We start from the raw sequence: 61,693 nt of genomic DNA on the forward strand, positions 1-61,693 counted from the left end.
TTCAGACGTCCGGACTCCAAGTGCCAGTTTCTTCCCAGGGTTCAGTCACTGTGTTGATCCTCCGTAGGGGCCTGCCACATGCTGCTCTGGCAAGACATCCCACCGGGGCAATTGCCTACCTGGGAGCGCCCTTTGGATCCGTGTTGCTCAGGCTGCTCTGAGTCTCCCACAGGGATGCTCCACAGGGTTGGGCTAAGTCGCCTAAGGGGCTGCCTCGACTGTCCGCCAATCACCTCGCTTCCCAGTCAGGGAAGCAAGAAATGAAGTAGGACGAGCCGCAGACAAGTCTCTTCAGACACTGGGTTAAAGAACGAAGGAGGTTTACTTGGCTGGGAGTGTCAGCAGACTTGCGTCTCAAAAACCAAGCTCCCTGAGTGAGCAATTCTTGTCCCATTTAATGGCTTATAACTCTAAGGGGGTCTGCGTGAGAGGGTTGTGATTGATTGAGCAAGCTGTGGGTACGTGACTGAGGGCTGCACGCACCAGTAATTAGAACAGAACAGAACAGGACAGGGATTTTCACAATGCTTTTCCATGCAATGTCTGGAATCTATAGATAACACAAGCAGTTAGGTCGGGGTTGATTTTTAACTACCAGGCCCAGGGCATGCGTCGGGCTATCTGCCTGTGGATTTCATTTCTGCCTTTTAGTTTTTACTTCTTCTTTCTTTGGAGGCAGAAACTGGGCATAAGACAAAATGAGGGATGGTCTCCTCCCTTAGACAAACAAGAATAACCCAAACTCATGCAGTGGTGCATGCCTGTAGTCACAGTTACTTGGGAGGCTGAGGCAGGAGGACTGTTTGAGCCCAGGAACTCGAGGCTGCAGTGAGCTATGATTTTGCCACTGCATTCCCACCTGGGTGACAGAACGAGATCCCATCTCAGAAAGAGAGAGAGAGACAGACAGACAGAGAGGTACTGGCATAAATATAAATGTATAGGTCAATGGAATAGAATTAAGACTCCAAAAAATAAACCCATGCGTCTATGGTCAATTGATTTTTGACAAGAATGCCAAGACCATTCAATGAGGAAAAAATAGTCTCTTCAAAATATGATGTTGAAACAACTGAATAATCACATGCAAAAGAATGAATTTGGCTCTTTACCTTACACTGTATACAAAAATTAACTCCAAATGGATCAAAGACCTAGTGTAAGGGCTAAAACCATAAAATCCTTAGAAGAAAACATAGAGGTACATTTTCATAACTTTGGATTTGGCAATGGTTTCTTAGACATAACACAAAAAAACACAGGCAATAAAAGAAAAATAAATAAATTGGACGTCATCAAAATTTTAAATTGTTATACTCCAAAAGACACTATTAAGAAACTAAAAAGACAACCCATAAAATGGGAGGAAATATTTGCAATTTGTATATCTGATAAGTTACTAGTATCCGGAATACATAAAGAATTTCTACAACTCAACAACAAAAAACAAACAACTCAATTTTATTTTATGTATTATTTATTTATTTATTTTATATATTTTTTTGAGACAGAGTTTCACTCTTGTTGCCCAGGCTGGGAGTGGCAATGGGAGCGATCTCAGCCTTCCACTGCATCCTCTGCCTCCCAGGTTCAAGCAATTCACCTGCCTCAGCCTCCAAAGAGTAGCTGGGATTACAGGTGTACACCACCATGCCCAGCTAATTTTTGTATTTTTTAGTAGAGATGGGATTTCATCATGTTGGCCATGCTGGTCTCAAACTCCTGACCTCAGGTGATCCACCACCCTCAGCATCCCAAAGTGCTGGGATTATAGGCGTGAGCCACCATGCCCCGGTTTTCAATTTTTAAATGGGCAAAGGACTTGAATAGACATTTCTCCCAAGAAGATATACAAATGTACAATTAGTGCATGAAAAGATGCTCTACATCATTAGCCATTAAAATGCAAGCCAAAACCACAATGAGATACACTTCACACTCACTAGAATGGTTGTAATCAAAAAGGGAAAATAACAATTGTTAGCGAGGATGTGGAAAAATTGAAACCCTTATACATTGCTGAGAGGAATGTCAAAGATGCAACCGTTTTAGAAAAACAGTTTGGCATTTTCTCAAATAAACATGGAATTACCATATAACCCGGCAAATCCACTGCTGGGTATATATATCCAAAATACAAAATTTGTACATGAGTGTTCACAGCAGCACTATTCACAATAGCCATAAGGTGGAAACAACCCAAATGTACATCCATTGATGAAAGGATAAACAAAATGTGGAGTATATATACAACGGAATACTATTTAGCCACAAAAAGAAATGAAATTTTGATGTATGCTACAACATGGATGAACCTTGAAGGCATGATGCTTAGTAAAATAATCCAGACATAAAAGAACAAATATTGTGTGATACCACTTATATGAGGTATCTAGAAGAGAAAAATTCACAAGACAGAAACTAGATTAGAAATTACTGGGGCTAAGGGGAGACAAGATAGAGAGTTACTGCTTGATGTTTATAGAGCTTTTGTTTAAAATAATGAAAAAGTTTTTGGAAATAGATAGTGGTGATGATTGCAAAACATTGTGAATGTAATTAATGCCATGGAACTATACATTTCAAAATGGTTACAATGGCTAACATTATATTGATTTTACTATAGTTTTAAAAAATTAATAATTTAATATATCAAAACCCATTGAATTGTACACTTTAAATGGATGAATTGTCTGTGTAAATGGGTGAACTATATCTCAATAAGGCCATTTTTTTTAAAAAGGAATGACATATTGATGAATTTACTACAACATGGATGAACCTTGAAAACATTACGCTAAGTGAAATAAGCAAATCACAAAAGAGCACATATTATATGATTTCATTTATATGAAATATCCAGAATAGGTAAATCTATAGAGACAGAACATATATTAATGGTTTCCTGGGGCTGGGAAGAATTGGGGAGGGGGTAAGGAAAGTCACTGCTAACAGGTGATAAAAAATATTCTAAAAGTGATTTTGGCAATAGTTGCACAATTCTGTGAATATGCCAAAAACCATGTAAGTGTACACTTTAAATGAATGAATTGTATGATATGTGAATTATTATTTCACTAAAGCGGTTTTGTTTTGTTTTGTTTTCAGATGGAGTCACGCTCTGTCGCCTAGGCTGGAGTGCAGTAGCACGGTGTCGGCTCACTGTAAGCTCCGCCTCCACTATGCACTACTAAAGTCCTGCACCACTAAAATCCTCCTCTTAGATGATAAAAACAATCTGTGATTATCTTTGCACTTGTACTTTTGCTGCAAATGGACAAGGTGCCCCCAAGGTCTGCCAATCCCTGAGGGGCCCAGCCCAGCAGAGGAAAATGGGTCTGTCTCAAGCACATACATACATATTTACCTCCCCTCTTCCCACCTCCCAAGCTTCCAGTTGTCTTAATTGGCCTCCAAAAGAGAAACATTTCATTGAAGGGCCCTAATTAATCCCTAGGAATCTGGGTCCCCACATTCTTCTCTCACCCCACCCCAACTCCCCAGTTATTTGTTCCAGACAAAAAAAAAAAACTTTGTAGACTCCCCAAGGAAAGAGAAGCCTTAGGAAAGGGCCACATGTATGGTCTGTGCTGGGTGTTGTAATGAGGCCCCAGGAGGCCCTTCCTCACCAGGGGCCCAGCACTTGAAAGTGAATGCTGAGTGCCCTTCCCTCACACCTGCAGGAGAGTTCCAGCAGCATGCCCACAGCCACCTTTACCCCACATTACAGGCATTTCTGCTCTCACCTAGCTCCTCACAGGCATCTCTGTTCATACAGCTCTGTATGTCCTGCAGTTCTGGAGGCATGGTCTGGGTCACTGCCATGACAGAGTGTCCCTGCTGGAGATGGTTCTGCCCTCACAAGGGCCACCTCACCTACCCTGCTCATCTTTCAAGGCCCAGGGCAACCACTCCTCTTTGAAGTCTCAGCCAAGTGCCAGACAAGCTGCCTCACCCTCCCTGGGTGCATCCATGGTTTGTGGCTCATGGCAGAGTTCTTAGCACTGCAGGCTCTGGAGCAGAACTGGCAGTGTATGTATTACACTCCCTGGCCAGATCGCAGATCCATAAGCATGGGGAAGCCAGATCTGAGGCAGAGGCTTCAATGTCAGTTCTGCTGTAGTGCTGTCTTTACTCCAAAGTGGAATGTTCTGTGGTGTGCTCATAGCTGTTATTTTAAAATGGGGTCTGTACTCAAATAAAATTGTGAACCAAGACATGAAAGTTTCCTTACTACTTGTTAATATACATTGTGAATCTCTAAGAAGGTGACGGTTCTTATGTAACAGTTCCTAGACTTTTTTTGACTATAGGATCTTTTTTATTCCTGAGCATCTTACAGGATCAGCATTCTATGGAATCATTCTGGGAAACTCTGACCTAGATTACAACTCATATGTAGCCAGACCAATTGGGGGGAAATTTAGAGCTTCGCCTCATACCGTACACCAGAACAAACCCAAAATGAGTTAAATAATTAAATGTAAAAATGAAACTATGAAAGCTAAATGAGGAAAAAAATGAAAGGAAAATGTAAGCAGGGCCTTTGGATTCCCAAGCCTGGCACTGAGCCTTGCCACTGTGCTCGATAATTATTCATGGAATAAACACAGGGTTTATGATGTCACTGATGGACATGCTATGTAGGTAACATTCATTTTGCTATTTTTTTTTTTCTGAGATGGAGTTTCACTCTTGTTGCCCAGGCTGGAGTACAATGGCATGATCTCGGCTCACTGCAAGCTCCGCCTCCTGGGTTTAAGTGATTCTCTTGCCTCAGCCTCCCAAGTAACTGGGATTATAGGCATGTGCCACCACACCCAGCTAATTTTTTTGTGTGTTTTTAGTAAAGACAGGGTTTCTCCGTGTTGGTCAGGCTGGTCTCGAACTCCTGACCTCAGGTGATCTGCCCGCCTTGGCCTCCCAAAGTGCTGGGATTACAGGTGTGAGCCACCGCACCTGGCCAATTTTGCTTTTTAAATAGGCTGCTTTAGCTTAGATGAACAAGTTTCCATTTTGGCCAAATTCCTCCTATGAAATTGCATCTAAGAAACTAATAACCTCGTACTTGGAAAAGCTCCCTAATGGTGCGACTTAATGTGGCCATCAATTGTGCCTGCTCTTTACTACAGAGGCATGAAATAGCCTTTCATTCAAAGCAGTGATTTCAGACCTGAGTCCATGGTTCTGATGGTTGGCTGGGAGGTGGAGAGGGACCAACTCACACAGGCCCTTCCCCAGGCAGAAGCCAGGCTTTCTGACCAAGAAATCATCCTCTTAAAAGGTCCTGTGGGCCTGGGCCTCAGAAACAACCCATGAGGTCACATGTATCCTAAGCTCCTAACTGGCCACCCTCACCTGTGGGTACCCAGGAGCCTGCATACCTCACGTCCTGTATCTGCAGTTGGCCACGAATTCCTGCCAATTCTACCTCCACAACATCCTTGCTTTCCTCTCTACCTACATCACTGCAATGACTTAGCCTCATCTACTCCCTGCCTAAGGGTCTCTATCTCCCATCTCCTGGCCTGTGAGGTATGAGAGGTCAAAGACCAAGTGTCCCTGATACCCAGCAGAGGAGCTCATGTTTCTGAATGGGTGGGTGGCTGAACCTGGCAGGAGCAAGTCCTCATCAGAGACGGAAATCAGGTTGGGAACTTCAGCAAAGGCAAGCCCAAGAGAAGGAAGGAAGTTGAGCCTCTTCCTAGTGAACTGGTGCCTATACAATGCCATGAAGCTGTCAATGGCTAACACTTACAACTCTAATACTGATCTCATCAGGATGGAGACTCCCCAGCCCCAAGCCTGCATGAGCAATAACTTTCTGGGAAGAAATGCCAGCCAGTTATATATATCACCTTCTCCATGGGCAGAGGCCAGCAACCAGATGTACTACTAGGATGAAGGAGAGTCAATCTCTCTCTCTGGGCCCACAGAAGCCGAGATCAGCACTGGTTATTTTCTGAGTCCTTGGCACATGGAAGCCTGGCAAAAGGGAAGGCTTTGGTGAGATATGGATAGATGTGGGTAGGTAGGTGGGTAGATGGGAAGGTGGATGGGTGATGAATAGGTAAAGAGGTGAATGGGGTGGCCTCAAGGTTGGGCCCAGAGCACTTCCCTATAGGAAAGCCTGCTTTCTAGCACTCTCCTAGCCACCACCCTAATCCCTCAGGTCAAACGTAGGCCATACCTTAACTCCTCTTCTCTCATCCCATCTGCTATTCACCTTGGGCTGGACTCAACTGTCAGGAGATCTCTCAAGTCCATCCTCCTGACCTCTTCCCATATTGAACCTCATTATCCTTCTCTGGCATCATGGCCCCAGCATCCTTCCTGACAACCTGTCTTCTGTGGCGCCCTCCAACCTACCTTCCTTTTTACATGCCAGAGATCTTCCTAGAACACATGTGACCGTGACATTCTGTACTTGAAAACCTTCATTGCATCCTCATTTCTTGCCAGACAAAGTCTGGGCTCCTTGGTCTGGCATTCAAGGCCCTGTCTCTCCTGGCTTCAAACTACTTATCTGCAGGTGTTTACATGGCCCAAGCCACCATTATCCTATACCACAGCCAAAGAGAGGATTTATGCAAATCCCCTCATGGCAGATGGATAGTAAAAAAGCCTACTTTTCCTGGTGAATGAATTAGAAATGGTGTCCATTGAGGGCAGAGGCAGTCCGCAGACAGACAGACACACACACACACACACATGCACACAGAGAGGGCTTCCTGGGTGGGCAAGGGCTAAATGGTGGCCTTTGTGCACAACTGTTGCTGCCTCCCAGATGAAGCATGCACTATCCTGTAGGGAGGGACAAAGAAGCCTTCCCTTGCCTGTGGCCCTCTCCCTGGACTCTGAGCTCCTGCAGGGAAGGCTTCTACTCATCTATCACAAGCCCTTCTCAGCACTTACTCCTCTCTGTCTCTTTGCAAGTCCCCCATGCCCCACACTCCATGTCATAGAGTGGGAACATAGTATGCTGGGAGGGCTCCCAGCTAAGACCTGGGGCCTTGGTTTCTGGTCTCAGGCCCAGCCCTAAGATGCTGGGGAAACTAGGCAAATCCTACCCCTACCCTGGGCCTCAGTCTTCCCTTCTGCAATCTCTGAGGATTGGATTCAGTGGACTAAAAGCTCTGATAAGGGACCCTGTGCCCTGGGAAGGGGCCAGAAACCACAACATCTGATAATTGATTAGGCCTGGAGAAATGCCATCCTGGAGGTGGGCCGTCTCTCTCTCATTTTCTGCATCACCTGATGCTGGGCCCAGAAGCACACCCTGCAGATAACCCTAGCCTCTCCTGAGAAGTCTCTTTTGCCTGGGCCAAATGTCTCCCAAAGAGTGGTGCTGTTCTAGGAGAAAGTGAGTCCCTGTCACTGGCGTGCCCGAAACATACTAGATAGGTACTTGGCAGGATGCTGTAGAGGTCCTCACAGCTCTGACTGTAAATGCTCACAAATGCTTGCCCTGGCTACCTTGATTCCCCACTTTCCCCATCCCACCTCAGGAAGGCTGGACATGTGGCCAGGAGGTAAAGTACAGAGATGTGGAAGCCCTAATGGGACAGAACCAGCAGGGGGCGAGGTGAGAATGGGAATGAGACCGGCAGAAACCTCTTTCCCTGCCCTGAGTCTCCTGCTGAGTATCTCACCTCCACCACTGAAGGGAGGGCTGATGGCCCCTTCTGTCCCAGCACATGGAGTGTTCTCTCTATGGCTACCCTACTCCAGCCCTGTGTCCCCCACCCCATGGAGCAGGCACAAGGCAGAGCTCCAGCCCTGCTGTACACTGACTTGCTGTGTGACCACTGCTCCTCCCTGGGCCTCAGTTTCTCCATCTATACAATGTGGGGTTTTAGGAGGTCAAGGTCACCTCTGGGGCCCCTTTGGCTCAGACATTCTCCGGTTGTCAGCAGCAGGAGGGAGAACAGGCAGCAGTCACACCTGATGCTCTGGGGACTCCATGGAGCAGGACCCCTATGGGGCGTGGAACTCCAGAAGCTTCTGGAAAGGCAGAACAGGAGTTTAGGCACAACACTGACCCCACCTACTGCTGTGTTCAGGGCCACAGGGCCTCCTCCTGGTCAGCTTGGGGAGGCCTCATCCTGGAGTCTGAGCTGGAGAGAGGGTGGTAAAGAGGCCAGCCTGAATGGTACAGATAGTTGGGGCACAGGAGGAGTGGGAGAAGAGACAAGATAGGGCCAGATCATGCAGGACCTTCCATGTGACACTCAGGAGCTTGGCTGAGAGCTGTGTGGGGAGCACAGGAAGGACTTGATGCAGGCGAGGGGCATGGTCAGGCACATGCTTTCTGAGTCACTCTGACTGGAGTATGGAGGGGGTGGATGGAGGCTGGGAGGCCAGAGGCTAGTGCACTGGTCAGGAAGAGAGAAAGGAGTACTGAGGTGAGACAGTGGTCATAATTAGAATGGAATGGGGGTGAGGGAGGAATGGATTTAGGGAATACTTAAAGGGAGAGAGGATAGAACTTGGCAGTTGACTTGCTCTGGGCTTGGGGACCCTAATTACTTCATAGATCACCTATGTAAATTTTACAGATGGGGAAACTGGGACCTGGAGATGATCAAGAACTTGCCAAAGATCACAGAGCTAGACAGTGGTGAGACTGGTCCAGAACCCAGGCTTCCTGGCTGCCAGCCCTAGACACTTTCCCATAATGACGCAAGTACTAGAGGTAGGACTATGCAGGTTTCCCAACCTTGAATGCCAAGTCTGGGAATTTGGAACATTTCTGTGAGCAATTAGGAGTCATTGCAAGTTCTTAATATTTGGCAGCATTTCTTGTTTGTCTTCCCCCAACCAGAAGGTTTCCAGTTGCTAAAATGCACAAACTGGCTGCTCCTAGGCCAACCCAACCCCTTCAGTCTTTATGGAGAAGAGGGAGGCATCCTTTCCTCTTTACAAAGAGAAAGCACAAAGCCCTTAGAGGTAAAGAAACTCACCTAAAGCCACACAGCAAGTTAGCAGCCCAGATTTTCCCAACTCCCAGAATAGTTTTCCTAAACCCTGGTAATGAAATCAAGAAGGCTAAAATTACTGGCCTAGAGAGGGGAGGGTCTGGTTCAAGGTAATCACAAGCGGGTAGCAGAGCAGGACCTAGAACCCGAGTCAGACCCCGGGGGCCAGTGCAATAGCCAGCTAGCTGTCCCCACTCCCCACCATTGCCCTTCTTCTGTGGCTGCAGTCCTGTGAGAAAGTCTGTATCCTGGTTCTGCCTCCACAGTCATTGTGCTCTCATCTGTCTTGTCAGGGGCCAATGCTGGGACATCTCCAGGCTGCCTTCAATTATGAGCCAATAAATATGAGATGCGCTGTGCAATGAGCGGCTGCTTGGGCCGCCAGCTCCACCTCCACCCCCGCCAGCTTCTGTACCAGGCAAGATTGGATTTTGTGTCATTCATTTTTTATCTCTAGTCCCTGTCGGATGGGGAGATACATGACGTGGGCAGTGGATAATTTTATCCTTCCCCCGTGTAGCAGATGCAGCACTGAGGTGGAGCGTAGGATGTCCTCAGGTTGCCTGCTGCCCTCACATGAGGAGGTCCCCCACCCCCAACCCACTCCTATTCTCCACTGGGGCAAAATGGCATGTGTAGAGGAGAATCCTAGGCAGGAAGATGAGAGACCTGGGTTCAAGCCTCAACCCTGTTGCTGACCCCTTTTGTAACCTTGAGCAAGTGTCTGAAAATATTTGATGAGGCCTTCTTTATATCAAGCCCTGTGCAGGAGGGCAGGGGGCTGCAAAGAAGAATCAAACCCAATCCCTGACCTCAAGGAGCTAGCAGTTGACTCAAACAGACATCCCAAGGAGGGGTGGCATTCATTGGCACTGGGTGTGACGAATGAGGATTTGCCAGGTAGGATGTGAGGGAGGGGAGGGAGAGAATCCATTCGGGCTTAGGCAGAGGGAACTCCTTGAATAAAGCATGGCAGAAGGGAGTGAGTGACCAATGTGTGCTCAGAGACCTGCACGTATGGCTGGGGCATAGGGTAGATGGAATGGGGGGAGAAAACCATTTTAAGAAGGTGAGTGTCATGATCAGATTTGACACTTTAGAAAAATTTTTTCTAAATTCACTTTAGAAAAATTTTTCTGACTACTATGTGCAAAGCAGATTTGGCAGTTAACAGAGAGTGAAGACAGAGAGCCCAGTGAGGAAGCTGATGTGATGGTTCAGGAGAGGGAAGACCATATCTTAGGCAAAGCAATAACAGTGGAGCCAGAAATCATCATCATCATCATTATAATGAATACTATCATTAAGTGTTGCTAGGGACAGGCAGTCTTAAGTATGCACATCATTGTTTCTAATTCTCACAATAACTCTTCAAAGTAGATTATTATTCCCATTTTGTAGATAAGGAAATTAAGACTTGAATGTATTAAGAGAGTTGCCCTTAATATACAGTCACACAGCCGATAAGTGATAGAGGCAGGATTTCAACCCAGGTCTGTCTAACCCTGAAGCCTATTCCTGTCCAACCCAGGTCTTTCTACTGTGTTCTACTTCCTAGAAAGGAAGGTACAGTTTCTAGAGAGCCTAAAGGGGCATAGACTCTACCATGGTTTGGATATTTGTCCTCTCCAAAACTTATGTTGAAATTTGATCCCCAGTGTTGAAGGCAGAGCCTAATCGGGGGCATTTGGGTCATGGGGGTGGACACCTCATGAATAGATGAATGCCCTCCCTTAGGGGTGAGTTCTCAGTCTATTGGTTCTCATGAGAGCTGGTTGTTAAGAAGAGCTTGGCACCTCCCCCCTCCCTCTTGAGAGCTTCCCCTCTCTCCATATGATCTCTATACACACCAACTCCCCTTCACCTTCACCCATGCATGTAAACAGCCTGAGGCCCTCACCAGATGCAGAAGATGAATGCTGAGCTTTCCAGCCATCCAGAATTGGGAACCAAATAAACCTTTTTTCTTTATAAATTATCCAGCCTTATATGTTCCTTTATAGCAACACAAAATGGACAAAGGCAGACTCCATCTGATTTTTGTGAATCTTTGGAAATGGAAAGCAAAAGACAGAGAGTGTTTAAAAATGATGTGCAAGCTTCTGGGCAGGAAGATTGAGTGGACAGAGAGAGAGAGAGAGCACAAAAGGAGGAGCAGGCTTGGGAGAAACAGGTGAGTTTGGTTTTGGCCAGTTGAACAGGAGGGCAATTGAATATTTGGGTGTGGAGCCAGGACCTGTCTGGAAATAGAGATTTGGAAATTGCTGACAAATTAGTACTCACAGTGTGTGAGTGGTTTAGGTCATTAAAGGGAGTGTGTATGGTGAATGGAAGATAAAGGGTGGGATCTTGAAGAATTCCAGACCTTAGAGGATGAGCTTAAGAGGGCAGATGAGAAAGTAGAGTGGCGCAATATGAAATTGCTTCAGGAAGGTCAAGAAGTAAATGGTCCCTGATGCTGCCCAGCAGTCAGTAAGGTGAAAGCTAAAAACTTGACCTGGGTTTAGAGACCAGCAAGCAACAGTGGGGCAGAAGAGCTCCGTGCAGCAGTTATTGGAAACCTTGGCAAGGTAGTCTTCATGGACACAGTGTTAACAAACAGTTGGAGGGACCTACACATACTCTACTTGTGGCCCTGAATTATCTCTGGGCTCTGGGCATGGGGAGAGTTTTGACCAGCGTTACTGGGACACTAGCAACTCCTATCCAACCTCTCCCAGAAATCCTTAGCCAAGTGAGGGAAGTACCAGTATTAGGAAGGGAAACAGGAGAGATGGGGGTATGACAACTGAGAAACCACCAAGAAGGTAAAAAAGAGACTTATTTTAATACTGTTTACAAATAATTTTAGTTACCAATAAAGAACTCACAGTCCACCGTGGCCAAAATGTTAAATGGGTGAAGAAGAATAAAAACTGTGTGGACGAAGCAAAACAGAACAGTGCAGGTATTGGTCTGTTGCCTTTAAGGACACTTTAGCTGTTGTCTTTATACTTGAATGATACCTTGGCATAACATTAGAGGGCATTTGAGCAGAAAAGCAAAACTCCAGCTGCATAGAGAAGGCTCAACTGAGGTGTCATCACCAATTGAGTTATACCAAAGTATTCAGTATTTATCTTTGCTCGTCTTTCAATCTTGATAAAAAATTTGTTTCAGAACTACTAGAGCTGTGACATGTCTTACAATTTACAAAGCTGATTTCAAATTTGATTGACAGTATTTTTAGGCTATTGAAGGGAGTATTTTTTTCCTTCGGAAATGTGGCGGCACAATCTTCCTAAGCTTAGGGCAGTTTAGGCAGAGGGGGCGGGGGAGTGGAGGCTGGTGTGAAGAGGGGTAAGAATAGCTAGCAAGTAGAGAAACTCAAGAAATTGAGCTATAACAGAGAGGAAGGAAAGAGTAGTGACTGCAGAGTAACATGGGTTTGAGGACACTTTTGAGATGGGAAAGTTGTAAACACATTGAATGCTAAGGAGCCAGGGGAGAGAGGAAGCTTAAAGAGGTGAGGGAGGGATTGATGGAAGCAGTTCCTAGAGGAAGTAGGCAGAAAATGGGCTCCCAGACCTTGAACTGGAGTGAGGCTTTGAATCCTGGCTCCACCAGGACCATGTGACTTTGGTCCTTCCTTAAGCTAAGGCAGAGATTTGCAAAACAGGGATCCTGATAGTGTCTATCCTATAGAGTTGTTATAAAGATTGAATGAGTTGATACAGATAAAGTGCTCAGAACAGTACCCAGCACATGTTAAGTTCTTAACAAAAATTATCTGTTAGTAGTAATAAAAATCAGCTGTTAGCTAATTCATTTTGTAAAGCCAGAAAGAAAGGAGAAAATATTGGTGTGGGCTGTGGAAACTCCATTTGGAAGGGAGAAATGATGATAGAGTTCACACCAACAGCTTTGCTCTTTGCACCATGCTCAATCTCAGTTTTCTCATCTGGAAAAACTCCATCTCAAGGGAAGATTGCAAAGAGTTCTTAACATAAATGAGTAAAGTACTGAGCATGGGGACAGGTACTTAGAGGTGCTCAGTGAATGATAGCTACTTATAAAGCTCTCTTACTCCCTTCCCAGTGACACAGAACTTGGCAGGGAGTCTGCTGATGGAGAGAGCAGAGCTGAGGTTGGGAGATTTAAGTGCAAAGTTTTTTGAAGAGCAGGGTGCTGTAGAGGATTGGGGCAGGAGGATCACCCTTCCCCAAGTCCAGGCTGGCCAGGGAAGGAAGAGAGGCCAAGAAAATCTGCAGGAATAAGAGGGATCCAAGGCTGGAGGCCTCTGCAAAGGTGAGGGAAAGGGGAGGGGCCGGGAGAAGGGTCTATGGTGGGAGAGGAAGATTTCTGAGTTTCATTCAATCAAAGTTTTCTGAGTGCTATAGTATGCCAGGCACTGTTGTAGCACTTTATATACATGAGGTAATCCAACTTCAACCCCTCCCTGCTGCCCATCCAGGGCCTGTCACTCCCACAAATCTATGAGGGCCTTGCAGACCATAAACCAGTCTACAAATCTCTGGCAAGGTTGGGCAGGAAGAATCAGAGGGCCAATCAGACTCCCTCTATCATGCATATGAATTGAGCAGGATGGGGAGAAACTGCTAGTTTCTACAAAGGAGCCCAGAGGAACAAACTGTGGAGTTGAATTGTAGCCATGAGCAGTCACATGTAAGAAAAAGTTGTGCTAGAACACAGATTTTGAGGAAGCAGAAGCTGTGACACAGACAGGTGAGAAGGAAAGAATATACCTATGAGTAGTGGAAGGTGAGCAGATAGCAACAGAGACCCATTGACAAAGAAATGGAGGAGAAGCTAGCCCCCAAGTGACCTGTGTTCCTTCCAATGTGCAGGTTCCAGTTCCAGTCCCCAAAGTTGGCTTCTTCCCCAGCCCACTTGGTTGGGCTCAAGTGGTTTGCCGTTCTTTGCAATGGAATAAATCCAAATAAAGCCTATTCCCATTTTGCAGATGAGAAAACTAAGGCTGAGAGGGAAAATGACTTCTTCTTGGGATCCACCCCTGCCCCCCATCTCCCAGTCCCTTTTAGGTTCCTACTTTGGAGACTTGACATTCACGCAAGAAGTCCCCACAGTGGCTAAGGATCAGGTTTTAGGGCTTGATGAGAAAGCAGGGAAGGGATTCACAGGACCCAGGCAGGAAGGACGAGGGCCAGACCTGAGCAGAGGGGGCAAGAATGAAAGTTGTCTCTGAGTGGGTCCTAGATCTAAATAGGACCCAATAATCTCCTTGGAGCCTCATGACTTCCTAGTAAAGTCAATGCCATCATCTCCATTGTATAGCTGGGAAAACTGAGGTTTGAAGAGGCTAAGTCACCTTCCTAGGGTCACATAGCCAGTAAGAGACAAAGCTGAGGCTTCCCCTCGGGTCTCAGACTCCAAGTGCAGGCCCTTCCTGCTGCTGTGCAGGCCCTTCCTGCTGCTGTAGCTGCCCATCTTTTCTGGATAATCAGCTTCACTCAGAGAAGAGCTCTCAGCCTGCCTTGCTGTAGAATGGCTGTGGCCTTGGCCCAGTCCAGTTGCCTCCCTCCCTGGATCTTAGCTGAGTGGGGAGGGGGTCCACTAGATGTCTGAGGTCTGCCTGCCTGCTCTTCTAGTGGGTTCCAGTCTCTCCACAGCTGGGCACCATCCAGGCTACTCCCCATCCTACCTCCTTTATCTAATAATTAATCTCCAGCCAACAGTCCCAGCTGCAGTGCTTTCATCATCCAATTACCAGAGTTGCTGGCACAATAAATCTTGGTCACACAAATGCAGGCAAATCTGCAGCTATTTACATGGCCATTACAGTGCATAGGACATTGGGACTTAGGTCATTTGCCTTTCTGACATGGAATCCTGCCCCCACCTCCTATCTTCCCCATCTTCTTTCATTTTTCAGTGGCAGCTGCCTCCCTCCCCCATCATCTCCCAAGCACCTGCTCCTCCATTCCCCTCTTGGGCTGTAGGCCAAAGATCAGAAGACTGTGTGACCTTGGCCAAGTCAATTCTCTGAACTTCAATTTCTTCACCTATAAGACGGAAAGAGCATGATTGACCTTATAGGGTTTTGTGAACACTAAATAACCCAAGTGCAGTATACATCTCACTGGCGGCAGGTACGGCCTACTTCAGTGGTCTTTGCTATTTTTTTTAATAGCTATGTATATAATTTAATGTATATTAGGAAAGATATATCAAACCAATGATTTCATGAATATTATTCCTTAGGAGACCATGAATTAGGTATTTTCATAAAATATGCTAAAGAAAATTATTAAGAATCCATGGATTTAGCAAAAATCATGGAGGAGGCATATGAATGAGAGAAACTTGAGAAACGTTAACATAATGGCTGTGTGCTGCTTGCCTTCATCAATATTTGCTCTGTTCTCCACCTTCCCTCAGTTTCCGCAGAGAGGTATGTGGCACCCTACAGAAGGAGGGGACTCATTCTGTTCTGAGAGGCTAACTTGCTCTAGTACATGGCCCTTCATTCATGTGAGAACCACCTCCCTCCCCCTGGGGCCTGTCCCATGCAGGCCCTGTGCTGGGTGCTGGGAACACACAGCTCAAACGGCAGTTCAGGGAACTCCCAGGAACTCTCCACTGAATCTGGAAAGGGAGCTGTCATTACCTTTACTTGACAGGATGTAGAGCAGGACTTTCCTTGAGTTCTGGATTTGTGGAATTGCAGTGAAGGCCCAAAGCTGAGGACAAGAGGCTCTAAGACCACACTCTGTAAAGAGAGACATGAAGGAGCATACACGTGCACACACACACAAAGAGAGGACATAAGAGGGAAGAGGGGAGAAGTCGGGGTGGCCTTGTGAACAGTGTGGTGTTTGTGCTGAGAGTCACTGCCATGATGGGGAATGGAGAGTGTGCCCAAGCCCTGCACAGAAGCTGGGCGTGCCTGCCAGAAAGGGAGCCTCACCTGGCATCTGGGCAGAAAGCTTGCTGCACCGAGAACTCACAGGCCCACCCTGGGGCTGCCACTGAGCAGCACAGAGGTAAAGGACTATCCAGTGGCAGGAAACCTGCTGAGAGGGTCTGGTCCGTCCAGCAGAGCCTTAAGGGAACATGGTGAGTTCTGCAGGAAGAATGCACAGGACTCTCTCCCAGTGTTTCCTGGCTGTAGGCAGGCATGGAAGATGACAGGAGTTTCCATGGCTCCATGCAAAGAAGCACACAGATAAAAATAGGGGAAGGATCCACAGGGCTGTTCAGATGGCCTCAGACCAGGTAAGCCTGACCCCACCTAAACAAGAGGCTGAACCCTGGGCCTCTGATGGAGTCCAAGGAAAACTCAGCTGCCCATCTCTGAGTGGGGCTTGGCAACAGCAGGCACAGAGGAGAAACTGAACATTGTGCCAGGAAAATCATGCCCACCAACTCCCAGCTAACAACAGGTCGGCAGAGTCCATCAGCCTTGGAACCAGAAGCAGATCCCATGCTCACATGCACATGCACAGACACATAGAACTTCCTCATCTGTAAAGCCACCATCCCTCTCGGGCATCAATTTCCCCCTGGGGCAGTTTTGAAAATCCAGGCAGAGACTGCTGTTCTGCCACCAACCACAGGCATTACTGCTTAAAATTCCAGGGTGCCTGTGGCCTGCAGGAAGTTGGGGGAGATTGCCACCTGGTGGTCAATTTTGGCAATGCCATGGAGCTTGTAGCAGAGCCTGGGACTAGGAGTCCTCAGGCTCGCCTGGCCTGACTATCTGTACGACCTTGAGCAAGTCACTTCCACTCTTGGAGACTGTTTTCTCAACTAAAATGGGGAATAATGATGCCAGCCTTGCAGAACCATAGTGAAGATTAAACCCACTGCACTACTGTGCCTGTCTTGAGCAGGGCTTCCCTCAGTAAAGGTTTGATTCACCTGGGTCTTGTTCCCACAGGATATGAGCAAGGGTCAGCTCCAGGAGACAGAGGGGGAGGTGAGCCACGCTCATGGAGATCCCCACCTCCCCAGGTTTCTTTCACTGCCCGCCACCCAGGACCGTCTTTCTGTGTGTATGGAACTGTTCTTAACCTAAACCTGGACAGCTCTTTGGATTCCAGAAGTTCAGAACTGTGAAATGCTGATTCTAGAGTCTGGATCAGGAGAGCTCATTCCAGGCCTAGTTCTTTCATCAACTTGCTGTATAGCTTTAGTCAAGTCACCTGGTTAATATCTAAGCTTTTGTTTCCTCTTTGTACAAAGCAGATAATGATTCCTGCCCTGCCTTTCGGCTCTGCATTGTGCTATAACTCACTTCGTTACCCTCAACTCTTGAAGGAAAGTCTGTTACATGCACATGCTTGCGCCTGGTGCTTTGGGGAATGAGGCAGCAAGGGCAGCATCAGAGTCTGGAGCAAAACAACTCAGTCACAGTCACAAGAATGCAATAGCAGCAGGAATTAAGAGTGAGAGGTGATCAGAATATAAGCTCCCAGGAATTCTCAGGATCTCGGGAAAGACTCTACGCTTTGCACAGAATATAGGATGATGACTTGCAAAATCTTTTTTTTTTTTTCTTGAAACAGAGTCTCACCGTGTCACCCAGGCTGGAGTGCAGTGGCGAGATCTCAGTTCACTGCAACCTCCGCCCTCCGAGTTCAAGCAATTCTCCTGCCTCAGCCTCCCAAGTAGCTGGGATTACAGGTACCCACCACCATGCCTGGCTAATTTTTTGTATTTTTAGTAGAGAGGGGGTTTCACCATCTTAGCCAGACTGGTCTTTAACTCCCGACCTCGTGATCCACCCGCCTCAGCCTCCCAAAGTGCTGGGATTACAGGCGTGAGCCACTGCACCCGGATAGTGACTTGCAACATCTTAAGAAACTGAGGGAAAGTGTGATCCCAGAAGGGTGGAGGAGCAGACAATCTGAGGACTTCCATGTTACCCAGATCTCTGACTCACTGGAGGGACTGTTCTGGGACTTGTGGGACTGTTCGCTGGGAGCCTCACTCCCACATGGGAAGGACTGACTACAGTATTATTATCCATACCTATCCACCTGAAGTTGTTCCTGAGCCTTGGACAGAGCTGTGCAGGGCCCATGGTCTCCTCTGACTACTCCTTACAGATACCTCAGATTTTAGACTTTTGTCTTGCTAGCCCCAGGCAGTCTTACAGATAACATGTCCTAATTTCTGAAAACAAATTCAGACCTAATCTCGTTTGGTAAAAGAGACCAAAATGATGAGTTCTCAACTCTGTACTCAGTTCAGGTGACCCTCTCAGGCTTGGGGACAAAGCTACTTGCCACTCGCCACTTACCCACAGCTGCCCACCCTATCATTTTCACTTATATACACACTCATTCAACAAACTCTGTGAGGCCTATACTCTGTGCCAGGCCCTAGGCTGGGCACTGGGAACATAGAAAGGATCAGATGTGGTCCGTGTCCTTGAGGAGCTCACAGTCTAGAAAAGGAGCCATATATAGCAACAGAACATTCCACACAGAATGGGCAGTGCAACGTTAGAGGGGCACAGTGGAAGGCCAGAAGTGGGGCCTACCTGATCTGTGGTCAGGGCAGGCTCCCCAGGGAATGGCATATTTAAGCTAGATCCTGAGAGGAAAAGGAGGAATTCTATCAAAGAAGGAGAAAGAGCATTTCAGACAAAGCAAGGTGTACACAGAGGCATAAATACTGTGACCTGTTTAGGAACATTGGGCTGTGTATGGAGGACTGTTGTGGAAGATGAGGTAGAGAGATCAGGCCCTGAACACCAAGATAAAGGCTTCATCCTCCTGGTGAAGGAGCCATTACGTGGGAGAATGGATTGGAGGGTGGCAGGGAGCTGAAGGAGCAGTGAGGAGGACCTGCTTGAGCAGTCTTGACCAGATGTGGCAGGCCCATAGCCTTCACCGCCTCCAGTCCCCCTAAGTGGGTCACTGTGGTTCCCTCAGACACAGGAGAGACCCCTTATGGCCCCAGTCCCACTGACAGACTCTGCCTCCCGGGCCCACTGGCCCTTCCCAGACATGAGAGTGGTGTATTAGTCTGTTTTCATGCTACTGATGAAGACATACCCGAGATTGGGCAATTTACAAAAGAAAGGGGTTTAATCGACTTACAGTACCACATGGCTGGGGAAGCCTCACAATAATGGTGGAAGGCAAGGAGGAGCAAGTCACATCTTACATGTATAGCAGCAAGCAAAGAGAGGGCTTGTGAATGGGAACTCTGCCTTATAAAGCCATCAGACCTCATGAGACTTATTCACTATCACGAGAACAGCATGGGAAAGACCTGCCCCTGTGATTCAATTACTGCCCACTGGGTCCCTCCCACAATATGTAGGGATTTAAGATGAGATTTGGGTGGGGGCACAGCCAAATCATATCATTCTGCTCCTGGCCCCTCCCAAACCTCAGGTCCTCATGTTTCAAAACCAATCATACCTTCCCAACAGTCCCCCAAAGTCTTAACTCATTCCAGCATTAACTCAAAAGTCCACAATCCAAAGTCTCATTCGAGACAAGGCGAGTCCTTTCCACCTATGAGCCTGTAGAATCAAAAGCAGGTTAGTTAATTCCTAGATACAGTGGGAGTACAGCCATTCCAAATGGGAGAAACTGGCCAAAACAAAGGGGTTACAGGGCCCATGCAAGTCCGAAATCCAGCAGGGAAGTCAAATCTTAATGCTCCAAAATAATCTCCTTTGACTCCCTGTCTCACATCCAGGTCATGCTGATGCAAGAGGTGGGTTCCCATGTTCTTGGGCAGTTCTGCCCCTGTGGCTTTACAGGGTACAGCCTCCCTCCTGGCTGCTTTCACAAGCTGACATTGCGTGTCTGCAGCTTTTCCAGATGTACGGTGCAAGCTGTCAGTGGATTTACAATTCTGGGGTCTGGAGGACAGTGGCCCTCTTCTCATGGCTCCACTAGGCAGTGCCCCAGTAGGGATTATGTGTGGGGGCTCCAACCCCACATTTCCCTTCTGCACTGCCCTAGCAGAGGTTCTCCATGAGAGCCCTGCCCTTGCAGCAAACTTCTGCCTGGACATCCAGGTGTTTTCATACATCCTCTGAAATCTGGGCAGAGATTCCCAAATCCTACTTCCTGACTTCTGTGCACTGGCAGGCTCAACACCATGTGGGACAGGAACCATCACATACGCATTGTGCACACATTATGGGCTAATATGATTACTGTAGGAAAAAATAATAATGAGGGCAGCTCCCATGTTTTGAACACTGTGGAAACTGCCAAGGCTTGATGTTTGCACTCTCCAAAGCCATGGCCTGAGCTCTACATTGGCCCCTTTCAGCCACAGCTGGAGCAGCTGGGACGCAGGACACCAAGTCCCTAGGCTGCACACAGCACGGGGACCCTGGGCCCAGCCCATGAAACCATTTTTCCCTTTAGGCCTCCAGGCCGTGATGGGAGGGGCTGCCATGCAAACCTCTGACAGGCTCGGAGACATTTTCCCCATTGTCTTGGGGATCAACATCCGGCTCCTCTTTACTTATGCAAATTTCTAGAGCCAGCTTGAATTTCCCTCAGAAAATGGAATTTTCTTTTTTATCGAATTGTCAGGCTGCAAATTTTCTGAACTTTTATGCTCCACTTCCCTTATACAATTGAATGCCTTTAACAGCACCCAAGTCACCTCTTGAATGCTTCACTGCTTAGAAATTTCTTCTGCCAGATACCTTAAATCATCTCTCTCAAGTTCAAAGTTCTGCAAATCTCTAGGGCAGGGGCAAAATAACAAGAGTCACCTTTGCTCTAGTTACCAACAAGTTCCTCATTTCCATCTGAGACCACCTCGGCCTGGGTTTCATTGTCCATATAATTATCAGCATTTTTGTCAAAGCCATTCAACAAGTCTCTAGGGAGTTTCAAACTTTTCCACATTTTTCTCTCTTCTTCTGAGCCCTCCAAACTGTTCCAACCTCTGCCTGTTACCAAGTTCCAAAGTAGTTTCTGCATTTTTGGGTATCTTTCCAGCAATGCCTCACTGTACTGGTACCAATTTACTGTATTAGTCAGGGTTCTCTAGAGGGACAGAACTAATAGAATAGACATACAAAGGGGAGTTTATTAAGTCACATGATCACAAGATCCATAGTAGGCCATCTGTAAGTTGGGGAGCAAGGAAAGCCAGTCTGAGTCCCAAAACTGAAGAACTTGGAGTCTGATGTTTGAGGGCAGGAAGCATTCAGCAAGGGAGAAAGATGTAGGCTGGAAGGCTAGGCCAGTCTAGTCTTTTCCCATTTTTCTGCCTGCTTTATAGTCTAGCTACACTGGCAGCTGATTTGATGGTGCCCACCCAGATTAAGGGTGGGTCTGCCTGTCCCAGCCCACTGACTCAAATGTTAATCTCCTTTGGCAACACCCTCACAGACACACCCAGGATCAATACTTTGCATCTTTCCATCCAATCAAGTTGAGTCAGTTTTAACCATCACAAGTGGGAAGAAGGCAGGGAGGGGAAAAAGCTCACTTTATCTCCATCTCAAGCCCATTACACAAATGCGTTCTAGATCCTCTCAATAAGCTAAGAGGTGAGAGTTGTTGTGCCCACTTTACGGAAGAAGAAAAGTATTAGTGAATTGCCCAAGGTCTCACTCAGCTAGTTAAAAAAGGCAGTGGGTGGGTGGGGAGAGAAAGGAAGGAGGGAGGGAAGGGAGGGCTTTAAAAAAGTGCTAAAACTTGAGTTAGAATGAAGACTTGTCACTTCTGCTCAAAGCTCCTCTTCACTGCAAGCATAACCTTAATTTTTCTCTCTTCTCTAAGAGAGAAATGACATTCTCCTAAATGTCATTTAAGTGCTTTCCTCCCTACCTCCCAGTCTTGTCACAGAAAATAGATTTTACTAATTCCTATCCCAAGATCAGAGGCCCCACTATCCAGTACAGAGGTCTTTTTCAAGAGTGGTCTAGAGTGCTCTAGGCAGAGCAGGCACATCCTAGAGGCATCCCCACATAGCCCTGAGAGAGGAGATCTCAGCCTGGCTCACAGGCCCAGGTCAACCTCTTTCAGATAGTACAAGGAGAGTCAGCCTTTGGTCCCAGTATCCCCAAAGAAGCCAGGCAAGGACTCCTCAGCTCAGCATCCTCAGGCAGCCATGATTAGCCCTACCTCAGACACCCCAAACCAGGATTTCCCAAGGTCTACCCAGTGCTAATTAGAAAAGGTGCCCCTTCTGACAGTTGCAGCCTTATAATTGCAAGGGCTAGGAGCTCAACTCTTGGCTGGATTTCAGGCCTCATTTGCCTCTTGGTCAGATACTTCTGTATGGGGCACCAACAGTAGCAGCCCTGCCCAAACACATCCACCTATCTGAGCCCCTGAATCTGGAACCAATCTGTCCCTAGCTGGTGAGATCAGCCTCAGCACCTTAGCAAGTATAAGTGTGCCTGTAGCCCCATCAAGTTCAGGAAGTCTGACAAGGATCTGCCCCAACTCTGGGCCTAGTACAAGACCTATGCCCTCTCATTTGGAATGCCTGAAGCACTGGGATACTCACTGGCCTTGGAAGCAGACATGAAGCCTACCCTCCCAAGAGCTGTAAGGACATTGTAGCTTTCCTCCAAGTGAGCATCTTCATATGAGGGGTGGAGATTCTTGATTCTGGCCTCAAGATTTATCTTTCCTGTTAGGTCTTCCCTCACTGATTTCTACTGCCACCACCATGCTGGCCTTTGGGAGCCTCACTCTCCACTTTCAGGGCTCTAGGTCGGATGTGTTCACCCAACTATTCCTTACAGCCATTGACACAGCAGATGCCAGGCTAGAGTGTTCAGACCAGGCTTTAGAAAAGGTTTCTGAGCAGCAACAAAGAACATACTATGAACCTGGATAATTGGACTGGCAAAGTAGATCTTTCTCAGCTCCAGTCTGGGATTCTCTCAATGGCACCTTCCTGAATACATGGCTCACTTTAACTCGGCCTGCTAGGGATCATCCTTAGGGTCACTTCAATGCCATAAAGTCTCAAATGAAAGGAGTGTGTCAAGAAAGGCAAGAGTGTCCTATCCTGCCCAGGACCTACATTTGAGTTTCCAATTTTAAAAGATCTCTGCTTCTCCAAGTGATTAAAAATAGAATGGCCATTAATTCTTTCAACAAATACTTAAGTCCCACTATGCTATGGGATGGAATAATATGGTAAACAAACAAACTTGGCACCCCCCCCAAAACTCGTACCTGCCCATAGGACTTGGTGTTAACCCAAAATGCATGGCCTATAAGCATAATTCAACTTCAAAACAGAAACCTGAGCTTCCGAACCAGGCACATAGAGTAGCAGGAAAGGCACTGCAGCTTCTTAAAAATTTTCCAATGCCTTGACCCCAAAGAAACCTGAATCTGGGGTCGTTTAGGGGAGGGAGCTAAGGAGAGAGGTATCAAGAAACACAGGAGGACCTCTGTCTTTGGCCACAGTGTGGCCACCAAAGGTAGAACATGAGAGTCCAGATCAGACAAAGGGTCAGGTTATTGTCTGGATGATGGGTACAATGAAGCCCCACACTTTTCACCCTTGAATCTCATATTTGACCCATAAACTCATGGAGTTCAGCAATCTCTAGCTTGGCAACTGTCCAGACATAGCTTATGCTCTGAGGTCTGACCCTTGTTCTCCCCTTTGCAAGGATAAAAAGCCCCTTCCACACAGCTGAGTCCTTGGCAGCGCAAGTAACTCGAGGTCTGTTTGTCCACAGCCTATCCAGTCCTCGGGTGAGCCCAGAGTCTTACAAACATGCTGTATGGGTGGTGAAGCATCTTGTGCCCACTTGTCCAGATCTGTGCTCATGCTATGTTACCTTTATTGGAAAGAGTATCAGTAGGAATTCCAGGTAATTACTATGTCATAAGAAAGCTAAATTTCTGACCAGGAAGGATACAGCTGACTAACAGACTAGAGACACAAGTTGGACAGCTGTTTGGGAAGTGAAGCTTGATTCCATAGGAACAATAGTAGTGACAGTCTGTATTCCTCCTACCTCATGAGGCTGGCAAGAGTGTGAGTAGGAGGCAGGTAAGTCAATAGATGAAGAAGAAACTACCATAACATAATCCTACTCCAAGAGTGGTCTGTGCACCCGCAGCATCGGCATTATTTGGGAACTTGTTACAAATGCAAATGTTCAGGTCCCATCCCAGATTTACTGAATTAAATTCTTGTGGAGGGGGAGGCTTGAGGGGCAGTGAGGCCAGGAAACTTTTTTTTTTAAACTTCTACAGGTGATTCATATGCACCCATAAATTTGAAGGTATTGCTAACACGTCTTAGTTCAGGCTACTATAACAAAAACACATTATACTAGGCAATTTTTAAACAGACACTTATTGCTCAGAGTTCTGGAGGCTGAAAAGTATAAGATTAAGCTACCAGCAGATTTGGTGTCCGGTGATGGCTTGCTTTCGGCCTCACAGATGGCACCTTGTTGCTGCATCCTCACATGACTGAAGGGCAAAGGGGCTAGCAAGCCCCCTTGGGTCTTTTATAAGGTCACCAATCCCATTGATGAGGACTCTGCCCTTGTGGCCTCATCACCTCCCAAAGACCCCATCTCTTAAGACCATCATCTTGGGTATTAGGTTTCAACATATGAATTTGCGGAGGACACATATATCCAGACCATCACATACACATTGTGCACACATTATGGGCTAGTATGATTACTATAAGAAAAAATAATAATCAGGGCAGTTCCCATGTTTTGAACACCTTATATGTGCCAAAGGTTTAAACTTTTATCTAAAAAAGTTTTATCTATCTCCAAGTTGTGACTCAGAGATAAAAGGTATTTTTATTATTCTTTTTTTCTTTTTTTGAGGCAGGGTCTCACTCTGTTGCCCAGGCTGGAATGTAATGGCGCAATCACGGCTCACAGCAGCCTCAACCTCCTGGGCTCAGGTGGTCCTCCCACCTCGACCTCTCGAGTAGCTGGGACTACAAGTGTGTGCCCCTACACCTGGCTAAATTTTGTATTTTTTTTGGTTGAGACAGGGTTTCACCATGTTGCCCAGGCTGGTCTTGAACTCCTCACCTACCTTAGCCTCCCAAAGTGCTGGGATTACAGGCGTGAGCCACCATGCTCAGCCTATTTTAGCTTTTACAGATGAAAAACCTATAAAGATATTTTCCCAAGTGACTCAACCTTTCCAAGGCTGAGTTTCCTGATTTGCAGGCTGGGGACAATGTTTTGCTTCTTCGGCTGTTGTGAGGATTAGGGACGACGTGTGAAGGACCATCCATATTGCAATGGTGGGCTGAGACCTAGCCACTGGGTACAGCTTCAGAGACTGCCCCATAGTGGGGAAAGGCAGAGACAGGGTTACTGGCTGTAGTCCCAAACAGAATCTATCTCCAACTTGTGACTCAGAGATCTGCCTCATGTCACTTGGCACTAAGTCAGCTTCATCTGCTATCAAGTTCTGTTTACCCCTTAAAATAATCCAGGTTCTCGTTTCTGATTCTATTCCTAGTTGGTGACAACAGAAACTATGTTTAGGATGACTCTGAGTCTTGGAAGCCATCTGATCTGAAGCTTGGGGGCACTGGAAAATAATCTCCAGCTAGGTCTGGGCTTCCCAGGAGAGAAACGAATGCATTTCTCTTGGATAAAATGGAAGGGGAAAACCTTTGGTTTGAGAGGCGACTCTAGTGCACGCTAAGACACATTATTACAGTTGCCTCATCAGCTGTCTCTTACCAGCTGCTGAATGTCCACCATGTTCCAAGGACTTAACAGGCACTATCTCTGCCTCATATCAACTTGCAAGGTAAGCATTGCCCCTCAGTTCTGCCTCTTCTTTGCTGTATGACAAAAACAGAGGTTTTTGTCACACTTACTGGTTGTGTGACATTGGAACATATTGTGTAACCTTGCTGAATCTCAGCTTTTCTAGCTCTAAACAGGCTTGTTGAATTAAGTGAGAGAATGTATAACCCAAAGTACATAGTAGGCAGTTTACAAATGTTATTCCCCTTGAACTCTTCTTCCTATACTGTAATATGCCTGGCCTTGTGGTAGGCACAGAGGACAGAGACCACTTAGACCAAGTCCCTTCCCAACTACTTGGGGCTGAGATTTCCCTCTTCCATACCCAGGCTGGGTTGTTCCTCATAGCAGGGGAGCAAAAAGTCTGGGGCACAGTCAGAAGGTTGGTGAAAATCATCAGGCCTTCAGTTGCTAAGGATGGACTGAGGCAAGGCATGATGGCCATCCACCTTGGAGTGCCCTCCTCAGTGAGCCCTGCCTTCCTCCCCTCTTTCTGCATCACTCTCATTTTTAGCATCCAACTGTCAAACCTTGCCAGTGCTGAAGGATAATGGAGATCAAAGGGAGGATGGCAATTTATCTTCTTCCTATTGACACAACACTTCACTGTTTGCTAAACTCTTCTGAGGATTCACTAGCTCATCAGATCTACAGCACTCTCTGGTGAAGGGGCTGGGCAAGGGTTGTGCTCATGATAGAGCCGAATCAACTGGTTCCCAGGAGGGCCAGTGACTTGCACAAAGTCATCCATCAGGTTACTGACAAGCTCTAGGACAAGGACCTTGAACTCCTGGCCCCTCCTAGTCCAGTTCTCTGTTCTAGCCCAATGTCTCTCCTGGTAGTGTACTGGTAGGTAATACTGTTCATTAAACTTTAGTATTTAATTTCTTGGACAATCTTCATGTGACATCACCAACAGGTTAACAAAGCCTTTAAAGCTCATAGTGATTGGAACCTGCAAACACACCACTAGAACTTAGCGAAGTTGATCAACCTGTGATTGTGTTGCCTACCACTTAAGATGTGTATGCTGCCTGTTGCATGGCTCTTGCTTCAATTCCAAGAGCAAACTTTCACTTTGGGAGGTACTGTGTCAGTTGCTATCACAATGTTCATTGGTACTTTTGATCAACTTTATACCCTCGTTCCAGAGCTTAAAGAATTCACTACTCCAGACAGATCAATCATGGGAAAAGAGGGTCAAAATGCTCCATGGTTCATGGCTGACTGGAACAAAATGAGCAACTTCAACACAAGTGCAAAGTCGCTAAAGCTGTCTTCTGATGTATTACATTGTGTGCAAGCTGAGTGGCAATCCAAAGCAACAAATCACCAAAAGGTTTAATGCTCTACTATCTGCTGTCAGGTCTGGAGGTGTCTCTGTCAGTTGATCTAGATCCTGTGCTTGACTTTAAAGAGGCTGCATCATGGTAAGCATGCAAAGGCCTTGACATCAAAATCACATACTTTTGTTTTAAACTTGATGCTGACCCAAGCCTAAGGATGACCCCGTGTGCCTTTATAAGCCAATTTAAACTCATTGCCACATTTTCTGAAATGACACCATATGTGATAATGCATAGGTTCACTGAGGAAGGTTTCAACCATGCAGCTTTGTTGCCTGGAGTAGGTCATGACATCATGAGGTTCCTGAGGGTTGGAAGACGCCTGATTGAGGAACATGGTGAGGAACGATTTCCTTTCCTCAAAGTATTTAGGCTACAAGGATGTGAGGAATTATCACCCGCTAAGTCCCCAAACCTCTGCATGGCTGTAAATGCATGCAGATGGAAACTGGACACGTCATCCAGGGACTATCAATCAACCAAGGAATCTTTGTCAACACTGCCAGATCATGATATTGATAAAGCAGTCTCAAAGCCACCCCTCAAAAAAGGCACTTATAAGCAAAGAGGATGAAGATGGATTACAAACTACATACAATGTAACCAGAGAGGAGATCAAGGTAGCTTTAACACCCAAGCCAGGCAATGAGCAAGTGGGGATTCTATCAAGGCTTCTTGAGGCGACATAGGCAAGAGAGTGCATGCAAACTAAGGAAAAAAAAAAAAAAGTTAACTCCTCATGGCTTACATTTCAGTTCCAGGTAGTGACTAACAGGTTTAGGTACCAATTAATCAAGTTTTCTGAGGATGGGTACTTAAATTCTTTCGCTTGAAAACTATATATGTATGTATAATTCAAGCTAGCTTAAGAAATAAACGCTGGTAGGTCACTGGTTCCCACAACAGTGAAGGACCCTACTGGCTATCATCAGGACTCTTGCCGCCTCTCAACCCATATCAGTTTCTGCCTGGCTCCTTTCTTTTAGTTTTCTACTGACACAGGCATTCTCCACCAGCCAAAGATGTTTTTCTGTGATTCAGCTTTCCAAAAGTGCTGGGATTGCAGGTATGAACCACCATGCCCAGCCTGAAAGCTTTCCAATAGTGAAATTAAGAGAGCAGACTGACCTACTAACAGAGCTTAAGGAGTTATGCTGAAACATTTCGCCAAATTCAGTAGTGCCTTAAACATCTCAATGGAACAAAGTCAAGTAAAAATTAGCAGTTAAGTTAAAGCTATCATTCCACTTGATTTGGCTAGTAATAAATATTTGTGGCCCCTTCAGCTACAAGTTGGGAACAATCTCAAGGTGTTTTGAAAAAAGGTTAAGATACGCAGTGGCAAGCACCAGTATTGGTGTCAGTGGTGACTCTGTACTTCTGGCTCCTCCTCTTAAAAGCTAGTGTATGATATTGTGCTCCGTAACCAGGCATTGTAATCCCTGCTCTGCTTCCCTTAATAGGTAATTATGTTCAAATAACAATGTGTAAAAGTGCAAAGGATTATCATTAGTAAAGTTTCTGAGAGTAAAAGTTCTTATGAGAAACCAAGAAATTGCCTCAAACTAGATATTAGTATAATAATCATCTTACAGTTTAAGAAAAAAGAAACAATAGTCACCAGAATTAAGTTCTTTATTCCTCTTTGTTGTTTCAAAGAATGATGGTAGTTTTTATAGTACAGAGTATTTCTGGCGCTCAGTATCACAAAGCCAAGACATAGAACACATCGAGCCTCAGCAACTCCTTAGAAGCCTGGAAAAGTTGTAACTATAGAAAATTCAACTGGGGACAAAGGGAAAATACCAGTGAAATAAGAACCCCAAATCAAGGCTTGGCTTGATTAGGCTGCCCACTCTTCTCGAATAGGCCATAAATTTTCCCCACTGCACCTTTTGGGCTGTGATCCTTGGGAAAGGCAGGGACAACCAAGCTTAAGACAGAGAAAGGCCCATCCCAGGAAGTGTATAACTGACCTGGAAGCAGGCCAGAACAGAGAATATACATTGAGGGTGAGTGTTCAGCAGGTTTTGAATGCTACACAATCTACAAAGGGATGCAACATCCTTCTCCCTACAGCGGAAGTCCCCCGGCCTTCTCAATTAGCTCCAGAGGCCAAGGATCGTTGACTCATTCATTCAGTGTATCTTTACTGCCGGCTACTCTGTTTCAGGCCCTATGCTGGGTGCTGAGGACAAAGAGAGGAATCAGACATAGTCCTTACCTTCAGGGAATTCAGAATACGATAGAAAAAAAGCTTATACTTTTAGATAAGCCACTGTGATTCAAGGTAAAAAGGACACAGTGAGGAGTCAGTCAAGGAGTTCACAGCCTAGCAGAGGCCTAGAGGGCACAACATAGACAATAATACATGGCAGCCTACGGTAAGGACCAAAGGGAGGCCCAGACTGTGAATTCTGGCACCGCAGAGACGGATGCGTGGCCTACTGAAGAGGTGGATTATGGCCTACTCAAGAAGAGTGAGAAGCCTAATCTGGTGAAAGTGAGATATCAATTTCTACTGCCCTGGGGAGGAGGCTGTGCAGCCTCAGGTTGACCTTTGTGGGTCCTTTGGGCTACCAAACAGGCAGGGTGAAAAACCTCTTACCCATGGCTGAAGCTGCTTGATGTCCTGTGAATATCTGAGGGGAGACTGGTGACCAGGGGAAACAAGTCCAAATTAAGTACCCAGACAATGGCCTGAGGTGAATAGTAAGAACATGAACACAGCCAGTAGGCTGTGTCGGCAGGAGGCTGGCCTGGGTATATACCAGCAGCAGGAGGCCCCTACCCATGCTTCCTGCACTCTCAGTGTTGAGCCATGTGTGCTGGAAGGATCCATTCTAAGAGTCCAAGGAACAGGAAGGGGGCTCCTGAGGGTAAAGGACCGAGGCCTATGTAGTCCTCTCTATATGCCTATAGACAGGCCACCCGTCTGTTTTCCTCTTTTCTTCACAGCTGCTACCACCTGCCCTGTCTTTTCCACCCTGTCAATCTGAGTGGCTGAAATGGGTTCACTTAGGGTACCAGTATCATGGAATAGCGCCCAGGTTGGGTAATGGGGACAGAGTTGGAGTGTCTATAGCTGTCTTTGTTGGTCATCTGGAACTTGGACAAGTTAAGCCAGCTTAAAGTTGCAGTGTTGGGTTAGGACCTTCTCCATAAGCTAAGTGCCAGCCTGTGCAGGTCTCTCTTCCTTTCCACAGGTTTCAGGGAACAGCTCCAGCCTGTTGTCATTTCTTCTTCACAGCAGCTACCACCTACATCATTCCAGCCTAGGCCTCGTGTCTGTGACACTTTTTCTTCCTAAGGTGCCAGGACTCTTCTGATCTGTTCTTTTTCTTCACAGCTGCCATCACCCACTCTGTTCCTCTCTCAAGTCCTTATTCTGGATTTCCCCTGTTCCCAATCCCCTTTTCTTACTATTCCTGAGATAAGCACATAGGCCTGCCCCAATTAAAGAGTTTTGATGCTAGTCATTAAAGAGAAAAAACATGAGGTAGGGGGAAGAAGTAAGAGGAGGGCAATTTAGAGATGGACCTCTTATGAGTACTGGTATTAGACATCTCTGGGTCACAATGGCACAGGACCAAGGTCCCTGCCTTGACTCCGTTCTTGAGTAGTACTAAAGAAGTTGATATTCTCATTCTTTTCATCCTTTAGCCCTGGTTGTAGGACTTGGCCATCCTCCCTATTGCTATCCACTTGCAGTATAGTGTTTAGGAAAGCTTTGCTTAACAAGGAGTTTCTACCACTTAGGAGGGGGCTGCCCTTTTAATCCTCTCCCCTTCCCCAATTCCTCCCTGCACCAATCCTGCCCATCCCTAGACCACCACTACCCTCCACCTGTCAACTTGACAGAGGTTTTCCCTGACACTGGGCCTCATATAAGGAAGTAAAGTGTACATTATTTCACCCAACAGCTGGAAGGTCCTACATGTCAGGCTAAATGTAAACATCTTTACATTATAATAGGCAATAGGGAACCACAAATGATTTAGAGCCAAGGAATGGCAGTAGAAAGTACCTTGTATTAGGCACTTAAGAAATATTTAGATAAATGTATACATGAGTGAATAAATAATTGTGTATTGGGAAGATTACCTTGGCAAAGGTAGGAGAGGCTAAGGGGATTTTTAAAAGCCACTCTAAGTCATGGCTTAAGCAATCTGCTAAAGTAGGTAAAGTTAATCTCGACTTTCATCCTGTAGGACTCTCTCTACCCAGCTAGTGCAACAGTAGCCCCTAGCTCCTAGGCTATATTTCATGACTAAGACTTGTTCTCTGTGGTCATTATACAACACCAAATATATTTAGTTGATACCAGTTTAAGCATTAGCCTCCTAAAATAGGTACAAAAAAATAAACCTCTCATGATAGAATTTCTGTTGCAAGAACAGGCTATGGGAGAAACAATCTAAGATAGGAACAACCAACATGGTATCATCTAAGAGACTCAGCATGGACTAAGTTCAGCATGAAAATCATTAGACAAAAAGGCATCCCTATTTCACAAGTAGTGATTTCCATGGGCCTATACAAATAGGCCTGATTCTGAGATTTGGGGGTCCAGAGATCTTCCTAATGGTAAAGATCTTCTCACAGGTAAAGGAGTAGCTGGGCCAGGACAATATCCTGAGAAAAAACAAAACAAAACAAAAACAAACCCAGAAGCCTGGACAAGCCTTGGACAGACGACTCCAGGCACACTGAAGATGCAACTAAGAAAATTACATCAGGAGCTACCATCACCCCAACATATAGCCCAACATCTACAAACTCTCCCACCAGCTACATTTATTTTCTTGAATTTTCTCCCTCTTCTAGCCCCATAAACTGGTGAACTCCTTGAAGGCAGAGACTGTGGGAAATTCTGTCCAGTGTTTTAAAGTCCTAATCCATGTCCTTTTCCCATCGGGAACATCCTAATAAGTGAACTTAAGCCCATCCTTCATCAGGGTAATGCCACCAGAAGATACACTGCCACCAGAATAATACACACTATTATCCAGTACTACTGGCACTGAGATTCTCATTGTCCTCCCTAGAAAATGATGTTTCTGGATGAGGAAGAGAAGGTAAGCAGAACTACAAAGCTATAGAAGGTAGGAGACTTCATGATTCTTCTGTTTTGCTTAATTCCTCTAGGATAGAGTGTCTACAGAGCTCTGACCATTATTAGAAGGGTGTGGGTATTTTTGTTATTAAAAATGGAACAAATCATATAGATCTAGTCTTCCTTCCTGCCATGACACCTGCCTGTAACCTCACACTTGGATGAGGGGTAAGTCATGTGAAAAGATAAGTCCTCTGATTTCCGTTTTGACATCAGAGTCTTCTATACAGCCAGGACTTACTGACCATGAAGGATGCAGGCACTATGCTTCTCCTAGGGATGAGAAGATGAGAAATCTTAGAACCAATACTCTCATTTTACAGATGGAAACCTGAGGTCCAGAGAGTTCAGGTGACACATCCAAGGTCCAAAAGCAAGTCAGTGGCAGAGCCAGAACCACATCCTGGTCTTCCAACTCCTAGTTCAGTGCTTTTTCCACTGTAGTAGCTAAGGCAACATTTCATTTTGCTCTTTGGAGGGGGAGAAGTGAAAAAAGGTAGGGAACAGAATATTAAGTTTTTTGATTCCCTGTAGACTTCAGTAGCTTCTGTTAACCTGGCTGTAACTGCCATTTGCATCTATGGAAATTGGGTCCTAAGCCAATTAATTGCTTTTGAATTGGCTCGGGTTCCTACCAGGGCTGGTACAGTCCCCCTGCAGGTGGCTCAGGATCTCCCGGTCTGTAAACAGGCGGAAGGCAATCTGCTCACACTCTCGCTTGGTCCCACATTCAAACAAACACCCAAACAAGCCCTCCTCCTCCAGAGCAGCCAGATCAGAGTAGCCACAGGGCCCACAGTGCAAGATCCAGGGGCGGGACCAGCAGGCAGCCTCCAAGGGGGTCTGGTTGAGATAGATACCTAGGTCAATCCTCCGTTTCCTACTGGTTGGGTGTGAGTACAAGAGCCATGATTCTGACCGTGTTGTAGTTTCCTCCTCCAGCCTCCGTGAACTGCCTGGAGAGCTCTGCTGAATGGTGGGTACATCTTTGCTATTAGAGTCCTGGCACCTATGCGGGATCTCCAGGGGCCGGAAACTTACCACACTCCCTTGGCAACCATGTGGGGGCTCACAGAGCTGTTGACTCAGGGCCAGCCTCTGAAAGCCTTCACCATGGTCAGTGCTGAGAGCCTCTGCCCGGCACCTGTTTGGTGTCCGGGCACTGCAATATAGCACAGGGTGGCCAGCCCTTCCAGTCACCTCTGCCACTTCGCATTCTACTGTAACCATAGGCCTAATGAGTCTCCCATGGTGCCATGTGACCCCTAGGTCATCACTATAGATCATCAGAGAATGAGGCCTGGTTTTACATGGTAGCTGGAAGCAAAAGAACCAGGAAGGGATGTAGTAGGTATACGCAGGGATGATGAGTCTCCCTGACTGCAGCTGGATGCCATGACCTGGGCCCACAGCAAATGTGGCCCAGTGCTTCAGCTCTGAGCCAATGACCTCCTCAGTCAAGTCCCTCACCTCACTCCATGAACATCCAGCATCCTGACTGCAGACGAAGCAAAGGCGGGCAGCATTCCTGCCTGACACAATCTGTTGACGCTCTGTGACATGGCCCTGCACACAGATGAAGAACAGGAACACACAACCACTCTTCCGTTCCCATACAGGACAGGGGTTCATGGTCCGATGCCCAGGTAGTGTGGCTTCCATCAGTGGCTGCAGGGGCCCCCACTAGACAAGGAGAAGGGAAAAAGTAGGAGTGAGATACTAATAGGAAAACGTGAAGCTCATTAAAATATCAGTATTTTTCATAAATAAGAAATGATATTGAAATCTATAAAATCATGAAGGCCTAATTACTCACTAAATTCTCAAATATTACAGGATAACTTACAAAGCTGGAAAGAGACAATGCTAAATGTTGTACAAGCTGTCTCCTCTGTCTGGAATGCTCTTCCTCATTTCATCTAGATTTCCAAATCATCCTCCATACCCAACTCAAAAGTCACCTCCTTTATAAAGCCTTCCATGAAACTCACTCTCCTCCCCTAATAAATTTATTGTATAACATTGTAACTTTTTGTGACTGTCTTCCTTTTCTAGACTATGAGCCTTCTGAGGGCTTATACTATTAGTTACTAATATTGATTCTCCAGCACCTGGTACATAATAGGAGCTAAATATTTTTACAAAGAAAGAAAGAAAAAAAAAAAAAAAAAAAAAAAAAAGAAAGAAAAGGAAAGAAAAGGAAAGGAAAGAAAAAAAAGGAAGAGAAGAAAAGTAAGGCAGACAAATAGGGAAATTTTAGGCAAATAAAGGGAAATTTAAGACAAATTTTTTTCCTTCCAGTACTACACTGGGAAGGCAATTCATAACTTTTGTTGAAAGCTCAAGCATAGATTCAGAGACACCTAGTTCAAACCATGCTTTCATCACTTATTTTGTGACTATGGACAAGTTGCTTAATCTTACTTTACCTCAATTTCTTCATCAGTTAAATGGAAAGTTTAATAACATCCTCACAAAGGAGTTATTATAAGGATACAATGAGATAATGCCTAATCAGACATATTGCAAATAAAGAAAGAAAGATCTAATCTCCCTAACATATTTTCAAAACAATAGTAGAAATTGGTAAGACAATTTCCAGGAACCCAACAGAAATGGGCAAACAGCAAGATCAGACAACTTACAGAAAGAGAAAAAAAGTTCAGCTTCACTCATAAGAGAGAAATGCAAATTAAGACTAAACTGACAATGGCCAGGCACAGTGGCTTATGCTGTAATCCCAGCACATTAGGACAGCTTGAGCCCAGGAGTTCGAGACCAGTCTGGGCAACAGGGCAAAATCCCATCTCTAAAAATAAAAATAAAACAAAATAACTAAATTGATATAACATTTTACATCTGTTAAATTAGCAAAATCATAAAGTTTGACAATACTGTGTTGGCAAATGTCAAGAAACTGGCACTTTCATATATGGATTGAAGTGCAAATAGTTCAACCTGTATGTAGGACATATATCAAAATTACAAATAACATTTATCCTTTCCCATCATGCCCAATTCTGGGAAATCATCCTAAGATATATCTGCTCATCAAATTAAGTATGTATAAGATTATTCAAATGCAGCATTACTTGAAGTAGCAGAATACTACAAACAACTCAAATATTCATCAATAGAGGATGGGTGAAATGAACATGCAATACATGGGGTAAAACCTTTTTTCCATGTATAGTGATATGGAAAGATTTCCATAATTTTTTTTTTTTTTTTTTTTGAGATGGAGTCTCTCTTTCTGTCAACCAGGCTGCAGTGCAGTGGTGCTATCTCAGCTCACTGCAATCTCTGCCTCCCAGGTTCAAGCGGTTCTTATGCCTCAAACTTCTGAGTATCTGGGATTACAGGCTTGCACCATCACGTCCAGCTAATTTTTCTATTTTTAGTAGAGACGAGGTTTTGACATGTTGGCCAGGCTGGTCTGAAACTCCTGACCTCAGGTGAGCCACCTGCCTCGGCCTCCCAAAATGCTGGGATTACAGGTGTGAGCCACTGCGCCTGGCCTGATTTTCATAATATATTCTTAAACAAAGAAAGCAAAATACACAATAGTATATGTAGGATGCTACTTTTTGCATCAGAAACATGGAGGAAAGGGACTTCTGGTTACAGCAAACTAAATAATTGAACCAATCCTTCCACTGAGAACTTGAAAAAATAGATAAAACATTTAAAAAAAAACAAAATATCTGAAAGCACCAGAGAGCAGAGAACAAACATGAGAATGAAGAATTACACGCTAAGTTCATTCAGAGAGGTTGGCTGGTCCCTTTTCCCCTTAGGGCATCCTACTAATTCTCAAAGAAGTAACTGAAAGGCTGAGAAGCTGAGCAAGTCATTTGACAACCTTATGGAGTAGGAGGACAAAACTTGAAGGCCTGGTAAACTGTCATGTAATTTGAGATGGAACCTTAAAGGGCCAAATCCAAGGAATAAGGATGGAACTGAGGCAGAACAGCCCTTAAAACCATCACCTGAGAAAACTGGCTGACATTATCTACTGAGGTAGAAGGTACACATACCACATGAACCAGTGATTCCACTCCTAGCTACATACCCAACAAAATGTATGCCTGCAGTACCAAAAACATGTATAAGAATATTCATAGCAGTATAGCCTATACTTATAATAACTAACCCAAGTATCCAACAACAGTAAAATGGATCACTTAATTGTGGTATGTTCATCCGATAGAATATTATGTAACAATGAAAAACAAATTAGGGTTACACACAACAATTTGGATAAATCTCAAGAATACTGAACAAAAAAAGCCAGATCAAAAGACTACATAGATTAAAAAAAGCAAAACTAAACTCTAGGGCTATAAATCAACTTAATATAATTAACTTCTCCTTCGGGAAGAAGGGCGGGGCCATAAGAGAAACTTCTCAGATGCTGACAACATTCTATTTCTTGGACTATTAGTTCTATATATGATGAGTCCACAAGTGTTGGCTTTGTCGTAACTCACTGAGCTGACACTTATGTTTTGTGCATTTCACATTTATGTTTTATGTTTTCTGCATATGTTATCACTTCACATTTTTAAAAGTTTTTAAAAGGGCAATTAAGAGTACATACTTGTTTTGCTTTGCTTCTGTATGAAGCAGCACTGAAAAGATAACAAGAAACAATAGTGATTGCCTATAAGAGATAGGGGAATGGAAATGAGAAACATATCTTTTATACTATTTTATTTTCAGCCATATGAAATGTATTAACTACCTAAAACAAAAAATAAATTTAAAAAATTAATTTCTGTATAAATGGACAAAACAGATTAAGCAGGCTCAGATCATAGACTCTCAGAGCCATTTGCCTGAGGCCAGGAGTTTGAGATCAACTTGGGCAACATAGTGGGTCCTTATCTCTACAAAGCATTTTTTTTTTTTTTTACATTATCTGGGCCTGGTGGTAAGTACCTGAAGTCCTATCTACTTGGGAGGCTGAGGCAGGAGAATCAATTAAGCCCAGGAGTTTGAGGCAGCAGTGAGCTATGATCAATCACTGCACTCCCCTCTAGGTAACAGAGCAAGACCCTGTTTCAAAAACAAAAAAGAAAACTAAGCCATAATGGACCATAAGGGTTATCTAGTGCTAACTCCCATTCCATAGAAGAGACCCCTCGCAGTCTTCTGGATAAAAAACCATTCCGTCCTTGAACTACGCTAGTTCAAAAGGGAATTCAAGATCTCTGGGACAGCCCATTCTATACCAGAGCACCCTAAGCACACTAAACATGCCAGAGATAAGTGATCAAGTCAGCTTACTTATTAAGCAGTCTAGTTTTTGGGAAGTCAGAAGTTTAGTCATCCTTAGTGGTTGAGAGGAGAAAATAATTTGAGCCAGATATATCTAACATATATATAGTTGACATGAAGGTGGAAGAAAGAGTAAACAAAGCATGAAAGCCTTGGAATCTAAGATGATCTCAACTAGCTGGAGCAATGGGACATATAAAACAAGCTGAGGCTTGACAGAGGTAAAACAGGTTGTGGTTTAAAAATGTGCATGGGGAAAACTGATTAAAGAACAAATGTAGGCCAGGTGCTGTGGCTTATGCCTGTAATCCCAATACTTGGGGAGGCCAAGGTGGGTGGATCACTTGAGGTCAAGAGTTCGAGACCAGGCTGGTCAACATGGTGAAACCCTGTCTCTACTAAAAATACACACAAGAAAATGAGCCAGGCATGGTGGCACACGCTTGTAGTCCCAGCTACTTGGGAGGCTGTGGCAGGAGAATCGCTTTAATCCAGGAGGCAGAGGATGCAGTGAGCCAAGATCACACCACTGCACTCCAGCCTGGGTGATGGAGTAAGACTGCATCTCAAAAAAAAAAAAAAAAAAAAGAAAACGTAAAACAAGAACAAATGTCAACAAGCATATGAAAACATGTTCAGCATCACTAATTAATGGGGAAATGCAACTAAAAACCACAATGAGGTATCCCCCTCACACCTATTTGGACAGCTACCACACACATACACCAGAAAATAACAAATGTTGGTGAGGATGTGGAAAACTAGAACCATTGTGTACTGTTGGTAGGAATATAAAATGGTGTAGCCACTATGGAAAATGGCATGACAGTTTCTCATTACATACAAAATTATCAAATGATCCAGCAATTCCACTTCTGTGTTTACATCCAAAAGATTTAAAAGCAAGGTCTCAAAGAGATATTTTCACACCCTTATTCATAGCAATGTTATTCACAATACCCAACAGGGAAAAGCAACCAAAGTATCCCTCAGGAGATGAAGGGAGCCCGTGCAACATATAGAAACCCCGATTTCTACAAAAATAAGATAAATTAGCTGGGTATGGTGGCATACACTTGAAGTCCCAGCTACTCAGGAGGCTGAGGATTGCTTGAGCCCAGGAGTTCGAGGTTGCAGAACCATGATCACGCCACTGCACTCCAGCCTGGGCAACAAAGTGAGACCCTGCCTCAAAAAAAAAAATAAAAATAAAAAAATAAACAAAATGTGGTATATACATACAATGATATATTTTTCAGCCTTAAATAGGAAGGAAATTCTGATACATGCTACAACATGGATGAAACTTGAGGACATTACATAAGTGAAATAAGCCATCACAAAAAGACAAACACTGTACAATTCCACTTATATGAGATATCCAGAGTAGTCAAAATTATAGAAACAGAAAGTAGATTAGTGGTTGCCAGGGACTGAGGAGGGAGAAATGGGGAGCTGTTTAATGGGTGTAGACTTTAGACTTTCAGTTTTGAAAAATCAAAAGTTCAGCTGGGCGCGGTGGCTCAAGCCTGTAATCCCAGCACTTTGGGAGGCCGAGACGGGCGGATCACAAGGTCAGGAGATCGAGACCATCCTGGCTAACATGGTGAAACCCCGACTCTACTAAAATACAAAAAACTAGCCGGGCGAGGTGGCGGGTGCCTGTAGTCCCAGCTACTCGGGAGGCTGAGGCAGGAGAATGGCGTGAACCCGGGAGGCAGAGCTTGCAGTGAGCCAGGATCCGGCCACTACACTCCAGCCTGGGTGACAGAGCGAGACTCCGTCTCAAAAAAAAAAAAAAAAAAAAGAAAAATCAAAAGTTCTGAAGATTGGTTGCACAATTTGAATATACCTGGCACTAATGAACTATACATTTAAAAATGGTTAGGATGGTAAAATTTATGTTAGATATATTTTACTACAATTAATTTTTTTTTTTAAAAAGAGAACAACAAATGTGAAAAAGACTTGGATGTTTTGGCTGACCATCTATTCTACATAGTCTACACAGTCTACACAATCTACATAGTCAATTGTGCTATGTAGCTACCAAGAAAGTGCTATTTTACCTTCAATTGCATTAAAGGGAATACAAGATAGGACAGGTCACCTCATTGCTGAGCTGGTTGGTCTACCCTTGGAGTCCCAAGTTCAGTTCCAAATATCCTACTTTAAAAAAGGACACTGCCATCTCAGACCGGATCCCAAGGACATACTTTTCAAGGGACCAGAAACCAAATCAGGACTGTGCCCTAAGAAGTTACAGAAATAACTGAAGTTGTTTAGCCCAGAAAACAGAATACTCAGAGGGCATGAATGCAGCTTTCAGGTACTTCAGAGAGTAGTTCTCTGAAAAAGAGATTGTATCTACATTTTGTATAGATTGACTGCCCCAGAAGGCAGAACAAACCAATGGGTATAGAGAAGTAGAGATCATCTTATTCACACGCAAAAAACAGCTGCCACAGCAATCAGGTGCTCATTTGAAGAGTTGTGCAAGGAGACCCTTAATGGAAAATGACAAATGTTTAGTTCTTACTATGTGGTATCTATTATTAACTATATGTTGCAGATGATGAAACAGAGAAGAGTCAAGTCTCCAAGGTCACAAAGCCAATAAATGATAGGTCTTGACTGACTCCAAAGCCACGCTCTTAACCACTAAGATTTTAGTAACTACCAATAGAATACAGATTTCTATACTGGGAAAGAAGTTGGGCTCATGATTCTTCTAACTTCAAGATTCTACAATTAAATAAATCAGAGAATGAAATAAAGAGAGAATGAATTAAAGGGGACATGTCTGTGAATGTGTATGACTACTGAGTAATGGAGTTATGCAACAGTTGTGGTCTGATAAAAAATGCTTGCTTGGCTCAGTGGCACCTGCCTGTAGTTGCTCCTACTCAGGAGGCTTAGGCAAGAAGATTGCTTGAGGCCAGGAGTTTGAGGCTGTAGTATGCAATGATCACGCCTATGAATAGCCACTGCACTCCTGCCTGGGCAACACAGAGAGGGCTTATCTCTAGACAGACAGACAGACAGATAGTTAAAACTTAAAAGGCTGGGCACAGTGGTGTGCACCTGTAGTCCTAGCTACTCAGGAGGCTGAGACAGGAAAATTGTTTGAGCCAGGAGTTCAAGACCAGCCTAGGCAACATAGAAGTTGTATCTAAAAAAACAGTATTTAAAAAAAATGCTTAACAGCCTACTGTCTTGATCAAAAACAGTGCAACATGACCGATGACCACAGGCAATGCTTGCCCTAGAAGAAAGGAAAGAGCTAGAATCCCAAGTTCTACTGGGCTGTAGGGCTGGGCCTCTGTGGAGGCTAGTTATACATGCAGAAGTCTGGTCCTGGGAAGCCATGAGAAAGACTCATGACAAGATAAGGTGAAAGAGCAGGAACTGAAAATCCCACAAAATAAAAAACTTCACCAAGAGAAATGTGAGCCAATGTCATCAAAAGCAAAGACAGGGATTGATGGCAAGGCCCATGTTCAAGCAGAATAGCATTTGTACTGTGTACTTTAACAGCAGAAGGTTATCTGCTATGGATATGAAGATTTAATGGTCAGATTTGAGGCATCTGTAGGTAAAAAAGCAGGGTAGGTTAGGAGTATTAAAGTGCCTACTATATAGATATAGAGAGATGACACGGCTATATATTTTTTTACGAAAGACTCTCAAAACCATTGTCTCATTTGTCTCACTTAAGCTAGCCCTGGAAGAGAGGAAAGCAACAATAAGAAATACAGGTATATGTGATTTACTGCACTTTGCTCTACTGCATTTCTCAGATATTGTCTTTATAAACTGAAGGTTTGTGGCAACCCTGAAGTGAGCATGTGCTCACTTCATGTCTTTGTCATGTTTCAGTTAATTCTCACAATATCTCAAACATTGTCATTATTATTATATCTGTTATGGTGATCTTTCATCAGTGATCTTTAATGTTATTACTGTAATTGTTTTGGAGTATGACAACTGTGCCCATATTACATGGTGAACTTGATAAATGCTATATGTGTTCTGACTGCTCCACCAACCGTTCTCTCATGTCTCTCCCTCTCCTTCAGCCTATTCCCTGAAACACAACAATATTGAAATTAGGCCAATTAGTAACCCTATAATGGCCTCTAAGTGTTCAAGTAAAAGGAAGAGTCCCCCATCTTTCACTTTAAATCAAAGCTAGAAATGATTAAACTTAGGAGGAAGGCATGTTGAAAGCCAAGACAGGCTGAAAGTTAGGCCTCTTGTGCCAAACAGCCAAGTTGTAAATGCAAAGAAAAAATTCTTTTTTTTTTTTTTTTTGAAACAGAGTCTCCCTCTGTTGTCCAGGCTGGATTGCAGTGGCTCGATCTCTGCTCACCGCAACCTCCGCCTCCTGGGTTCAAGCTATTCTCCTGCCTCAGCCTCCTGACTAGCTGGGATTATAGGCATGCACCACCACGCCTGGTTAATTTTTTATTTTATTTTTTGTATTTTTAGTAAAGATGGGGTTTCAGCATGTTGGTTAGGCTGGTCTTAAACTCCTGACCTTGTGATCTGCCTACCTTGGCTTCCCAAAGTGCTGGGATTACAGGCATGAGACACTGCACCAGGCTGAAAAGTTCTTGAAGGAAATTAAAAGTGCTACTCCAGTGAATACAGGAATGATAAAAAAGCAAAACAGTCGTATTGCTGATAGGGAGAAAGTTTTAGAGGTCTGGATAAAAGATCAGACCAGCCACAGCACTCCCTTAAGACAAAGCCTAATCCAGGGCAAAGCCCTAACTCTCTTCAATTCTGCGAAGGCTGAGAGAGGTATGGAAGCTGCACAAGAAAAGCTGGAAAGTAGCAGAGGATGGTTCATGAGGTTTAAGGCAAGAAGCTGTCTCCATAACATAAAAGGGCAAGGTGAAGCAGCAAGTGCTGATGGGAGAAGCTACAGAAAGTTATCCAGAAGATCTAGCTAAGGTAACTGACAAAGGTGGCACACCAAACAACAGATTTCCCTGTAGACAAAACAGCCTTCTACTGAAACATGCCATCTAGGACTTTCATGGCTAGAGAGAAGTCAATGTCTGGCTTCAAATCTTCAAAAGACAGGCTGGTGACTATAAGTTGAGGTCAATGCTCATTTATCACTCAGAAAATCCTAGGGCTCTTAAGAGTTATCCTAAATCTACTCCGCTAGTGCTCTACAATAAAAAAAGCCTGGATGAAGCACTTCTGTTTACAGGCCCCTGTTGAGACCTACTCCTCAGGAAAAAAGATTCCTTTCAAACTATTACTGGTCATTGACAATGTACCTTGTCATCCAAGAGCTCTGATGGAGATGTATGAGGAGATTAATGTTGTTTTCACAGCCACTAATATAACATCCATTCTGTAGCCCACAGATGAAGGAGTCATTTCAAATTCCAAGTTTCATTATTTAAGAAATACATTTCACAAGACTATAGTTGCCATAGATAGCGATTCTTCTGATGAATCTGGTCAAAGTAAACTGAAAACCTTCTGGAAAAATTTCACTAGTCTAGATGCCATTCAGAACATTCATGATTCATGGGAGGTCATAATATCAACATTAAGAGACATTGAGAAGTTGATTCCCACAACTCATGGATGACTTTGAGGGCTTCAAGACTTCAGGAGAGGAAGTAACTGCAGATATGGTGGATAGCAAGAGAATTAGAAGTGGAGCCTGAAGATGTGACTAAATTGCTGCAATCTCATGATAAAACTTGAACAAATGTCTTGCTTCTTACAGATGAGCAAAGAAAGTAGTTTTTTGAGATAGGATCTACTTCTGGTGAAGATGCTGTAAACACTGTCAAAATGACAACAAAGGATTTAAAATATTACATCAACTTAGTTGATAAAGCAGCAGCAGGGTTTGAGAGGATTCATTTATGAGTTCTACTATGGGAAAAATGCTATCAAATTCTGTAGCATTGCATGCTACAGAAAAATCTTTTGTGAAAGGAAGAGTCAACTGTTTCAGCAAACTTCACTGTTGTCTTATTTCTTGTTAGGGGTAGACAGGGTATTGCTCTGTCCCCCAGTGGCACAATCGCAGCTTACTGGAGCCCTGAACTTCTGGGCTCAAGCAATCCTCCCCCTCAGCCTCCCAAGTAGCTGTGGACTACAGGTGTGTGCCACTACACCCACCTAATGTTTTTTATTTTTATTAGAGACAAGGTCTTGCTATGTTGCCCAGGCCAGTCTTGAACTCCTGAGCTCAAGCAATCCTCCCACTTTGGCCTCCCAAAGTTCTGGGATTGTAGGTATGAGCCACTGTGCCCAGCCCATTGTCTTATTTTAAGAAATTATCTATGTAAGTAAGAAATGCTTCAATAATAACAATAATAACAACAACAATAGTAATAATACACTAAGTCTTCAGCAACCACCACCCTGATAAGTCAGCAGCCACCAACATCAGGGCAAGACCTACTCCAGCAAAAAGACTGACTAGCCAAAGGTTCAAATAATCATTAGCACTTTTCAGCAATATTTTAAGGTGTGTACTTTTTTTTAGACATAATGCTACTACACACTTAATAGATTACAGTATAGTATAAACATAACTTTTATATGCACCGGGAAACCAAAAAATGTATGTGTCTTGTTTTATTGTGACAGTCACTTTATTGTGGTGGTCTGGAACCAAATCCACAGTATCTCTGACGTATGCCTATTTGGGGTCTGAAATAACCCCGTAGCTTCCAGGTCAAAGAATAGCAACCTTTCTTTCCTCACTAAAAATACAGTCAAAATGTTCTACTGAAGAGGAAGGGCTCCAACTCCAGTTCTCCCACTTATTAGATGTGTGACCAAAGCAAATGAGCTTAATTCTCAGAACTGGTTACCTCCTGCAAAGTGGAGACAATAAATTATACCTCACATACAGCATTTAGTAGTAGAAGTGTGGTTATTACTGGTATCCCCCCGTCATCTGCTAAATGTGGTCCTGAGCAAGTTACTTACCTCTTGGAGCACCAGGATCCACCATCAGCAAAACTGGACTACCAATGCTTACTTCCCTGGGTGATTTATGAGGACTAAATGGAATATAAATGAAAGGCACATCGTACGTTAGCTGAATCTAAATAACTGTGGAGGTTTCTGGAGTCAGCAACTGAGTTTGAAGCCAGCTTCTACTGCTTTATTATAGCTGTATAACCTTGAGCAAATGGCAACCTCTCTGAGTCTCAGTTTCCTTGTCTGTAAAATATGACTGAAAACAGTACCTACGAAACAGAGTGGTTGTGAGGACCCAATGTGCCCCTGGAACACAATAAGCACTCAGTGAGAGCCATTGTTTTTGCTGTTTTTTCTGCCTCTGCTCCCCACATGGCTTTCCTGTACTGATGAGAAGAGGCACAGATCCTGAAGAGCTCTGAGCTTTGTGAAGAGAAACTGAGGCCCAGACTCAGATCTGGGATGAAGAGTCACCTGTACCAAGTGCCCAATCCTCAACCCTCGCCTCAGCACCAGGTGGAGAGCATCCTCATCCTTGCTCGTGGAACGCTTCTCTGCAAAGGCCAGGAAGGTGTGGGTGGGGGGTATGTAGAGCAGGGCTGGGATCCGGTAGGTAATCCCTCTGTCATCTTCCTGCCGGAACAGAGGGCTGTTGAAGGAGCATGTTGTCACTTCTTCCATGACCTCTGCAAGGATAGAAGGCAGCTCAATGTGTGTCCATACCCAAATGCTGGCCTGCATATAAATTCTGCTTCATCATTTCACTTCTGGAGAGCAAAGGGGAGGCACAGATACATATTCAAATGTTTATTTATAAAAGAGTAACATATGCTCTCAATAGTATAAAGCAAGCAGTATACATTCTTATTTAACAAATGAGAATTTCATTAACTCCAGACCCTGTGGGAATTCTGTGTGGCCTGTGTCAAGTATGTATCTTGGAGCAGAGCGGTTTTGCATTTGTTTTTGCCAAGCATCCAGGGGTATTACCAGCCTGAGGTGGTTTTTAATGTCAATTCTTAACTTGGAGTTTCTAGGCCATTTGGGTCTCTGTACAAGTGAATGGCTGTGGTTAAGAATTTTCTGGGAAAACTTTTTTTTCTGTACAAAAGCCTAGGATAAAAGGCAATCTTCTTTGTCTTCTCTCTGTGACAGTAGGGAGAATTTTTTTTTTTCCTAGTAGATTTGGTATGTTATGTCCCCTCCAAAACTCATGTTGAAACTTAATCCCCAATATGGCAGTGTTGAGAGGTGGGGCCTCTAAGAGGTGACTGGGTTATAAGGGCTCTGTCCTCATGAATGAATGAATGGATGAATGGGTTATCAAGGGAGTTGCATTAGGGGCTTTATAAGAGGAAAACCAGAGATCTGAGCTAGCATAGTCAGCTCCCTTGCCATGTGATGTCCTGTGCTGCCTCCAGACACTGCAGAGTCCCCACTAGCAAGAAAGCCCTCACCAGATGTGGCCTCTGGACCTTGGATTTCTCAGACTCCATAACTGTAGGAAATTTTTTTTAAGTTATCCAGTTTCAGGTATTCTGTTATAAGCAACAGAAAATGAATTAAGATACTAGTCCACCCTATCAGAAGGTATACACCCTACAGAGGGTGCAGATTTTCAAGGGACCTAGTTTCATGTGAGGATTTCACATGCCATCCTCTGTCAAAAACTAGAGTCTAACCAGGCTGGGCGTGGTGGCTCACGCCTGTAATCCCAGCACTTTGGGAGGCCGAGGTGGGCAGATCACGAGGTCAGGAGATGGAGACCATCCTGGCTAACATGGTGAAACCCCGTCTCTACTGAAAATACAAAAAAATTAGCTGGGCATGGTGGCGGGTACCTGTAGTCCCAGCTACTCAGGAGGCTGAGGCAGGAGAATAGTTGCAGTGAGCCGAGATTGCATCACTGTACTCCAGCCTGGGCGACAAAGCAAGATTCCGTCTCAAAAACAAAACAAAACAACAACAAAAACCCACTAGAGTCTAACCCATGCGGACCTATAGCTTCATTTGGTATAACAACAGGCCTATTAAAGTCCAAGTTTCTAGGTGAGACATCCAGTACAGCTGAGGGCAGATTAAGGAACTAATCACTCTGGTTTTCAGTTCACGTTTGGTTTCTTAGTCCCTGGAGATTTCTCTTACTTTCTCACAAATTCAGCTATAAAGGGCTTTGTTATTTTTTTTTTCTTTTGAGATGGAGTTTTGCTCTTGTTGCCCAGGCTTGAGTGCAATGGCGTGAGCTCGGCTCACTGCAACCTCCACCTCCTGGGTTCAAACAATTCTCCTGCCTCAGCCTCCCGAGTAGCTGGGACTGCAAGCACCTGCTACCATGCCCAGCTAATTTTTTGTATTTTTAGCAGAGACGGGTTTCACCATGTTGGCCAGGCTGGTCTCAAATTCCTGACCTCAGGTGGTCCACCCACCTCAGCCTCCCAAAGCGCTGGTACTACAGGTGTGAGACACCATGCCCGGCTGCCTTTGTTATATTTTACTCCCCATTTTACAGTTTGGCTACCCTGCCATAATGCTCACAATGGAGTCTCCAAGTATTCTTCTTAAAGAAAACCAGTTGTTCCACTCCTCAGAGGCCCAAAAGGGGAATCAAGCCAGACAGACAAAAAGCAGCCTTAGAATTACTTTTTCCTCAAATCAACTGTCATCCAAACCCAATTTTACAAATCATTCGTAAATATTATCAGGCTGTAAGAACGATTTATTCAATAAATATTTCTAGGTGTCTCCTCCATGTCAGGCTCTAAAATAGGTGCTGAGAAGATAGAGAAGGATCAGAGGTTCCTGCTCTCAAGAAACCCAATCCAAGTGAGGGAAACAGACATATACATGGACAATTAAAACACGATGTAATAAGTGCTACTTTAGAGGTAAACACAATAGGAAGTAGAAAAACATAAAAGTGGCATCTGTCCAGATCAAGGCACCAGAGAAGGATTTTTGGAGAGAATTATTGAGCCAAAAGAGCTCCTGCCTCATATAGTCACAGGCTCTGCCTGGAACATTCGTTTCAGATAGTCACATAACGCTCTCTCAACTTCTTCAGCTCTGCTCAAACATCATCCAATCAGTAAGGTTTCTCTGTCAACTTCTTTGCCCCAGCCTATCTTCTTTCCTTGTTCTATTCTCCACACCACTTACCACATTTTGATGTCTCCTATGTTACATTTGTTTAATACATACCACAAAATGGAAGCTCCAGAAAGGGCAAGGGTATGTCTGTTTTCTTATTGCTCCACCTTGACACCTAGAACTATGCCTAGTACATAATAGGTACTCAACAAATTTTTGTTGAATGACTGAATGAATGAGTGAGCCGGATCTTAAAGAATGAATAGTGGGTTAGCCAACTGAGGGTGAAAAGAAGAAGGGTAGAGGACGAGGATGTGAAAAGCGTATAGGTGACAGAAAACAACCTATAGGTTCGCCAACTGAGGGTGAAAAGGAGAAGGGCAGAGGACAAGGATGTGAAAAGCCTATAGGTGACAGAAAACACAGAGAGTTGTGGGGCCTCTCAGTAGTTTAGTATGACTACAGTAAGGTGGAGTGCAAGGGATGGGGCAGAGGTGGGACTGAAGGGGTCGGTACAGTCCAGATCCTGGGAGGCTTAGATACTTTATTAAGGTGTTTATTCCACAGATGGGAGACCACTCAAGAGTTCTTGACAGAAGAATGGCACGATGATTTTAGACCAATCTTCCAGGAAGCTTTCAGGACAATGAACTATAGAGCAAAGTTGCACTGCTTTTGGTTACAGCCTCCTAGTGTCAATCAAGACAAACTTTTATCAATAGCATATGAATACTTAGTCACTTGTTCCTAACTTAAAGAAGGGAAAAGAACTATGGCTCAGTATCATGAGGGGAACTGCGGGAGTGGCCTTGCTGAGTCCAGAAGAAAAGCCTCCCTTCATTTCAATCCCAGGCTCTCAACAGCAGAATCAAAAGATAGGCAAGGGGAGACCATCTTCTCACCCAATACTAGAGCACACTTCTCTCCCCTCAATTCAGGCTCTCCTCCCTGGGAGGGTCAGGCTTTGTTTTCAGCAAATAATCTGCCTCTGAGCCAGGCTGGGGTAATGGTTAAGAACATAGGATTTGGACCAGGCCAGGACTATGTGACCTTGGGCATGTTACTTAACTTCTCTATGCTTCAGGATCCTCCCCTATACAATTCAGTAGAGTAGGTGATAGAAATAAAATGCTTAACTACAGTGGCTATTACAAGGCCTGTGACATAGTATGAGTGCAATATATGACAGTTAGTATTTTTAAACTACCAACTAATGTATATTCTAGTTTTATTCCTTGAATCCTGTGGATAACAATGACAATAATAACAATTACAACTCCCTTTCTTAAAAACATTTAAATCCCTCTTTATTGCTGAAAGAGAACATACTTTAAACTCTTAACACTTTAATTAGAAGTTAAACCAACACTACTACCATCAGACAACATGTGACTATTAGTTAAATTTAAACAGGAATTCTCCAGGTGATAAAAAGAATGGATAGGCATGGAGCAGGATAGGGCTCAGAACAGGAAAGGAAGAGGCTGGGTGCGGTGGCTCATGCCTGTAATCCCAGCACTTTGGGAGGCTGAGGTGGGCAGATCACTTGAGGTCAGGGGTTCGAGACCACCCTGGCCAATATGGTGACACCTCGTCTCTACTAAAAATACAAAAAAAAAAATTGGCTGGGCATGGTGGCATCCACCTGTAATCCCAGCTATTCAGGAGGCTGAGGCGGGAGAATCACTTGAAACCAGGAGGTGGAGGTTGCAGTGAGCTGAGATTGCACCACTGCACTCCAGCTTGGGCAACACAGCAAGACTCTGTCTCAAAAAAAAAAAAAAAAAAAAAAGGAAAAGGAGAGGAAATAGGGAAATCACCAAAGGAGAAGCACAACTTGTCAGATGGGCTGGATTCATGTCTCAGCTCCATTTCTTGCTGCATGACGTTTTGATGGTTACTTAACCTCTAGATCTTGGATTCCTTGCTTATAAACTATGGATAATAATACCTACCTAAGCAGATCAATATGAAGAACCACTCAAAAGTGCTTTATAAATTTTAAAGTCCTGTTTTAATAGGTGTCTTTAATTATAAATTTTGATGTCTTCACAATTTCACTTATGCTTTATTATCACTACAACAATTACAGCCATTAATTTTTGTAATTATACTGATCGTGTTGATGACAGAAGTAACATAGATGGTGATTCTGGCATTGCCACCCAAACTATTTCACACAAATCAGGTGCTGGAAACTGGGGAGAGAAAAGAATCAGATATGGTCCTGCTCTGGGGTTCATTTAGGCAGAGAATTCAAATGATTAATTGCTGCTCGATATAATCACTTTCCCATCAAGTCCTCCCCGCTTTCTTACTGGGAGAGAGTATAGCCTAGCATGGACTCTGAAGTCTGACTTATCTTTGACACTTACCAGCAAGTCACTTTACTTCTGAGCTTCAGTTTCCTCCCTTATAAAATGGAGATAATACCGCCTACTTCTCAGGCTATAATAACGTAATTCCACAGCCTCCAACTAACCCAATGAGCCTCCAGTGAATCCCAGAAGGAGGCCTCCCTATCTTATTTATTCACTCCTAACAAGTAACATTTAAGGAGCACCTATCACGTGCCAGACCTTTGAAGATCTGTAGTATAAACCACCTCATGGTATATAGATGGGAAAACTCAGGCACAGGATGGGGGCAAAGCTTACTGAATGCCGCTCCACAGTAAAATCTGGACCAAGACCCAGGTCTCCTAAGTTGAAACTGAAGCTCAGGGATCTTTCTGCCGACCAGAGACCTCTGGTAAGAAGGGGTTTTCCAGTCTCAGTCCCCTTTCATCTCTGCAGTGATAATTCTGAGGTTTAAGTTAGGCTTCAGTGAGAAAAATAAAAATAGGACTAGCCAAGAATACTCCGGCCAGGTCAGATCCTAGCGGACAGGGTGGCTCTGTCTCAATGATCCAAGGCTGGATTTCCCAAGCGCAGATGGTCTTGCTCAACCTGTCCCCACAGTTGAGTCCTCCTCGGGGAGCTCTCCTGTCTCCCAACCCCGCTCACCTGCACTGGACCCCGGCTCCTCCGTCTCTGTCGGTGCAGAGCTGGACGCCGGGGGTTCTTCCATGGGGCGCGGGGACAAGTTCCCAGGTCTCATTCGCCGAAGCCTGGGAGAGGCACCGGCCCCAAGGCTGGGGAGACGGAGACAGAGGAGGATAGAGAGGAAGAAACAGCAGAGACGGAGGACACGGAGACAAACCCCGAGAAGCGAAGAGCTGGTCGACTGCCGGAAAGAGGTAATGGCAACGAAAGAGGCGGACGCAGGCTGTAGTCCGTGGCGGTTGGGGCCAACCGTTGGCCTCCTCCGCGAGCCCGCCCCGTCCCGCCCCCTCGGCGGTGCCCCTCCCTCCAGCCCGCAGCCCGGTACCCACCACTGCACTGGACCAGCACCACCTCTACCCTCGCCAGCTCGGCTTAAGCCCTGGGCCTACCTCAGTTCCCAACGGCCGCTTCCTCTCTTCAGTCCCACAGCCTCGAGCTCTTATATTGGTCTGTAGCTCGGTATCACCGCCTAAAACTTCCCCGGACAGCCTGAGAGTTGAGCAAAGGTTCCAGGCCTCAGAGGGTACCCTACAAAAAGGAGGTCCAGAGCATTGGCTATCCTCCTTGCAAAATATGAAAATGAAAATGTATTCATATGTATAATTTATGTGTGTATATACACACATTTACATACACAGATTTTTCACATAGCACTGAGTCCATTCTTTTGTTTCATAGTACCTGAATTTAAGCCCTTCTCTCCCCAACCAAAGAGGAAAGGACTGATCTAAGGTCATTTTTTATCTGGGACTAAGTATAACATAAAGGAAATAGGCTGGGCCTGGTGGCTCATGCCTGCAATCTCAGCGCTTTGGAAGGCCTACGTGGGAGGATGCCTTGAGCCCAGGAGTTGGAGGCTGTGGTGAGCTGTGATTGCACCACTGCACTCCAGGCTGGGTGACGGAGAGAGACCCTGTCTCTAAAATATAAAAATTTTGAAAAGAAGAAATTTTACAAACACCAATAAAAGGAAAGACAGACTGCTAACTTAGAGGACATAAAAATGTAAAGCTTCCGTAAATTTGAATTTGTGATATTTTTTCTCATTAAAAAAAAAAAAATCCTGTGCTGAGACAGGGAACATACAAGATGAGTCTGGAACGTCGTGGTGCCGTAAAGAAAGAACTCACAAAATGATGAGGGTTCTTTGAAAGAACATAGGAGCCAACCTCAATACAACCTGCTGTATTTTTCTAAAAAAAAAAAAAGGCCTAGAACCAGAGGCCAACTCAATCGTAATAAGCCCAAATAATGGAAATAATGGGTCTTAAACTACTATTTTGTCCCCAAAGGAACTAGGATTCCATGGAAAAAATGGCTGATTTTAGGTGCAGGGAAGAAAATGTATAAGATTAGCCTAGAACATCTTGTCTTAACAGAAAGCAAGAAAGCCATAAAAGACTATTTCAGGACATGTCAAAAGAAGAGTCAATTTGAAGGTAATTCCACTGGCCAAATATGGAAAAATTAGAACATCAAAAAGAACAAGGACTGCAAAGAAAGTTCATATTGACATATGAAGAAAAAAGTCACTTTGGTCACCTCAGAGTTTGCTAAGGAAAGCAGCTTTTTATTCTGCCTTTCCTGTACAAACCATATTTCTGGGTAACTAAATAGTTGATGGGGAAAAGTTCTCCTTCATGAAATAATTAACTGACCAATGCCAAGTGAATGATAGAATGTCATCATTTTGTCCTTTAATGACAAAATGAATTTAATGAATCTAGACAGCAATTATCAATAGCTACTAAAAGCTACACCCTTATTGCTCACCTTTTCTTCCCTTCCTACTTTCCCACCTCATTATGGCACTCCCTGCATCTCTCACATATACTACTGCCCTCAGATCCTGGTCTCAGAACTTGCCTCTGGGAGAACTCAAATAAAGACCCTATACCAGGAGATAAGAACAACAAAACAGTAATGAGTTAAGGATCTCACTTAAGAATGTAGAAAAGGAAGAATAGAATAAATCCCAAAAAGGTAGAAAAGGAAATGATGACAATAAGAACAGAATAAATGAAACAAGAAGCAAAGTACAATAGAGAGGACCGACAAAAGCAAATATTAGTTATCTAATATATGTAATGAAGTGGACAAACCCCCTGGCAAGACTCATTTTTAAAAGTTATAAATGATATTAATGAAAAGGAGACTATAAGTAGGGATAAAACAGATATCAGAAATAATATTATACAAACTTCATTCATTAAGTTTGAAAATCTAGATAAAGTTAATATGGTTTTAGAAAAAGTTACCAAACTAAGATATAGAAAATGTGAAGTCTTACAACTATTTAAAATCTCAATCAGTAATTAAAATCTGTTCACAAAGATAACACAACTATCCCAATTATTCCAATCTTGTATTTCCTTCATTAATAGAAGCAATGTAAATTGGTACAGTCACTTTAGAGGAAAATTTAGCAATACCTAGAAAAGTAAAAGTGTATATCCTCTCCCACCAAAGAATCCCACTACCTGTATTAGATGTATCCATACAAGAATGTTCATAGCAGCAAATGTTTAATAGTGAAAATTTATAAAAGACCTAAATGTCCATTAATAGGGTAAACTGTCATGTTTAACAGTATACAGCAGTGAAATAGAATAAATTGTAGCTACAGGTATCAATCTAAATTACCTTCACGAACACAATATTGAACAAAAAAGCAAGTTGCACAATACAGAGAGAATGGTACTTGTGCAGATTTACCATAGCAGGTCTAACAGTGCTGTCCTTATAAAGGCCTGCTTGCAAGGTTGGTGTTTTTTGACTGGTGTCTGGAAACCTGGCTCTCAAGGTGTTCCCAGTCACCAGTCAAGTGAAAAGGGTAGTTGACTATGCAGACTGTTTGAATGCAGTATGATTTATGCTGGAAACCTGCTTGCTTTCTAGGGGTCTTTATTATGTGCTACGCAGATGGTGCCCACATGACCAAATCTCAATAATCTGTGGGTACTCTCTAATGGGCTCCCTGGATAGAAACATTGCACACATGTTGCTGCATTTTTGTTGCTGGGGCAATGTGGGCTCTTTGCAATCCCTCATGGGAGGAAGAGCACAAGGAAGCCTACAAATGGATTCCTCCAGACTCTGCCAGTGTCCTTTTCCCTTATGATCCAGATATGTGTCCTTATTACATCGAGGAATAAATCTTAGTCATATATGCTGAGTCCCATGGGTCCTCCTAGCAAATATCTGAACACGGGGTGGTTTGGGAGACTCTCAATCAAAAACCACATATAAAGTTTAAAAACAGGTAAAACAATAACCATATATATCATATAAGAGCTCCCAAGGAGGTAAAAATAAAATTAAAAAATCACCATATGTCTCTACATATCTGTATATATCCATATATATAATGGACACATATGTATGAAGAAAATGCTTAGGAATAATAAATACCAAATTCCAGGTAGTAGTTACTTCTGAAGGTGCAGGAAGTAAGATGTGATTAAGGATACCCAGAGGACTTCAATTCTATTGGTAATATATGTATTTTTAATGCAGTAGGTTCACAAGTATTCATCTTATTATTCTTTAAGACTTATTTGTCTGAAACACTTCCTTTATAAAAACTGGGTCACTCAAGTCCTGGGGTTCTTTTTTTTTTTGAGACAGAGTCTCGCTCTGTCACCCAGGCTGGAGTGCAGTGGCTCAATCTTCACTCACTGCAAGCTCTGCCTCCTGGGTTCACGCCATTCTCCTGCCTCAGCCTCCCGAGTAGCTGGGACTACAGGTGCCCGCCACCACGCCCAGCTAATTTTTTTGTATTTTTTTAGTAGAGACGGGGTTTCACTGTGTTAGCCAGGATGGTCTCGATCTCCTGACCTCGTGATCTGCCCACCTCGGCCTCCCAAAGTGCTGGGATTACAGGCGTGAGCCACCGCGCCCGGCCATCGTGGGGTTCTTTATCAGACTTCTTCAAGTTCACAATCACCAACTCTGTGGATCTCAAATTTTATAGACCCAAAGCTAATATCAAATCTTTCTAAATTATTTGAGGTAAACTCAGATGGTCTCATCTTATGCCTGAGACAGTGAAGTTAAGGAGCAATTTCTGTATTTGGAGGTAGAGAATCCTGGCTCCAATCCTCTCTTCCCACTTCCCAGCTGAGTGATCTTGGCAACTTATTAAACTTCTGTGCCTCAGATTCCTCATCTGTAAAATGGCCCAAGTCCTCATTCATGGCTCAGTTTTCACTTCCTGTATGAAGACCTCCCAGACCTCCATGGCAGAACAAATACTCCTCTTCAAGCCCCCATAGCACTTTGCACCTCCTTCTATTGTGCTGAGATTGTCTAAGTGTCTCAGCAGACTGTGAGCAACTAAAGTGAGGGGATCAGGCCTGGCGCAGGTGTTAGCAGAGCAGAATTATGTAAAAGTTTGAAGGAAGAGGGATGCAGAAGGGTATTAAGAAGTAATGCGATCAAGTAAGACGGCACAGGAGTATCGGGGGAACTTCCTGTTACAGAAGTTAGGGAGCTTCCAAGATATGGGACAGGCAGAAGTAGGAGTGGGGCTGTCAAGAATTGTGAAGGGTCTGAGATTTTTATCTTACCTGCAAGCTAATAAGGTAGCCTGTTACTACCTGTAAAAAGGATAGTTTGTTACTTACAGCAATAGCAGTAGCCAGAGTACCAGTATTTGTGCCAGTTCTGAGCTCCAGTTCCCATATGATGACGCAGAGAGTCAGATGATACCTCCACATGCAATGGAGTGCACTAAAGGAGAGGAACTTTGAGCGTAAGGAACTTGAATCTTCAATAATGGGCAGTGGGCATGTGCACCTTTTGCTCTGATACCTTCTAAGGTTGTTTGCTATACAAACATTCCTGGACAAAAAGTCTGGAACAAAGATAGTCAGTGTCTCTCTTTGCAAAATATGCAGAAATGCTAGAGACCCATGAAAATTGTCTCCCAACAAGATGTACCTTTCATTTCTGTGCCACCATGAGTATGCCACTCCACCTGTCACTCTGATTAAACTGACAGAAACTGGAACCAGGTCCATTAAAGTCTTTTATAACATTTAATTAAAGATACTATCAACAGAACTCCATGTAACAGGATCAGACCAATCAGTATTGACTTCAGTCATATCCAAGGGCCTGTATCCAACAAAGTGGGAAAAAAAAAATCAACAAGCCATCAGGATCTACCTTAGAAAGTCAAGTGACATTCTTGAGTTTCTGTATTGACCTTGTACTTGGTCTGAGACATTAATCCAGTCACAGTGGGATGTATTAGTGATTGCACTGACTCCACTTTGGCCCACAAAGAGGAAGAGCAATTCTGTCACCCATAACCACCCGGGCCAATGAGTTGAGGCTGATTTAAGTGCCATCCAGAGCTGAGGTGGTGTCACTGATGACTACAACTAAAGTCAAGAACAAATTCCTTATCAACATTTCCAATAGGATGACTCTCAAGATAGTGATACTGTTGGGAGGCAATCTGCCACGAGCCCCGAGTGTTCCTGCATTTATGTTCTTCCTTCATATGAATTTAAGGCTGTGATGATTCTTCTTGGGCTGTACCTCAGTGTTCTGTTGGCAGTAAGCTACCTTGAAATGAGCAGGTTTACCTATTGCTCACTAAGTTTTGAGGACCCTACCCCCACCACCAAGCTTGGAGTCTGCATTTGTAGGCATTCATCTAGGCCTACCTTGTGGCACTTTTGGGGGTGTAGGCCATAAGGAGAACAGCTTTGTGTCAGTCAGCAAAGCCATGTATTTACTTTCAGTTCAAGTGGCTACCTACTTGGACTCAACAGCTAAAGTTTTTAGCTCAAAGTTCTATATCTTTATTGCTGCCATCATTTATTTCATCTTTGGGAAATCATTCATCAGCCTTGGCCGTACTGCCTTTCAGCTGGAGCCATGAGCTTGCTGCCTCATTGTCAAAACATCCTCCTGCCTCCTGCCCAGAGACTGAGCAACAACCTAAGTACAATTTGGGCAGCATGGTTCAATCCTACCTCTTGCTCCTTAGCCTCAAAATATTCTCAGGTAGGACTCTTTCTTCAGGTGGGACTTTTCTCAGGACTCTTTCCTCCTCCCTCACTTGGGAATATCTGATTTGCTACCAGATCCCAAGGAATTTCTTTTATCCCGTAATCCAGCCCATGAAAGGCCTTTGTCCTTTCTCTTCTAGAAAACCATGTTGGTCAGGATCCAATTTTCATTACTAAAACTTTCACATCTGTGAATTTTATCCTACTTGTAAGCTAACAAGTTAGCCTGCTATGCTTTCATGGATGTTGCCAGAAGACATGAGATGCCTGGGTCAGAGACAAATAACTTTATTACTTATGGTATAGCCAGCAACATGAGCATGTTTGCACCAGCTGCCCATGGCCTACACCCCACAAAGTGCCACAGGGTAGACCTAGATGGATGCCCACATATGCAGACCCCAAGCTTGTGAGGGGAGGGGTGCTCAAAACTTTCATAGTAAGCAACAGGCAAATTTGCTCATTTCAAGGTAGCTTACTGCTAACAGAACACTGAGGTACAGCCCAAGAAGAATGGTCAGTCTTACATTCACATGAGGCAAGAATATACATGCAGGAACACTCACAGCTCACGGCAGATTGTCTCTCCCAAGTTTCTCTTTCTCCAGTGGCTCACCTTTGACAGTATTAATCAACCAACTCTGGGGCACTAAGAGCCTGACAACTACTCAATCCTCATCAATTGCTTCCCAGAACAGTTTGTCACAGGGAAATCCCTCTGAAAGGGCTATTGCTCCTTTATAGCAGCCAAGAAAAACCTGAGACTTTTCCTGTTGTGTCGGCATGGGTCTAAGCCTGGAATGATAGACTGTAGGAGGGGGTTGGCTCTAAGACAGCCCAACAGTTTCCATTCTTCCTTAACAAGCATTATGTACCCTGAATCCCTCTATGCCCAAGTGAATAAACCAAAGTTCTAACAATTCACCTGGTTTCTGTCCACAGGAGTAAGGAATTTCCCTTCTTTGAAGCTCATGTAAGTACGTGTCTCTGTGACTGTTATCTGAAAGGAGAAAGAACCCGCTGCCTATACAGGAAGAATGTTAGTAGCAGCAGTTAAAATGGGGCAGATCTGAGGCTGAATGCCAGATTAGTGATGAAGTACTTCTTTCTAGAAGACAGTAAGCAACAACCAGGACATAGTTTCAGCAACCGTCTTTGAATCTGTTCCAGGAACTCTGGAACCACCTCCCCAGTTCCTTATTAACAGACAATGATGTGTGTATGTATTTAAAACATTATTCTCAGACGGGGACCATAGGGTGGGTTGTTAGGAATACTCTAATTTAGTAACAAAAAAGGCTGTCAGTGGGGACAGGATATATTCTAAAAGTCTAAATTAACGTGCTATTAACAGTTTTCTCTGATGACTTCCACCATGGAGAAAAGGTTTGGGGTGTGGGTAGGGCTAGCCAGGAGTGGAAAACGTAGAGTTAGTGAGAGATGGGGCTCTAAGCTGAGGAGGAACTTGGGTCCAGAGAAGAACACAACTTGTGTGTATGCAAACAGACTTTGCATCTTCTTCCATTCCCCGAAATTGTTCTGAAGCAAAACTTGTTTCTACACATACATAAAAGCATGACAAACATTAAATACACATTAGCAGCTGAAATTTGCAAATAATGAAAAAACATTAGGATCTTTTTCCACTGTCCTCAGTGGCCTTCTATGTTCTCAAAAGAAGTCCGTCTGAGGTTAAGTGTGAGGAACTGAGAACTTCACTCATGATGATGCGATGGGTGTCAGGGTTTCCTGGTAGCAAGGCTGTTGCAGACCTACTAGAGGGTACAGAGCAGCCCAGCAGCATTCTGGACTGGGCTGAAGTGGCCACTCCGTAGATGGATGTGTCAGAAGCTGGCCAGAGACTCTACAAAGTGTGCCCTTGCTGAGGCTTGAGCCTGCAGAGGGTACTGTTTGTTCATGTGATGAAACACTTCTAAAATGCCGCAAGTGAAAAGACAGGGGACCAATTGCAACATGTAGCTGGGCTGATAACCCACTTCTTCAGCAAACCTAAACTGCTTCAACTGGTTTCTGGAGTCAGGGAAAAACCTTAAAAGAGATCCATGTAGTCCAAGAAGTCTCAAGCGGGGCTTATAGGCACCTTTTGGGGATATGGCACCCAACATTTTTTGTAATCGTAAGAGATGTTTTATATTTCCCGGGGGTAAGGAGTCTTCATAATCTCAAAAGAATACATTCTCTCAAACTTTTTTTTAACAAGAGACTTCACCCTAGAAAAAGAATAGGATGTATTCAAGGTCACAAATTAGAAAAAAGTTGCCAACAACCCAGGTTTCTTGTCTCTCATTTGAGGACCTATTTTCTTCCCCTCTCTTCAATCCACATTCCTTCCTGGAATAGTGAAAAAAACTGGGGAAAAATTATGATCAATAGGGAATTAAAGTAAAAACACTTATACTAAGAATATTATGTAGCTATTAAAAATGAGACTGACCTGGCCGGGCATGGTGACTAACGCCTGTAACCCCAGGACTTTGGGAGGCCGAGGCGGGCAGATCACGAGGTCAGGAGATCGAGACCATCCTGGCTAACACGGTGAAACCGCGTCTCTACTAAAAATACAACAAAATTAGCTGGGCTTGGTGGCACGCGCCTGTAGTCCCAGCTACTCAGGAGGCTGAGCCAGGAGAATGGCATGAACCTGGGAGGCAGAGCTTGCAGTAAGCCGAGATTGCGCCACTGCACTCCAGCCTGGGTGACAGAGCAAGACTCTTAAAAAAAAAAAAAAAAGAAACTGACCTATGTGTGTGTGTATATATATATATACAGGGGTTATCACCCCAGCTACTTGTTGCAATTGGTCCCCTGCCTTTGCACTTGTGGCATTTTAGGACAGTTTCTTTTATATATGTATGTCAGACTTTTTTTTTTTTTTTTTTCAGACGGAGTTTCGCTCTTGTTGCCCGGAATGGAGTGCAGGGATGAAACCTCGGCTCACCGCAACCTCCACCTCCTGGTTCAAGCCATTCTCCTGCCTCAGCCTCCCAAGTAGCTGGGACTAAGGCATCTGCCACCATGCCCAGCTAATTTTTTGTATTTTTAGTAGAGATGTGGTTTCACCACGTTGGCCAGGGTGGTCTTGAACTCCTGACCTCAGGTGTGACTTACCTGTCTTGGCCTGCTAAAGTGCTGGGATTAAAGGCGTGAGCCACCATGCCTGGCCTCAGACTCATTTTTAATAGCTGCATTATACACACACACAGGGAAAATACCTAAGACATATTAAGTTTAAAACACAAATTACAGGACATATATCAATATAATTCAATTTTTGTTAAAAAAAAGTGTATGTGGAGATACATATTTGCATGTACACGTAAAGAAAAAAGCATATTGGGGGAACTCTAAGGGATCATCATGGAGAGGTTATTCACTGTCTCTATCTGCAAGCCTTGAGACCCCTGTGTCTAACAGTACAGTTGGCCCTCTATATCTACAGATTTAACCAACCATGGATTAAAAATATATTTTAAAAAATAACAAAAAAATAAATAAAAAACCAATACACTATAACTATTTATGTAGCATTTACATTGTATTAGGTATTATAAGTAATCCAGAGGTGATTAAAAGTATATGGGAGGATGTGTGTGGGTTATATGCAAATACACTACACATTTTATATAAGGGACTTGAGCATCCTTGGATTTTGGTATGCTTGGGGATCCTGGAACCAATCTCCCACAAATACCCAGATGACTGTAACTCCTCCATTGTAAAAATACACTTATCTGGTTACATGCTTTCAGAAACTTTAAGAAGCTCACGGATTAGGATTATCACCTTGTGGGAGGGAAAGGAAGCAGAAACCGGAAGCTCAGAGAGAATTCTGCAACTTACCCAAGGTTTATAGGAATGAAGAGTACAGAATCCAAGGCTTTAACTTTCTGTCCAGTGTTGTTCACAATTCCCTACTATGTGGTGTGAGATAGGACAACCTTCCCAAGACACACAGGAAATGCGATAATGGTAATTTCTTACAAACTAAATATAGTGTTGGGGACTAGGCTCAGTCGGATTTTGTAAATCTGCAGGGAAATTCCTAAAGGTCAAAGGATCTTGGCAAGCACCCAGGTCTTCTCTGACCATACTGGGAAAACACTGGAAAAACTGCTGTTTTGTCTCTGCAGGACCACAAACTCTGAAGCCAGACTCCCCAGGTTTGAATCCCAGTTCTAACACTAGCTGTGTGACAATTATTTAACTTTTGTATCTCAGTTTCCTCATGTGTAAAATGGGGATAATAACAGTATCTACCTCTTAGGATTGCTGTGAGCATTAACACATGTAAAGTACTTGGAGCATTTCTGACACAAAATAAGTACAGAATGTTGTTATTATTGTTGTTATCACTGGAAAGCTAAGAGTTCCTCAGCTACAGGTTCTCAGGGGCCTCTGACAAGTAAAATAGCCTAAAAACGAAAAAAACCTATAGTAGAAAGATGTTAACACTTGCTTCTCTGTTCTCTCCATCAAGACTATGACTCATTTTTTTCACATCTTCCTTCCTTTTATTGAAAAAAATTTTAGAAAATGGCAGTTAATAAAAGGCACAAACAAATCAACAGGGATATACTAGTGGAAAACACAATATAAAACTAAAATGCCATTGGCTTCTTTAACTAGTTAAAAGCACAAAATGTAACAGGCAGAAAGTCTGTTTCAAACAAATTAAAAAGCTATGTTTTTTTTTAAATTCTCCCCAAATCAGATATATACACACCCACAAAAATAGTGTGTGAAGGAAAGCTGTCATACACAAGACGTTGTATCCTGAATTCTTCAAGGAAACACATATTGAAATAGGAATTAACAGAGTCAGCAACAGATTAATAATTTTTTAAAATTGAGTCTTAAAATGCTACATGGCCCAAAGCTATACTATATAAAGTATGCTAGGTACAAAAGAAAATGTCTGTACAGCTTTTAGCAAAACTACTTTCCCAGAAAAGCAAATTAAAATAATGCAATCAGCAGATCAAGGAGACTACAGCTAGACATCAGAGCTACAACTTCTCATATCTGTGTCAGAAAATCCTATTTATCCAGAATAGACTAAAATTTCAGGACAAAACAGGGACTTTTAAACATTTCTTA

The 61,693-nt window shown here is 44.1% G+C and overlaps 1 protein-coding gene and 1 long non-coding RNA gene across 5 annotated transcripts; one reads left to right on the forward strand and one right to left on the reverse strand.

Moving 5' to 3' along the window:
• Window positions 1–28,673: 28,673 nt before the first annotated feature.
• NEU3 (neuraminidase 3) lies at window positions 28,674–51,012 on the reverse strand. 4 transcript variants are annotated; one of them, XM_017885246.1, is made up of 4 exons: window positions 50,942–50,970; window positions 50,514–50,641; window positions 44,896–45,107; window positions 28,674–33,855 (listed from the first exon to the last, which is right to left on the reverse strand). In XM_017885246.1, the coding sequence occupies exons 2-4, from the start codon at window positions 50,605–50,607 to the stop codon at window positions 32,776–32,778; spliced, it is 1,386 nt and encodes a 461-aa protein (XP_017740735.1). In that variant the 5' UTR covers window positions 50,608–50,641; window positions 50,942–50,970; the 3' UTR covers window positions 28,674–32,775. The 4 variants fall into 4 exon arrangements, with proteins under 4 accessions (XP_017740735.1, XP_017740738.1, XP_017740737.1 ...); XM_017885249.1 differs by lacking the exon at window positions 50,514–50,641 and having other exon boundaries at window positions 50,942–51,012; XM_017885248.1 differs by lacking the exon at window positions 50,514–50,641 and having other exon boundaries at window positions 44,896–45,188; window positions 50,942–50,980.
• Window positions 50,703–59,559, forward strand: LOC108537627 (uncharacterized). Its single transcript, XR_001887869.1, has 3 exons — window positions 50,703–50,746; window positions 57,518–57,548; window positions 59,479–59,559. It is a non-coding gene; the product is annotated as an uncharacterized LOC108537627 (long non-coding RNA).
• The last annotated feature ends 2,134 nt before the right edge of the window (window positions 59,560–61,693 follow it).

The sequence above is a fragment of the Rhinopithecus bieti genome, unplaced genomic scaffold (genome assembly GCF_001698545.2).
Source record: "Rhinopithecus bieti isolate Rb0 unplaced genomic scaffold, ASM169854v2 scaffold_14549, whole genome shotgun sequence".
NCBI classification, from domain to species: Eukaryota; Metazoa; Chordata; class Mammalia; order Primates; family Cercopithecidae; genus Rhinopithecus; species Rhinopithecus bieti.

Bases quoted from the DNA above. Each gene is read 5' to 3' on its own strand.
- NEU3 (XM_017885246.1), bottom strand. From the start codon at position 50,607: ATGAGACCTGGGAACTTGTCCCCGCGCCCCATGGAAGAACCCCCGGCG. The intron at 45,108-50,513 runs GTGAGCGGGGTT...CTATCCTTGCAG, and splicing joins GGAGCCGGGGTCCAGTGCAG to AGGTCATGGAAGAAGTGACA. The intron at 33,856-44,895 runs GTGACTCTTCAT...CTCCTTGTCTAG, and splicing joins GGATTGGGCACTTGGTACAG to TGGGGGCCCCTGCAGCCACT.